Genomic DNA, 68,653 nt, shown 5'->3' on the forward strand with positions numbered 1-68,653 from the left:
AATCCGGGGCTTCGGGGGGAGCTCTCTTGCACCCGAGAAAAGGAAACAGTGGCAAAAGACATACTTGGGTAGCAATCCCTGCATGATCTGAGCCAGGGACCCACAGCACGCAATCCCCACGCATCCGGTGCCTGCAACAGGAACACGCACACGTGAAGCCCTGAGCTTACACACCCATCCTCCCCGTCCCCCTGCCTTCTCCAGAAACTCCAGCGGCCCCCTTGCCCTCACCAGCGCACAAGAGCGTCCTGGATGGCCACGGTCAGTGCGTGCCCGACGTGCAGGGACCCGGTGACGTTGGGAGGGGGGATGCACATGGAGAAGGTCTCCCCGGTGCTCTGGGGCAGCCTGGTCTAGGAGCCAAGGCAAAGGGCAAAGGGCAAGAGAGGGCTGAACAGCTCCCTCTGCTGTCCCCAAGGCGCAAAGACCCGCGGGAAGGAAGGGTCCCGCAAGTTAATGGGCGGGGGAGCGGAGCAGGAGACAAGCTCTCCAATGATTGGCTGCGGGCCCCGCGGAGACTCAGCCCGCCCACCTCACGGCACCGCCCCCGGGCCCGCTCCCGCCAGGACAGACCTGATACTCGGGTTTGAAGAAGCCCTCTCGCACCCACCACGGGTACCAGGCCGCCTCCACGTAGCGGGGGCTGTAAGCAGCGGGCAGGGGCTGGGAGACGTCTGTGGAGGCGGCACAAGGGAGCCATCAGTGGGGGCGGGCAGAGCTCCTCACTCCCGCCGCTCCGGCTGCTTTCAGAGCCGACGGGCGACACCGGGAGAGAAGGGTTCGTTACCTTTCTTCGCCCCGGGTTCCGTGGGGGTTTCATACAGCACGATTTCTTTAGGCGTCCAGGCCTTACCGGGTTCTGCGGGGGGCTGCGGGGAGGGGCGGAGGGGGCTGCAGGTCCCAGTGCGGCCCAGGCACCTGGGCCCAGCCTCCCCGCCAGCCCCTCCCGTCCTCCCAGGGACCCAGGACCAGCGGTGCGCCCCACCTGGCTCTCCCCGGCTAGCCCGGCCTCCAGCGCCGCCTGCTTCTCTCGCAGGCGCTTCTGTTTGGCTTCGCGGTTCCTGCGGGAGGCGGGGGGCCCGTAGGGCTCCGACTGGGTGGAAAGGGGATGGGACCCGGGGAGGCCCCGTGAGGGCCGCAGCCCCCATGGTCGGAAAGAGGCCAGAGGCCAATGCGGCATCCGGAGGGCTTGCACAGGCGCCTGAGGACAGGGGTGCGGGCGGGTCACGCCTTACCCCCGCCTCCTCCTCGCACGGCGGTCACTGCTTCCCGCCCCGCACAGCCCCCGCCCCAGCACCAGACCCGGAGCCACGAGCAGCGCTCCCCGGGGAGGGTCAGTCTCTGGCCCCCAGCGACGCACGTGCGAAGAGGGGGTGACCTCTGACACGCGGGGAGGTGAAGGGCTCGGGGATTCGGGGAGATGGCCGACACCGGCGCGCCGAGAGCCAGCGAGGGTCCGGCCAGTCACCACGACCTCGGCCGCCGCCCGCGCGTCCCAGCCCGGAGGCCGCCCCACGCGCTCACCCGGCGGGCCCGCCGCGACCCCAGGGCGCCCCGCAGCGGCGACGCCGAGGACTGGGCTACCGGAACCGGAACCGGCCCCGCGGCCCCGCCCGTCCCCTCCCGGCCAATGGGCGCGCGGGGGGGCGGGCCGGCGGAGAGGGAGGGGCCGGGCGGCGAGGAGCACTTCCACGACTTTATTGAGCAGCCGCGTCCCCACGGGAACCCCCGCCCCCGCCAAGTCCCGGGGCGCCCGGCGCCGCGCTCAGCTGTGCTTCTGCCGCTTCCAAAAGCGCTTGACGTCGCCGTGCCCCGCAGGCGTCACCACCATGAGCCGCTTGGCCGCGTTCTCGAACACCAGCACGCCCAGCTCCCGCGCGTGGGCCAGCAGCAGCTCAAAGTCCACTTGCGACAGGAACTGGTTGTACAGGACGCCTGCGGGAGGAGGCGAGGCCGTGAGCCCCGCGCCACAGGCCCCCCCGTTCCCATCTCGCCCCCCGCGTCTCTTCATGGCTCCTCCAACCACAGTCAGGAGGGAACAGTGCAGAAAGCACACCCATAATGCTTCCCAAACCAGAGGTTACCCCTCCCCACTTCCCGCTTCTAAACCCAAACTGCACAGATTTGAGACTCGCCCGAAAATAAAGTGCCTTGTCAGCAAGACAAAAAAGTAAAATGCATCAAGAGCTTTTTCAGCTCATCCAGACGGAATTGTCCTTCCTCTGGCCAATGGCTAAGAATCCGCCAGCAAAGCCACGCACCCTCGGTGAAGCGGAGTCTGTCCCTCTCCAGCTCCCACAGCCGAATCTGGTCTGTGATGGTGGGCGGCAGCACAGGGGTCTGCAGGGCCAGGGGATGGCTGTAAGGTTCCGGAACACTGCTCCAGAGGACCCAGCCCTCCACGCAGCCCCCAGATTTTCCAGCGCTTGGTCACCAGTGCCAGGGCTGTCAGCCGCCAGCAGCGTGGTACCTTCTGTACCTGTTTGAGCATCACTGGGTGGGCCCTTGTCCTTAGGAAATGGATGATCTAAACAACAGGGAAGAATGAAATCAAGGGCTTGAATAAGAGGGCAGGAAAACTACCTCGGCCATCACCTAATGTCAACGGAACGTCACCTTACAGCTTACAGACTCGCGGCCACATGGCTGTCAGCAGCCCGCGCCCTGCTCAGCTGTGGTCCCAAGCTGCTGTTCCCACTGGTCATGTCTGCCATTCCATCTGCCCTTTGCAGTCTTATTTTGTTTTCCTTTAAAATAGCAGCACTAAGGTGTGGCAGGCTCTGAGCTAATGTTTTACTGCTGCTCCTCACTGAATCCTCCCCGCAGCCCAGTGAGGTGAAAGCTCAGGGCTCCCGTTTCCCACCAAAGGAGGCTGAGTAAGTCAGAAACGAAGCACCGCCCGTTCGTGCAGCCAGAAGTGGTGCCAAGACGCAGATCCAGGGCCAGCCCTCCTCCCTCCAGCCGCTCCCCCCGAGCCGCGCCTCTCCGCACGTGCAAGTCACACCACCTGCTGCAACAGGCCTGGGGCTGGCCTTCTCTAAGGGGACCCCACAGCCCAGTGCACCCGTCTTCCTGCCACACCCCAAGCGGGGCTACCTGCTGGGCTGTAATGCCGCTGGCGATGGCCTGCTGCACGCTCTCCCGGGTGACCTGCGCCACCACCATGTTGGGGAAGCGATAGAGCATCTCAGAGAAGAGGGCAATGAGGGCGATCTGCAGCTCCGATTCTGACCGGGGATGGGAAGAGAGGATGAGGAGGCGGCCCTCCCCCCAGCCCCCTTCCCCCCGCCCTCGTGTAATGAGGAGTGTCCACTGTCAGGTAAACTGAGTAAAAGACACTTCCTCCGGCCTCCTTCCCTCCCCACTCCCATCCCAACCTGCTCTCCCAGGCCTGTCGCCTCACCTGTGTAGGCGTACAACCGGTAATTGGTTTCCACGACAATGAAGCCTGGCTGATGTGCAGTGCCCCCGGCCCCAGAAACTCCCGCCGAGAGGTTGATGGCCAGGCGCGTGGGGTAGTACCGCCGGGACTTCCTCTGGGAAGGGTAGAGGGCAAGGCGGAGGGCCCGCAGCTGTCATGCCTTCCTTCCTGAGACACCCGAGCCCCCCCAGTGCACAGAGCCCCACCCCCACTTCTCTCCCAAGGGACCCAAGTATTCAGTCCTGGCAACTGCTTCCTGCTGCCCCCCCAGGCCCACTCCTTTCTGAAGGCCCCGGCAACACGGACCCGCCTCTTCCCGCAGCGTGTGTTTGGGTGCTCATACCTTCCTCTGGAAAACAAGCCCAAACTCACGCAGGTGCTGCAGGAAGTTCAACAGAGAATCACTCATGCCCTCCACAGAGTAATCCTGGGGAAGAGGTAGCCAGCTGGGGTCCGAAACACCTCCCATCGCCCCGCCACGCCCGCCCACCCGCTCTCTTCTCCCACCTCTGGCCGCGCTCTGTTCCTTCCCGTCTTCCACTCTGCCGCCGCACAGCCGCCCGTCCCCTTCCCCTCCCACCCCTTCAGCTCGCCCGCCCAGACCCCCAGCTGCGGCCCCTGCGCACCTTGCCCAGAGTAGAGAAGCTGAGCTGGAAGAGGAAGGAGAGGATCTCCACCAGGTCCATGCCCCGACTCTAAGGAGGGCGGGCAGAGACAGAGAGGAGCGGGACACACGGAGAGGAGGGTCAGGGCGCAGTCTGCTGGCAGCAGCCTGGGGGTGGGGGGGGGGGGGGGGGGGGGCCTTGGGGAGAGCGCCCTCACCTGGGCCGTCTGCAGGTACTGCAGCATGAAGTACCAGAGCTGGGCGGGCGTGTCGAGCAGCAGGAACTGGAAGCCAGCAGAGGTGATGCAGGGCGGCTCTCCAGGCTCAGCACTGGGGACGGGGAGAGGGACGATGGGAGGGGCGTGCGGAGAACGGCCGCATCCCCACTGGTCCCCCGTCTTCTGGTTTCTCTCTGGCCGCCCTCCGCTCACTCTCCCTTAAGGTCCAGCCCCTCCGCTCCCAGCCCCAGGCACTCGGTCAGAGGACAGGCAGCAGTCGTGCATCTGGCTTCCTCACCTCTTCATCAGCCCCGCCTGGCTGAGGAGCTGAGCCAAGTCCTGGCTGACGGCCGCACTGGGGGAGCCCACCATGAAGTGCAGGACCACCTGAGGGGTGCGAGAGCAGATGGCTCTAGGGCCGCGGGAAGTAGGAGCACAAGCAGAGACACACGGGTCCCGAGGCCTCACCTCCCATCGCTCCTCGGCGTACTTATCCAGGGAGGGGACGTCCCGGGCATGCTTGTCTGGTCCCAGCTGACTTGTGTCATCAGACCAGGCCTTGCCCCTATGCCCGGAGAGGCCAAGAGTAAGGAGCCCTGCCTGTGTCCCATGCCCACCCTCTGCCCTCCTTCCACCCTCGTCCGCATGGGCCATGAGTGGGAGGTCTTCCCACACTGTGCAGCCACATCCGGTCCGACCCATTCCTAGAGGGACTCCCGAAGGAGGCGCCCTCAGGGCCCGAGGCCCTCAGGAGCTCTGCCTCCACCAGCTGAGTCCCTGGCCCGGCTCAGGAAGATCAGGAAGGACATACCCACCCAGAAGGGCAGTGCGGAGGTTCTGGCGGAAGACGGGGTTCAGGATGAGGCCCTGGAGACCACCAGGAAGCAGCTGCGTGTGCCAGATCCGGAGGCCGCTCAGCAGCCCTGTACTCTCCTCCTGAGCTCTGACACAGAAACAGAGAGTGAGGGGGTGTCTGGAGAACAAAAAAAGGAGGCCCATTCCGACCTTTTCTGAACTGGTGATCCTTGGAGCACTGTTTCTGGGTGAAATCAGAGTCTTCTTAGGGCAAATTTCTGTACTGCAGCACTTACCGCAGCCTCGCTACAGACGTCACAACCCGCCCCGAGGAACTACAGCACGCCGAGCTTCCCAACCTTATTTACTTACAAGCTTTGTGCTGTACCCATTACTATGTCCTGAAAATGTTCCAAGGAACAGCCGTTTGGGAAATGCAGCTGTTGAGAATGCAGCAGACTCACTTGCTGAATTCCTTCTTCACCCACAGGGCCACAGCAGCTTGTGGCAAAGGCTGCTCCAGAAAGAGCATCCGCATCACCCAGTTCTTAGCCAAAGACGGGAGCTCCCTGCAAGGGGCAGAGACAAATGTTAATATCAGCAACTGCTCTCCACCCGCATCTCAGCCTCTCCCCCCACAACCTGACCAGTCTCGCTGTCCCACAAACACCATCTGTTTTGACCTGATACACTTTAGTCTCCAAGCCCCTTAGAATGATGCTTCTACCCATGCTGACTTACCCAGTCTGCAGGCCCATCACATCTCCCACGTGGTCCCTGTCATGCAGGGCCTCCTCACCTGAAGACAGCCAGACAGGTGGCAGGGTGCCCGTACAGTCGGTCCAGCACCCCAGGGCTCAGGCCCCCGAGGAACTCCTGCAGATTCCTGCATTGCAGGTGTGCTCGGTTCAGGCCACCCCGCGAGGGGGCGCTCTCCATCACCTGAGAGATGCAAGTGTTAGAAACACAACCCACAGTGCGTGCCCACTCACCCTCACCTTCTCATTCAGGGCCCAGATCCACGGCCGCACCGTGCCCCATCCTTTCTCCGGTTCCCCTTTCCATGCCACTCATCTGTTTCTCCCAAACCTGACTGACTTCTTCCTCTCCTGCCTCCTCACCCCACTTCTGGCCCCAACTCCAGTCTTCTCTCAATTTCCAAGCAACAGAACTGTTCATTGTCCCCTATTTTCAAAATCATTTTGTATTTCGGTAATTTGTCTCGTCTTTACTCCTGCTCAGAGGAGCCATAAGCTCCACATTTATCAGACCTTCCCATCTACTTCTTGGCCCCACGTCTCTTGCTGGGCACGGCAATAAGCTACCTCTCCCCTCCATGTTTCCCAAATCCAATTCTACCTCTTTCCTTTTCCTTCCCCCAAGACTACTGCTTCACCCATTCAACCTGATCCACCACGTCCGATCTAACTTCCTACTTTTCTCTCACTCAACGCTCCTACCCTCCGCCATCCCCTCTCCCGGCCCCCTTACCACGCTGTCGACCCCAACGCGTGCACGTCGCTTAATCGGAGTCAATGTCTCGCATTGGCTCCAGGAAATAGGGGGAAGGACGGTTAAAACTTAGAGAAAAGGGTAAGGAGAGCGACGAAGGATTTCACAGACAGGGGTCCCGAGTGGAGGATTCAGAAGAGAAGGGAAAGAGTGGAAAAGTAGGGAGGATAAGAGCAGGCGCTGCACCCGCCCGCCGCGGGGCGTACTGGGATTTGGAGTTTTGCCCTTGTCCACCCAACAAGCTAGCTGAAGCGCGTCTGACTACAACTCCCAAAAGGCACCGCGGGGAAACAGCAAGTAAAGAGAGCCCGGGACACCCGAGCCCGGGCCACTTGGTTCCGCGTCGCTCTCCACTCTCGCAGATCTAACCCACGGGTAGGGGAGGCGGCCCGAGGACTTCCTGGCGGAGGCGCGCACACAGCTCGGTGGTGAGGCACTTAGTTTTAAAAACCCAGGAATCTGGGTTCCGTGGACTCGGTTGCTCCCGATAAAATTGGGATACTGCGTTCTCCAGAGCGTTTGCGCGAGTTAGGAATTGTTAACACGATCCAGTGCGCTTACTGGGCACGTTAAATAATAGATCTTAATTGCCACATCCACCATGCTTCCGCCACCCCTCCCCCTCTCCCCCCCCCCCCCCCCGCCCTCGTGAAGTTAGAAGATCCTAGTAAATACAGTGTTTAACTCAATTGCTCGCTCTGATTTGATTTATGAACCTACTTCAGGAAAAGGGAACGGACCGTCTTCAGCCACGATGAAAGCTACACACTTCCCTAAATTCGTGTAAGGCCAGTTTTATTATTCCCGTTTTACAGAGTAGAAGGCAGAAGGCCGGTGAGATCTACTAGGTGTACCGGTTAATAATGCGGATTTTGTAATCCAAGAGAACACGATAATTCCAAGAGAAACACCAAAAGTGCTTTGTTCAAAGTAATGCCCATCGCTAGCTACACATTTCCCCATCTTTCAGATAATTTGTGGATACCGTCCCAATAGAACTTTTCTTGTTTTGAGGCAAACCATTCAGAGACCCAATTTTCCACTTCTTCGTATGTTTTGAAGTGCTGCTCAGAAAGTGCGTGTGCCATCGATCAGAACAAGTGGTCATCTGAAGGAGCAAGGTCTGGTGAATACAGTGAGTGAGTTAACTTCCCAGGCAAGATCTTTTAACGTGTCTTTAACTGGTTTTGAAGTGTGTGATGGTGCATCATCATGAAGCAAAATTACTTTGCCGTGTCTTCTGGCACATTCTGGTTGTTTCATGATCGAAGTGTGGTTCAAATTGATTATTTGTTGTTGGTAGCGATCAGTATTAACGGTTTCACCTGGTTTTAGATACTCATAATACACCACACCTTCCTGATCCCACCAAACGCAGAGCATTGTCTTCTTTCTGAAATGATTTGGCCTTGCAGTCGATGTTGATGGTTGACCTGGATCACCCCATGATTTTGTGCGTTTGGGATTCTCAAAATAAATCCACTTTTCATCGCCAGTCACAATTCGATGCAAAAAAGACTTTTTTTGTGCCGTTGAAGCAACATTGTACTGATGACTTTTCGGTATTCCATTTGTCTTTTGTTCAGTTGATGTGGCACCCATTTTCCTTCCTTTAAAATCTTTCCCATTGCTTGTAAATGATCGGAAATTGTTTGCTGAGCAACGTTTAATCTTTCTGCAAGTTGTTTTGGAGTTTGACACACATCTTCATCCAATAATGCTTGTAATTGTTGGTCTTCAAACTTTTTCACTTGACCTGGACATTCTTTCTCTTTCACGTCGAAATCATCACCTTTAAAGCGTTTCAACCAGCATTTACAAGTATCTTGAGATGGAGCATGTTCATCATACACTTCCCAAAGTATATGATAACTTTTTCTTCAAAATAATGACTTAAAACTTCCCGCAAATGCTCTTTTTTTGACACGAAATTCAACATTTTTAAGTGTAAAATTATCTATGATGTTAACACCTTCAGCAAATTTGACATATGAAGTTTTGAAGCTTGCTATCAATACATATCAAATCGCATATATGTCAACATACGTGTAACTCCAGCTATTGGAAAAAATCCGCATTATTAATCGGTACACCTGGTATTCGCCCACGACCAGGCAGCTGGAAAGTTACGGAGCAGGGACCTGAAGGGCATTTGTCCAGGACCAGGGGCTGACTGTGTAACTTTGTCATGTCTGCTTTGTTGTTTCTTCTTTAGCAATTAATGTTTAAAGTCCTCAAAGAAGGCCACAAAATTAACAAAGCTTCTCTATGCAAATGCTAAGTAAAGTTAAAAGACAAATTACAGTCTGGGAAGAAGTATTTGATAAAATGGACAAAATATAAAGAGCTCTTCTAAAGAAATAAGAAAAAGAAACAACATAGCAGAAAGATTGACAAGAGAAATAACAGGCAGAAACAGAAGAAATATAAGGGCAAACCTCTCAACTTCACTCGTAATTCAGAAAAAAATAAACCAAAGAAACAATAACATCCAATTTAAAAATAATTAAGAATTGTCCACCCTGATGTTAGTTTAGCCTTGGTACATGAGTGCATGAGCATACTCATACACTTTCATTGAAGGTTGACATAGGCATGCTTTTTTAAGGGCAATTTAGCAACTCCCCCTTTAAGAATGTTTCATTCATCCCAAAGCCACAGAATATACATTCTTCTCAAGTGCACATGGGTCATTTTCAAAGATAGACCATATTTTAGGACATAGGCAAAGTCTCTCCAAATTCAAGAAGATAGAGATCATATCAAGCATCTTCTCGGATCACTGTGGCATAAAACTGGAAATCAACTACAATAAAAACAATCCAAAGAAATCAAACACATGGAGACTAAACAGCATGCTATTAAACAATGACTGGGTTACCAGAGACATCAAGGAAGAAATAAAAAACTTCATGGCAACAAATGACAATGAAAACACAACAATCCAAAATCTATGGGACACAGTGAAAGCAGTCTTGAGAGGGAAGTTTTTTACAGAAGTTTTTTAAGTTTTCTCTGCAAGCCTACTGTAAAAAACAAGAAACAATGGTAATAAATTACCTAACCCTACAACTCAAAGAGTTAGAAAGAGAGCAACAAGAAAAGCCCAGTGTAAGCAGAAGGAAGGTAATAATAAAGATCAGAGCAGAGATAAACAACATAGAGACCAAAGAAATAATACAAAAGATCAACAAAACCAAGAGCTGGTTCTTTGAAAGGATAAACAAGATTGACGAACCTTTAGCCAGACTCACCAAGAAACAAAGAGAGAGGACCCAAATAAATAAAATCAGAAATGAAAGAGGCGAAATAACAACAGACCCCGCTGAAATACAAAGGATTGTTTCAAAATACTATGAACAACTCTATTCCAACAAACTGGACAACCTGGAGGAAATGGACTTATTCCTAGGAAAATATAACCTTCCAAAACTCAATCAGGAAGAATCTAAACAGCTCAATAGCCCAGTGACTATGGAAGAAATTGAAGCAGCCATCAAAAAGCTTCCGGCAAACAAAAGCCCGGGGCCAGACGGCTTTACAGGAGAGTTTTACCAAACATTCAAGGAAGAACTAAAACCTATCCTCCTCAGACTATTCCAAAAAATTCAAGAGGAAGGAACACTTCCAAGCTCCTTCTATGAAGCCAGCATCACCCTAATACCAAAACCAGATAAAGACAACACAATGAAAGAGAATTACAGGCCAATATCCCTCATGAACATAGATGCCAAAATCCTCAACAAAATTCTAGCAAATCGGCTCCAGCAGTACATCGGAAAGATCATACACCATGACCAAGTAGGATTTATCCCAGGGATGCAAGGATGGTACAATATCCGTAAATCAATAAACGTGATACATCACATCAACAAACTGAGACACAAAAATCACATAATCATATCAATTGATGCAGAAAAAGCATTTGACAAAATCCAACACTCTTTCTTGATAAAAACTCTCAACAAGGTGGGAATAGAAGGATCATACCTCAACGTAATGAAAGCTATATATGATAAACCCACAGCAAACATCATACTCAATGGACAAAAACTAAAACGATTTCCCCTAAGAACAGGAACAAGACAGGGATGCCCACTCTCACCACTCCTGTTTGACATAGTACTGGAAATATTAGCCATTTCGATCAGACAAGAAGAAGAAATAAAAGGCATCCAAATTGGAAAAGAAGAAGTAAAGCTATCCTTATTTGCAGATGACATGATACTGTACATAAAAAACCCGAAAGACTCCATCAAAAAATTAATAGACTTAATAAATGAATTCAGCAATGTAGCAGGATACAAAATTAACGCCAAGAAATCTATGGCCTTTCTATACACCAATAGTGAACTTATAGAAAGAGAGACTAAAAAAGCAATCCCATTTACCATCGTACTACAAAAATTAAGATACCTAGGAATAAACTTAACTAAGGAGGTAAAAGACGTATACGCGGAAAACTACAGGACACTGAAAAAAGAGATAGAGGAAGACATAAACAGATGGAAGAACATACCATGTTCATGGATTGGTAGAATCAACATCATTAAAATGTCCATACTACCCAAAGCAATCTATAGATTCAATGCACTCCCCATTAAAAAACCAATGGCATATTTCACAGATTTAGAAAAAACTCTGCAAAAATTCATCTGGAATAAAAAAAGACCCCGAATAGCCACAGCAATCCTGAGAAAGAAGAATAAAGTAGGAGGGATCTCAATACCAGATTTCAAGCTGTATTACAAAGCCACTGTTCTCAAAACAGCCTGGTACTGGCACAAGAACAGACATATAGATCAATGGAACAGAATAGAGAATCCAGATATCGACCCAAACCACTATGCTCAATTAATATTTGACAAAGGAGGCATGAACATACAATGGAGTCAAGACAGTCTCTTCAATAAATGGTGTTGGGAAAATTGGACAGATACATGCAAAAAAATGAAACTAGATCACCAACTTACACCATACACAAAAATAAACTCAAAATGGATACAGGACTTAAACATAAGACGGGAAACCATAAAAATACTAGAGGAATCCACAGGCAGAGTAATCTCAGACATATGCCGAAAGAACTTCTTCACTGACACTGCCCCTAGGGCAATGGAAGCTAAAGAGAAAATAAACAAATGGGACTACATCAAAATAAAAAGCTTCTGCACAGCAAAAGAAACTATCAACAAAACAACAAGAAATCCCACTGTATGGGAGAACATATTTGCAAATATTATCACTGATAAAGGTTTAATCTCCAACATCTACAGGCAGCTTATACAACTTAATAAAAGGAAGATAAATGATCCAATAAGAAAATGTGCAATGGACCTAAATAGAATCTTTTCCACAGAAGACAGAAGAAAGGCCAAGAGACTCATGAAAACATGCTCAAAGTCACTAATTATCCGAGAGATGGAAATCAAAATGACAATGTGGTACTATCTCACACCTGTCAGAATGGCTATCATCAACAAATCAACAAACGACAAGTGTTGGCGAGGATGCGGAGAAAAAGGAACCCTCGTGCACTGCTGGTGGGATTGCAGACTGGTGCAGCCACTGTGGAGAACAGTATGGAGTTTCCTCAAAAAAACGAAAATGGCTTTCGGCGGCTGTAAAGCTTGCGAGATCCGGCCGGCCACGAATGTCGGATCCATTGTCCTCCCAGCGCTTCGACCCTCCTTCCCTGAAGGCTCTCAATAAAATAGCTTGTTCCTACAAAAAACAAAACAAAACAAAACAAAAAAAACGAAAATGGAACTCCCATTTGACCCAGTAATCCCACTCCTAGGAATATATCCTAAGAAACTGGAAACACCAATCAGAAAGGATATATGCACCCCTATGTTCATAGCAGCACAATTTACAATAGCTAAGATCTGGAAACAGCCTAGGTGCCCGTCAGCAGATGACTGGATCAGAAAACTATGGTACATCTACACAATGGAATACTTCGCTGCCATAAAAAAGAAGGAATTCCTACCATTTGCAGCAACCTGGATGGAATTGGAGAACATCATGCTAAGTGAAATAAGCCAGTCCATGAAAGAAAAATACCACATGATCTCACTCATTTATGGATAATAAAGAACATTATAAACTTGAACAAAAAGATAGATACAGAGGCAGTAAAGCATCAAACAGTCTGTCAAATTACAGCGGGAAGGTTAGGGAGAGGTGGGGGAGATAAGAGATCAACCGAAGGACTTGTATGCATGCATATAAGCATAAACAATGGACGCAAAACTCTGGGGGGTGAGGGCATGTATGGGAGTGGGGGTGGCAATGGTAAGATATGTACACATATAATACCTTAATAAAAAAAATGGGCCGAAACCGGTTTGGCTCAGTGGATAGAGTGTCGGTCTGCGGACTGAAGGGTCCCAGGTTCGATTCCGGTCAAGGGCAGGTGCCTTGGTTGCGGGCACATCCCCAGTGGGGGGTGTGCAGGAGGCAGCTGATCGATGTTTCTCTCTCATCGATGTTTCTAACTCTCTATCCCTCTCCCTTCCTCTCTGTAAAAAATCAATAAAATATATTTTTTAAAAATGGGGGAAAAAAGAATGTTTCATACTAAAATTCTACCACCTGGGTACAGAGCTATACATGCAAAGATGTTTCTGGAAGTGTGTTTGTCGTGTGATGAAAACAACGGGAACAGCCCGAGCGTCCGTCACTGGGAGTTGGCTGGTAAGATTGGGTCTTGGCAGCATGAAGAACACTGGGCGGCACTTAGGAGAGGGGCACAGCGGTGGCCTGGCGCTCCGCACAGCCCGTCCCGAGGGAGAGAAAAGCAGACTACAAAACGGCATGCCCACCCTACGCCATCTTTGTAGAAGCTGCCACGTGTGAGTAAAACTCAACTAGGGCATATGCTTCGTGTTAATGCGAAAGAGAAGGTGGGGCTGGGCAGACCAGGCCACATGAAAGGAAAGCTCTGAGGCCACGGAGCTGCTAGCCACCTGTAGCTATTTCCATTCACATTAAACCATTTGACATTTAGTTCTGTCACACTTGCCCGTTTCAAGTACTCAGCAGCTGATTTGTAGAAAGCTCCCTGATTTAGGGCTATCCAGCCTGTGCTCCAAACTTGCTGTTGAAATAGGAATTTGCGGGGTGAAGAAGGCAGGTGTAGGGAATTTTTAAAATTAAGGGGGTCCATGGAAGAAACACAGGGCTACAGAGTTGCAAAAGAGTACATTTCCATAAGACAAGGGAGCAGGGAGCCAGCAGAAGTTACATTTCCTTAAGACAAGGGAACTGGGAATAGCCAAAGGTCTAAATTTACAAAATAAAGGAGGGCCTCACATGTCCCATGTGAGGTTAACCTTTGAGCTCAGGAGTTGCTATAGTGACCAAATCAAAGGGGAATAGTGGCCAATCAGAGGGGATATCAAGGCACAAAAACTGCAGCCTTATAAACCGGGGGAAAGGAACTCGGTGGGGCGCTTCCCCCCTCCCCACGTGGGAGTCTGTGCTTGTTCTTCAGTACATTCCCACCTTCTATCTGTGGACTCATTCTGTGACTCTGACGGACAAAGAATCCAGGGAAGCCATCCGGCCCGGGGGACACCATGTGTTCTGGTCCAAAAATCCCGCATCCCTGTGAGGTAGAGTGAGCGGCGTCACCTTAGGCAGCGTCATGGAGACCGAGCAGAGATCCAGGAGCCCAGAGGCTGCTTCTCAGCAGCACCTCTCTCTGCAGCCGTGTCCCCCTCTGCAGCCGTGTCCCCCTCTGCAGCCGTGTCCCCCTCTGCAGCCGTGCCCCCCTCTGCAGCCGTGTCCCCCTCTGCAGCCGTGCCCCCCTCTGCAGCCGTGTCCCCCTCTGCAGCCGTGTCCTCTACAGCTGTGTCCCCCTCTGCAGCTGTGTCCTCTGCAGCTGTGTCCTCTGCAGCTGTGTCCCCCTCTGCAGCTGTGCCCCCCTCTGCAGCTGTGTCCCCTCTGCAGCTGTGTCCTCTGCAGCTGTGTCCCCTCTGCAGCCGTATCCCCCTCTGCAACTGTGTCCCCTCTGCAGCCGTGTCCCCCTCTGCAGCTGTGTCCCCCTCTGCAGCTGTGTCCCCCTCTACAGCTGTGTCCCCCTCTGCAGCTGTGTCCCCCTCTGCAGCTGTGTCCCCCTCTACAGCTGTGTCCCCCTTTGCAGCCGTGTCCCCCTCTGCAGCCGTGTCCTCTACAGCTGTGTCCCCCTCTGCAGCTGTGTCCCCCTCTGCAGCTGTGCCCCCCTCTGCAGCCGTGTCCCCCTCTGCAGCCGTGTCCTCTACAGCTGTGTCCCCCTCTGCAGCTGTGTCCTCTGCAGCTGTGTCCTCTGCAGCTGTGTCCCACTCTGCAGCTGTGCTCCCCTCTGCAGCTGTGTCCTCTGCAGCCGTGTCCCCTCTGCAGCCGTATCCCCCTCTGCAACTGTGTCCCCCTCTGCAGCTGTGTCCTCTGCAGCTGTGTTCCCCTCTGCAGCTGTGCCCCCCTCTGCAGCTGTGTCCCCTCTGCAGCCATGTCCCCCTCTGCAGCTGTGTCCCCCTCTGCAGCTGTGTCCCCCTCTGCAACCGTGTCCCCCTCTGCAGCTGTGTTCCCCTCTGCAGCTGTGCCCCCCTCTGCAGCTGTGTCCCCTCTGCAGCTGTGTCCTCTGCAGCTGTGTCCCCCTCTGCAGCCGTGTCTCCCTCTGCAGCTGTGTCCTCTGCAGCTGTGTCCCCCTCTGCAGCCGTGTCCCCCTCTGCAGCCGTGTCCCCCTCTGCAACCGTGTCCCCCTCTGCAGCCATGTCCCCCTCTGCAGCTGTGCCCCCCTCTGCAGCTGTGTCCCCTCTGCAGCTGTGTCCTCTGCAGCTGTGTCCCCTCTGCAGCCGTATCCCCCTCTGCAACTGTGTGCCCCTCTGCAGCTGTGTCCTCTGCAGCTGTGTTCCCCTCTGCAGCTGTGCCCCCCTCTGCAGCTGTGTCCCCTCTGCAGCCATGTCCCCCTCTGCAGCTGTGTCCCCCTCTGCAGCTGTGTCCCCCTCTGCAACTGTGTCCCCCTCTGCAGCCGTGCCCCCCTCTGCAGCTGTGCCCCCCTCTGCAGCCGTGTCCCCCTCTGCAGCCGTGTCCCCCTCTGCAGCCGTGTCCCCCTCTGCAGCCGTGTCCCCCTCTGCAGCTGTGTCCCCCTCTGCAGCTGTGTCCCCCTCTGCAGCCGTGTCTCCCTCTGCAGCTGTGTCCTCTGCAGCTGTGTCCCCCTCTGCAGCCGTGTCCCCCTCTGCAGCCGTGTCCCCCTCTGCAACCGTGTCCCCCTCTGCAGCTGTGTCCCCCTCTGCAGCTGTGTCCCCCTCTGCAGCTGTGTCCCCCTCTGCAGCCGTGTCCCCCTCTGCAGCCGTGTCCCCCTCTGCAGCTGTGCCCCCCTCTGCAACTGTGTCCCCCTCTGCAACTGTGTCCTCTGCAGCTGTGCACCCCTCTGCAGCCGTGTCCTCTGCAGCTGTGCCTCCTTGGGCCAGTGCTTCCCCTCGCAGCGTCCCCTTCCCTGTGAGATGGGGTAGTGTTAGCTAGTTCCTCTGCTGGGAGTGTTAAATAAGTGTAATACGTAAGAAGTATGGTACATGGCACATAGGAGATGAGTATATTCCTTTAAAAACCACACATTTAAAATCACACCTGATGTAAGTGCTAAGAGAAGAGTGGTGTGGCTTGTGCATCAAGAGGGAACGTGAGCTCCGGCAGGTCAGGGCGCCTGCTGAGGGCCAAGCAGCCGCCACCAGGCAGACAGAGGGGAGCTGTGTCCCAGGTGAGGGACAGCGTGCTACGAAGGCCATGCAATAGGAGGGCACGAGGCCCAGGGGGAGCTGAGAGGCCGGGGCCCAAGGGAGAGGGTGGGAAGGGCCCAGCCTGGGCGGGGGGGGGGGGGGGGGGGGGGGAGCATTGGCCAGGAAGATTTTGTTCTTATTCTAAAGTCCGTGGGAAGCATTAAAGGGTTTGAAACAGAGGGTGCTGCCCTCCGTCCGCTGACGCCGCAGCCTCTCGCCCCCGCGCGCCGGTCTCGGGGCTTCATGGAAGTGAAAAAGAGCCAAAATTCTAGGTCCCAATGGATTGACATAATACGGTGTGAGAAGTGAGATACCGAGTGACCTCCATCCTCCTCCAATGCCTTCAGAGATTTGACTAAGGTACCTCCAAGAGTCCATTGCACTCTATCATCTCCCGAATGGTCCTGGATTGTTGGGTTTGGAAGCGAGACACAGCTGATCCTCACAGCCAATTGGACTGGAGGTCACATCCTCCCAGTGTACCAACAGCAATCAAGGCTTAACAACACCAAGACTTTGCACTCAGCCCACAAAGGGGGGTATCAAGAGCGACCACCTAGGGAGATTGGGGAAGCTGAGCGATAGGGAGGCAGCCAAAAGGTGAAGACACCGAAGCAGGTCACGAATAGAAGGGATGAAGGGAAGTAAACTAATGGACGACACAGTGTTCAGAACCACATTTATAAGGTTACTTAAGAATCTTCTGGAGGCCGAAACCGGTTTGGCTCAGTGGATAGAGCGTCGGTCTGCGGACTGAAAGGTCCCAGGTTCGGTTCCGGTCAAGGGCATGTAACTTGGTTGCGGGCACATCCCCAGTGGGGGTTGTGCAAGAGGCAGCTGATCGATGTTTCTCTCTCATCGATGTTTCTAACTCTCTATCCCTCTCTCTTCCTCTCTGTAAAAAATCAATAAAATATATTAAAAAAAAAAAAAGAATCTTCTGGAGGACCAAGATGGCGGCATAGGGCAGACGCCTGATTGTTGCCTACCACAACAATTTTGAAACGACAACTGGAAAACAGAGCAGACACCATCCAGAGCAATGGCCAGAGGAATTGCTGAGAAGGAATTGACTGATGGGAGTTGGGATCGGGAAGACGAGGCCCCACTGGGACCCAGATCCAGGTGCGCTCGCCCGGCGACTGGTCGCTGCTGCAGACCCGAGTGCCGCCGCAGCGACCTCGGACCAGCCCACCGCCGCGCACCGGGCACACCGGAGCTTCGCCGAGCCCGCCGCCCAGCGAGTTCTGCAGCAGCCGCCCCAGAGCTTTGAGAAAATGGCTGAAGGAATTGCTGAGAGGGAATTGACCAACAGGAATTGGGATCAAGAAGATGAAGCCCTGCTGGGTCCCGGGTCCGTGTGAGGCCGCGCACCCCTGGGTCCGGGTGTAGCTGGATCATGGGTCCAGGTGAGGCCACGCCCCTGGGTCTGGGAGAGGCCATGCTCCCTTGGGTCCAGGTGTAGCTGGATCCCGGGTCCGGGTGAGGCCGTGCGCCCCTGGATTCGGGTGAGGCTGGGTCCTGGGTCTGGGCGAGGCCGTGCGCCCCTGGGTCCGAGAGAAGCCACGTGCCCCTGGGTCCGGGCGAGACCAAACCAGAGGGAGTCGGACCTGCATTACCACCATTTGTCCACCATGCAGAGCTGAGCGGTCAGTGCCGACATGTACACATAAGGAACTGGTGGACATTGATATTGGGTCTCAAAAGAACTGTTGGTCCAGAAAGAAACTCACTACAAACTGATTCATTTGCCTGTCAGCATAACTATTATTGCTCGTCTCACATTCGGTTCTTATAAGTATATTTCTAGTAACACATGATGTCACTCATCTAGGGGAAATGATGAGCAACATAGACTGATGAACAAGAACAGAACCAGAAACAAGGAGGCATCGATCGGACTATTGGGCCTCAGAGGGAGGGTAGGGGAGGGTGGGGGTAGGGGGGAGAGATCAACCAAAGGACTTGTGTGCATGCATACGAGCCTAACCAATGGTTAAGGACAACAGGGGGGTGGGGGCATCCGTGGGGAGGGGTGTGGGATGGGAATGGGGGGATGAGGACAAATATGTGACACCTTAATCAATAAAGAAATTAAAAAAAAAAAAACGGGTTTGAAACAAAGGAGCCGATTCTTGTGTTTTCCAGTTCAGTCTGGCTGCAGGCGGAAAACAGCCCTGAGCGGAGCAGGCACGGATCCCGCGGGACCCTGTCTGCGTCGGGCAGGAGGGACTGTGTGTGCCAGCGCCGGCGCGGAAGGACGGGTGGAGGGAAACGGGAAGCCATGTCCACAGAGCTCCGTGACCCGCTGGGTTTGTGAGGGCGAGTGCGTGAGCCCAGGCTTCCGGCTGGGCGCTGCGTGGGTGCGGCTGCCATTCGGTCAGGGAACAGGGGCGAGGACAGACTGACGTGCACCTGGATGTGTCCGGGCAGCGGTGTCCCCCTGTGCCGCGGGAATTGTTCAGACGTGGGGACCTGACTCCTTAGTCCGGGCACAGGCCTCTTCCCACAGGTTACAGCGCGGGGCACAGGCCTGGCCCGGGAGCCCCGCTGCTTAGAGCGCCGTCGTTACCTGGAGGCTGCAGGTTCAACCCGGGTCAGGGCACAGGCAACAACCAACCAATGAACGCAGATAAGCGGAACCACAGTCCGCCTCTCTCTCTCTCTCTCAAAAATAATAAAGAACATGGCATCCAACACAATAGCCGTCCAGTGTGAATGAGTCAAAATTACTCCTATTTTGGTCAGATTAGAAAAAATATTTCTTTAGTGTGCCACCAAATTTTAGCAATTAGTGTGTGTGCCACGAGATGAAAAGGTAGACTATCGCTGGTCCACAGCTTCAGGTTCAGAGTGCAGAGGCCGCCCCCGCCCCTGCCCCGCCCCCCGCCCATCCCTCACCACCTGGGCTCTGGCCCCTAAGCCCTGGCCCTGCGGCTCAGCGGGCTCCTCTACCGCGTCCTGGGCCCCGAGGGCCCCGAGTCCAACCGAAGCTGATGCGGTCTCTCCTGCTGGCTCACTGTGTGAACAGCGACCATGTCCGCGGGGTCTTTATTCACAAGAACGGCCATCAAGGCGGGTCTGCCTTGCCAGTACTTGCAACTGATTTTCCCCTTTCCAACCAAATTTGACTCTCTTGGTGGTGATGGATCATCCTTCCGAGCCTGAGACCATTTAGGCTCTTGCTTCTGGCTCCAGCACGACTCGCACTGGGTGACCCGCCTCGTCCAGGTAAGTGCTCTCCAGCGGGACTCCCACACCCGGGGGCGGGGTGTGTGTGTGTGTGTGTGTGTGTGAGTGTGTGTGTGGAATGCGGGCTGGAAAGAAGGACAGGCCTGTGTTTATTAACCTCTGGCTGAAATGCAGCACTTCCTCCAAATGTGAGTGTGAGCAAAACCCCAGCGTGACTGTCACTAACAGACACCACAGCTGTTTGCACATCCCGCCGGCCACGGAAATGCCAGGCACCGGTTACTGTTCGAACATGTCAGTACTTGTTACGACTGCTGCTAGATGTTATTAAATATATTTTAAAAACATGGGCATAGCCTACTTTCTAACACTTTTACAAACTCGGTATCATCCTGTGTATACACACCCATGTAGGGGCTTCATGCACAGTTCTGAGCGACCACAGGCCTCTCCCGGCGCCGCAGCCGCGGGTCAAACAAGGTCCAGACGCAGCCTCGGGCGGAGCTCCTGCTGAGGCTCACACACCCCGGGTCCCCGCGGCGATGCCTGGCTACGGACACCAAGCACTGTGCCGGGCAGAGTCCAGCGGGGGAGGGATCGGGAGGAGGACGGCAGTAGAGATTTTACCAAACCCCCAAGAAGCCTGCTCACGGCTGTGGAAACTCAGCCTTTATTGGTGCCTGCCTGGTGCAGGGGGTTAAAATTACACCGAGCCTGATCCATATATTAGTGTAAAAATCTGATCTCTTCCGCCAAAAATGTACAAACCCCAAGTGATCATAGAAAAACCAATGTGGCAGCTACGACAGAGATGCCTGACCCCAGGGTCACGGGCGTTTGCCCCTCTGTCCCGATTCCCATGTTTATTCCACAGAAACATCCGCTTCGAGGAGTGCTAGCTCTAACAGGCAGGGGGAGGTGGCGCGACCGGGGCCGGGCAGGGGTCCCCGGTCCAGTGTTTCTGAGGACGTGGGGGAGAAGCCAAGCTGAGGACAATCCTTTTGCGTCCTCCTCACTTCCCCAATCCTCAGCCAGCGGGGTCCAGTGTGTGACGGGGGAGGGGCTGGGGGCCACACCTCCCTCCAAGAACCAGTGTTGTCCAGGGGCCCAGGGGCTCCAGGGGCCAAGTCCAGTGTCTGCCCTGTGTCTGCCCCAGGCCCCCCCCAGGGACGGCCAGAGAGGGTCTGGCCACAGGCCCGCTGGGTGGGCGGGGGGCTGCTAGGAGGAGAGCAGCGAGGGGTCAGCCCCCCGGCAGGCTCGCCCTGTGGTCACACTGCCTCTCAGAGGTCAAGGGCGAGGGCGGGGCCACTGGCTCCTCAGGTTGGCGCCTGGCTCCCCTGAGCCCTGAGGGGGGGCTGGGCGGCAGGGTTCACGCTGTGTTGAGTGCATCTTCTGCCAGGAACCGGTGCAACTGAGAAAAGGGCGGTCGCTGCTCCGGCTCCCGGCTCCAGCACCGAAGCATCAGCTCATACAGGCCCAGGGGGCAGGCAGGTGGCCGGGACAGGTACACCTACGTTGTGGGAGCAGGTGGAGGAAGGCGAGGGGCAGATGCTCGTTAGTCCCCGCCGGCAGGCCCCGCCTCCCGCCCCCTCGGGGCCGCTCTCACCTGGCGGCCCTGGTCCCGGAAGAACTCCCCTGCGTTCTCGATGACCTGCTCATCCGTCAGCTGCCCGAAGGGCTGGGCCCGGCAGAGCATCAGCACCTCCCACAGCGTCACCCCGAAGGCCCACACGTCGCTGGCCGTGGTGAACTTGCCCTGGTGCGTGGGTGAGGCATCAGGCAGCAGACCTTCCCCCCCCACCCCCCGCACCCCCGACCTCGGCCATGGGGCCTGCCCCTCTCGGCCTTGCTTCTCTGGCACGTCCTCTCCCTCCGCGCTTCCGTTTTCTACCCTCCTGCCCCCATTTTCTGGTCTCGACTAACTCCCAACTCACCTTCTTCTAGCTCTAGCCCCGCCTCCGTCACTTGGTCTCTCTTGCTCTGCCACCGACTCCATCTGTCAGGCCCACTCGTGTCTCCTGGGCCCTCCCCATCACGCCCTCCCTCCCTCCGCCGTGCCTGCTCCAGTCCCTGAGCCACGCCCTCCCTTAGAGATGAGCTCCGGGGGCCCCGGGCAGGCTTCTCACCATGAGGATGCTCTCCCAGGCCATCCAGCGGATGGGCAGCACCGCCCGGCCCTGCACCCGGTAGTAGTCCCCAGCGTAGAGGTTCCTGCTCATGCCGAAGTCGGCGATTTTGATGGTGAAATTTTCCCCAACCAGGCAGTTCCTGGTGGCCAGGTCCCGGTGCACAAAGTTGAGCGTGGCCAGGTAGCGCATGCCCGAGGCGATCTGGGTTGCCACGTGCAGCAGCATCGGGTAGCTGAGTGGGGGGCACGGACAGAGGGTCGCTGGTAGCCCCAGTGCTCCCCCGTCACAGACCCCCAGGGCAGCCGCAATGCCAAGATGGAAGTACCAGGCGGAGGTGTGGTAAGTGTCCGCCCAACCCTTCTTTGGTCATCCGACCCCAGGGAGCCGCTGCTTTTCTTGTGCTCCGTGACCAGGCTCGGGCAGTGAGGGCGAAGCGGGCACGGGCACTCCGACAGGTCCGAGTCCCTTGGCCCTCGCGGCAGGCGGGCCCAGCCTCCCTGCCCCTCGAGGTGCTCGTCCCGGGCCCTCCTCAGCCTGTGCGCCTCCCACCCCGTGCTCTCTGCCCGCCCGCAGGCTGGCGCTCAGGGCGGGGCCTGCCCGGGCAGCTGCTGACCTGATAGTGGGCCCCCGGGCGGGCTCCCCACCCTCGGGGGCCCCCGCGGGCGCCTTGTCCTCCAGCTGGTGCGCACTAAGGAACTGGTTCAGGTCGCCGTTCTCCATGTAGTCGGTGATCATGCAGAGCGGGTCGTCCTGCACGCACACACCCAGCAGCCGGATGATGTTTGGGTCCTTCAGCCTCGCCATGATCTTCACCTCCTTCAGGAAGTCGTTCCTGGAGCGGCGGCGAAGGCGGAGAGGGCACGTGGGCTGACCTGCACATGCACAGCCCCTGCTCCGCGGGCCAGCCCGCCTGCGACACACACTGCCTCACGGGCGACGTGGGCACCTTCCCCAGACACCCCTCTGCTGTCTCTACCACACTTCTCTGTACGGCCTCGCCTCCACGCCCAGCTGCCATCCTGGTGCTCACCTGGCATTCTTGGTGGCATCCGGCCGCAGGATCTTGACAGCTACCAGCAGGGGGCGCCCCTTGCGCACACTAAGGGGGAAATCGAGACTGACCAGCTCCTGAGGGCGCTCCACCTCACACAGGTGCACCTGCAGAAACAGGGTCACGTGCAGGTGGTCACGGGCCACTGGGACAACAGCCACAGACGACAGGTTGCTGCTCCAGGCGCTGTGTGCACGGTGCCAGCCCCGGACAGTCAGGCATTCCTGACGGCGGGCAGGCCCTCCTTACCTCCCCGAACTGGCCCTCGCCAAGCTTCTCCTTGAAGCAGAGCCGTGACCGAGGGAAGTCCACTCTGGGCGGCCCGTCCCCGGCCCCCCCAGGAGGCAGCGCGGGCACGGCATAGGTGTTGCCCCCCGTGACGCCCTGCAGAGTGACGATGTCAGCCTCGGCGTAGTGGGGGACGCTGTTCTGAGGAGGTGGGGGCAGAAGCGGGGCACCTGGCTTCTCAGGCTCCATGTAGTCCCCACTGCAGGCTGGAGGGCAAAGGAGAGAAGACCGGCGAGGCATCAGGAGCCGCCCGGGAGCCTCGACCCGCACCCCAGCCTCCCCAGTCCTGTTGGGTCAGAGACTGGGTCTGCCCTCCCTCAACGTCCTCAAACAGAAGCTGCTGGCGCTGGCGGGGATGAGACTAGGGGGCCGGAGCTTTCAAGGCACGGGCGATGGCGTGCGTCCCGTTCGCCCGGCGTCCCAGCACAGCCCAGAGCCCCGGGAGTCCCCGGAAGAGGGACTCCTCTCCGCACCCTCACAAGAGGATGGTGCCAGCCATTGATCACCCTCCACTTTCCAGCCTGTCCCCACTGCCCGCTCCTCGCTCTCACTTAACTGTTCCCAGCTTCCCCGCCCCCCCCACAACCGCCTTCAACCTTGGCTCCTCCCTGCTCCCATCAGCCCACCCCCTGACCACACACCGAGCTCAAAGACAAGCAGAGACAGGGCACACAGAGGGGAGGGACTCCCTCAGGCCCGCACAACAGGGTCTACAGACAGGAGGGGGCAGAGCCGCCCCTCGGCCCTGGAGGAGGGGCAACAATGAGAAGGCGACACCAGGAGAGGAGGCAGACAGGAGGGGGGCGAGCCTTCACCTCGGGGGCTGCGGAGAGAGGACACATGGGGGGCAGGGCCAGCACCCAGGGAGAGGCCCTCCTCCTCGAAGCTCTGGAGAGGGGAGAACAGAGGAGTCACAGGAGAGCCTGCCCCCGCAGCCTCCTCTCCGCTCTGGAGAGCTGAAGAGATGGGGGGAGGAGGGGAGAGCTGAGGGCCAGGGGCTTCCCCTCCTCAGCTCCAGGGGAGGCCTGAGGAACGAGCAGAGGAGAGCTAGGGCACAAGAGAGGCTGCGGGAACGCGGGAGCAGAGGCCAGTGAGGCGAGGGCGGTGCGAGGTGTGAGGCCCTTTCCCTGTCCCCGTAAAGGCGCGGGGAGCCTGGCGGAGTCCAGGGCAGAGGGGCTTACCCTGGGTGTTGGTGGGTTTGGCCCAGGCGGGTGTGGGGGGGCCCGGGCCTCGAGGGGGACGGGCGTAAGTGGCCAGAAGGAGGCGGTAGGCCGGATTGGAGAGCAGCAACGCTGTCGGGAGAAGGAGGGGTGGGGGACACGGGGAAGGGGTGAGACTCAAGGCTAGACAGACAAGGTGACCCGGAATAGGGCAAGACCGATGTACTGAGAGAGAGGATAACACCCAGATGCGGAGCGTGCTGGCTAGCCGGGAGGATAATGAATGGATGGACAGAGGGCTGGCTGCATGGATGGACGGAGAGATGGATGGCTGGATGATGGATGACTGGACGGGCGGATGGGTGATGCACAAATGGCTGGGTGGATGGAGAGAATGACAGGTACGTGATGAATGGATGAATGATGTATGCATACGGGTCGGGGGTGGATGACGGATAGTGGGCGGGTGGAAGGAACGGAGGGGCAGGAAGACACAATGAGAGAGCACAGCAGAGAAGGGGGGCGTGTGGACACAGGGACAGGAGGCCGCTGCGGCCGTGGGTGGCTCCTGAGTGAGATCGTAAGGTAGGGCCCTGGCCTGCTAGAGTGGGCCGTGATCGAGACACCGAAAGGAGAAAAGGAGTTGGAACTGGGGGCGACATAAAAGCAAGGGGACGGGAAAGGAGCACAACGAGAAAACAGCGGAGAGGACGGGCAGACCCGGAGCGAGGAGGTCTTACCGGAGCCGCTGGGGACACTGGGGGCAGGATGGGCTGGGTTCCCACGAGGCCGGGGCTCCTGGTAAGGGGGCGGCTCTCGAGGGCTCGGGCGGTTGTTGATGAGGATGGTGTCGCCAGGGACAGAGAGATGAACCGTCAGCTCCTCTTCTAAGACCCGCCGCTCGGCCTTGGCGAGAAGGCGAGGGGTGAGCTGCGCTGCTGCCCGCTGTGCGCCGCACCCACGCTCCCTCCTCCCGTCCTCACTGTCCGGCGTGGCTGCAATGAACCCCATCCGCGGGCCGCGAACCCCGCTCGAGAGCATGTGAGTCCGCAGATGGGACCCCCAAGTCTGACCAGTCCACCGAGATCAACTTTAACGTGAGCCGCCGCCGCCTCTCCCCGGAAGACATGGGTGTGGGGTTTGCCCACTTCTCCCGGGGCCCCTGCAGCTCCACCCTTTCCCGCCGCTGTGCCCGGGAGTCCGGAGGCCCTGGACAGCGGTCGCCTCTCCTCCCAGCCCTCCCTGGGGCGGGCGCAGGCTGCCCTCCAGGCTTGCCCTCCTCTCAGCAAGCAGCCAGGACACTGGTGACCGCCCGCAGGCCCCACCACCCCTTGATTTCCGTGCACCCCACCCACACGTCCGTAAGTGTCTCTTTACCGACCCCTCTCTAATTGTTCTAGTTAGACTGCGAGGAGTCCCTCAGGGACCCTGACTGGCAGACGGGCCCCAGGCCCGGAGCCCCGCCCACCAGCTGAGGAGCCGGAGCCCCGCCCATCTAACTGAGGAGCCGGAGCCCCGCCCACCAGCTGAGGAGCCGGAGCCCCTCCCATCTAACTGAGGAGCCGGAGCCCCGCCCATCTAACTGAGGAGCCGGAGCCCCTCCCATCTAACTGAGGAGCCGGAGCCCCGCCCATCTAACTGAGGAGCCGGAGCCCCGCCCACCAGCTGAGGAGCCGGAGCCCCGCCCACCAGCTGAGGAGCCGGAGCCCCGCCCATCTAACTGAGGAGCCGGAGCCCCGCCCACCAGCTGAGGAGCCGGAGCCCCGCCCACCAGCTGAGGAGCCGGAGCCCCTCCCATCTAACTGAGGAGCCGGAGCCCCGCCCACCAGCTGAGGAGCCGGAGCCCCGCCCATCTAACGAGGAGCCGGAGCCCCGCCCACCAGCTGAGGAGCCGGAGCCCCGCCCATCTAACGAGGAGCCGGAGCCCCGCCCACCTTGCTGAGGAGCCGACGCCAGTGCAGCCGCCAGAGCATGAGGGCGATGATGAGCAGCAGCAGCAGGATGATGGCCACCAGGCAGCCGATGAGGATGGCCGTCGGGCTGCCCTCTGCCTTGGCCACGGGCTGCTGGCCCCGGGGCTCCAGCTCTGGCGGTGGAGGTGGGGGAGGGGGAGGAGGATCAGAGTGGCACTTGGGGGTGCCCGGGGGAGCGGTGCACAGGACCCACCCCCAGGAGGCCCAGGCTGCTCACCCAAGCCGCTGAAGTTGGTGGGAGGTGGGCCAGGTGGCCACCAGGGGGCTGGTGGGAAGGTGCCCCCCAGAGCCAGGGAGGACTCATTCACAACATCTGGGGAGAAGAAGACAAGAGAGGGAGGCAGACGGGCAGCCCAGGGCAGGGCAGGGACTGTAGAACCAGGGAGGAGGCCAGTGGGAACAGGCCTGACACTCAACACATGTCCCAGCCAATCAGAACGGGAGGAGGGATGGGGCCGGGGCCTGGAGACCTGGCTGTGCTGGACGTTAACCTTTTAGCTGCTGGGCTGTGGGAAGATGCGGGGCTCCGGGGAGCACCAGGGGCTGGGAGATGGGGCTAATTCCCAGCCAGCAGAGTGGCTCAGTGTTTAGCAGCCAGCATCACACTGGCTCAACATCAGCCCTGGGGTCTCACCACAGACGGACAGAGACAGGTGGGAGGGGAGGGCTGCAATCGCTGGGAGACCCGCTGTTGGGAAGTCTCCTGGGTGGGTGCCAGGGTGGGTACGGGGACTGGGCCGACATCAGGGCTTACCAGAGATGAAGGAGATCTCACTGAAGAGCAGCCACGGCCCAGCAAAGAGGAAGCGACACTGCAGAAAGCGGGCCACGCGGCCGCCCAGGGGCACCGACACAGCCCGGGCCCTGGGGTCCCCCAGGCTGCCCCCCAGGACGTGCCGCACAGGCTCCCCCTCCCAGGCCATGGCTGGGCCTCGCTTGAAGCGACACTCCACGCCGCCAGGCAGGCGGGCTCCCAGGGTGTGCATGTTGTTGCAGTGAGCCTGGGGGAAGGGAAAGAGACGTGGGGCCAAGGCCGGGCTCGCGAGCGCCCAGGGGCACCGCCTGGCCCCCGCGCCCTCCCTGGGAGCTGGGCACACTCACCTGCATGGCCTGGAAGGCCCTGAGCCGGTCAAACTCAAACTCCATCTCCACGTAGCCGCTGGGGAAGCTATGGTTGCTCCATCCCACATAGTCATAGCCGGGCCAGACCCGCAGCTCCTGGCTCTCCCGAAAGTCATCCAGCCCCAGCACACCGTCCGCCAGCTGGCCCAGCCCTCCGTACTGCAGCCTGGGAGCAGGGCCGGGGCCGGTTGGAAGAGAAGCAAGTGTCCTAGCCAGGTGCTTGGCAACCCCAGCCCGACCCCAGCGCACCCGCTCTCTCCCACCACCAGGACTAGGACGGCCCTCGGAGCCACGTGCTGCGCAAAGCACCCTACGGCGTGTGTGTTTGTTGTGACAACTCCCGAGAGGTGTTAGCAAAGGGTGCCTTTTTCCAGTTCGCACAGTGTCACATGAGCTACTGGTCGCCTCGCTGACCTTCAGTCCTGGTCCTGTCCCTTTTGCCCACCTAACCCCTCCCCTCCCCATTCTTCTATCTCACTGCATGACTACTTACCCCCCCCTTTACCTCCCTCCCTCCCTCCCTCCCTCCCTCCCTCCCTCCCTCCCTCCCTCCCTCCCCAGGCCCGTCCTGCAGGGCCTGCTTCTTCACCCGCCAACGGTGTGCGTGGTGTGTCCGTCGTAGGTGGAGTCATTGAGGTGCACGGCCTCAGCCAAGTTCATCGTCTGCCCCACAGGGGCCGTGTAAGACAGCAGTCCATCTGGGGGGTGGGAGGGGGCATGAGGGCAGGCGTGGAGGAGGCCATGCTGGCCAGTCCCCTCTTCACTCAGAATGCGGCTCCCCAAGGGAGAGGCCCTGGATGCTCCTCCCCCTGGCCCCCACCCCACCCCAGGATAGGGAACCAGTTGGGGTGGGGGGGGGGAAGAACCCCTGAACAACTCACCTTTCCAGAGGCAGCCGTAGAGCTCCACCCGCAGACAGACGCTCATGACCCGGTCAGCCCGGGGGTAGAAGCGAACCAGTCGGGCCACCATGGGGGGCCCAAGGTCCTTCAGCACCACTCCCCCCGGGTCCTCATTTCCCAGGATCACCTGCAGGCCGGGGACAGGGTGGATGGGTGGGAAAGGCAGGTCTGCCATGCCGTCACCTGCTCCCCGCCCCAGCCCCCAGCCCCTCTGCTCACTCTGCAGGTGCCCGGGCCCACCATGGGCCAGCAAACCCTCGGTGGTGAGTGCCAGTCCCTCCCTGCGGGACGGAGCCCACAGGGAGACAGCTGTGAAGAATGAGGCAGCAGAGGGGCCGGAGCAGGAGGGGAGGGCAGAAAAGCCTGGCTGAGGTGACATCTTGGGGGGGAGGGGGGAGGGCGAGCCTTGGACAAGGGGTGGACATGGGGCGGGAGGAGCTTTCCAGGCAGAGAAGAGCCAGTGAAAATGCTGAAGGTGTGGGATGAGCCCTAGCTGGTTCACAAACGGCCACAAAGCCAGGGTGGCCAGCGGGCAAGGACGGAATGGGCGCGGCCAGGGCCAGGTGTCCTTTCCGGTGAGCGGGAGCCGACCGCGGCCTGCAGCCACTGTGCCCCATCGGACATGCATCTCCTTTTTAAGTTTTTGTTTCGAGTTTATTAAAGCTGGAAACAGCGAGACACAGGAGAGCCTGGGACAGGAGACCAGCAGGGAGGGCGAGGCGGGAAGGGAGCAGGGCGGGGCTGCCGGCTCACTAAGAAGTCAGAGGAGCCCTGGCCGGGCTCAGTGGTGAGATTCCGCCTGGGCAGCAGAGAGCCACAGTTCAAGCCCTGGCCGAGGGCGCGAGCCTTGGTAGCGAGTTTGATCCCCACTCCAGGGCCAGGTGGGCTGCGTGTGGGAGGCAACCAGTGCATGTGTCTCACAGCATATCTCACACTCGCTCCCCTTCCACGCTCACTAAAAATCGATGGAAAAATATTCTCACTCCTTGGGCAAGGACTGATTAAATGAACGAATGAATGAATGAAGTCAGAGGAAAGGAGGCCTTGGGGACAGGGTCAGGGGTTAGCCCAGGATGAGCTGCCGCTGCCCGGTGGTCCCCTGGTTGCCAGTCCTGCGGGTCCCTTAGGGTCGAGGAGAGGCAGGCCTGTGCGGGCCTGACTGTCTCGTCCGAAGGGCACTGATGCCACCTCCAAGGCGAGATCTGACTCAGGCAGGACGGCAGGAGCAGGGAGAACAGTTAGGGGATCCCTCAGGCCCGCACCTGAGCGGGATGGGGTGGGGATGGTGGGGCTCGCCCAGGGCAGGTGGAAGAGGGCGGAGGGGAGTGGTGGAGGCAGGAACAGCAGGAGGCAGCACAGCCTGGTCTTGCTGATGCGTTGGAAGCAGGAGGTAAGAGAACAAGTCAGGGTATCATCTTAGCTCCTGGCCTGAGCCGCTGGGCACATGGTGGTGCCATTTCCTGAGCTGGAGAACACGGGGAGGGGGCGGGGGCGGGGGACGGGCTGGGGCAGGTGTGGGACTCAGGCTCAGCTTGGGAAGCTGATGGTAAGTTCGAGACCCCCTTGGACGTCCAGGTTGAACAGCGCTCGATGGAGCTCGGGTGAGAGGTTTGGGTTGAGAGGGTGTGGACCGGAGGGTGGTCAGTGGACAGGTGGCATTTAAAGTGCAGTGGAGGAGAGAAGAGAGCCACCCTCCTGGCTGTCACCCTGCAGCCTCACCTCCTGACCCCAGCGGTCCCTCCAGTCCATCCAGCGGTGGCCGTCCCGGGAGTAGCGCAGCCGGTAGCTGGGGGAGAACTCCTTGCCCAGGCCTCCAGCGTGCCGCCCCTGGGTGCCCACCAGAGCCACCAGGTGCAGCCGCCGGAGATCCACCTGCAGGTACTCCTCCTCCTTGGGAAAGACCGGCCCTGCTGGGCACCAGGCCCCGTCCCCATCGCTGCTCTCCAGCCTGGGAGGGGGCAGGAGGTCACAGGAACGTCTGGCCCTGGGTCTGCCTCTGGCTCTAGTGTTTAAAGCCCCCAGGACTGTGGGGTCTCATGGGCACTGGCCCTCTCAGAAGCCTCTTGGCTTGCGCAGAGGGGTTGGAGGGGCACGTAGAGACCCCAGGAGCTAACCTCCAGGGCCGCCCTGCCCGGTGGCCAGGTACCTGCTGTGGCGAGCAGCCGTGGAGTCCGACCAGGAGCTGGAGGCAGATATGTCCCCGTCCGGGATGGTCCGGTCCTGCATGCCCAGGGCATAGCGGCACTTGGCTGGGTGAGGACAGGCAGGTGAGGGTCCCTGCCTCTGATTCTGTCTCCCAAGTCCCACCCTGAGGGACCCAAGCGCCAGCCTCCTCACCAGGGTTGAAATGTCCTGTCATGTCGGCACCTCCAGTTGCCACGGAGCACAGCAGCAGCAGCAGAGATGAGAGGGCCCCCGGCCCCATAGCTCCTGATCTCTTGGGCCTAAGGGGGTGGGGGCAGCATCTCTACAGGGAACAAAATGGGGGAGGGGGGTAAGTTAAAGGGCAACCAAGGAGACAGGGTCGCAGCCAGCAACAGCAGACAGAGGCGGAAGGGGCTGCTTCGGGGGTAATGGCAGGAAGAGGACCACGAGGGGTCTGACAGCGTCCGCTATGTTCATAACGCTTCCCGTGAGCCAGACACTGGGCTAATCTCCGGTCTCCTCCCCACCTAGGAGCCCAAATTTTTTAGACAAGTGGGGGGCCCCCGCCCCTTCCAATCTCACAGCCCCCTGTCGCCTACGAGCTCCTGTGTGATCCCGGGACCAGGCCTCAGCAACACCGGGAAACGTGGGAGAAGTGCAGGCCTCAGGCCTCACCCTGGGCCCTCCAGGGATCTGTGCCAGGAACGTCCGAGAACCCTGCTCTTCCCCAGTGCGGTCCAGGTAGCTTGTCCCAACGGAACCCATTCCAATGAACCCTGGGACTAATGAACCCTGGGACCCCCTCCAGCCCAGGCAGGTGGGACCCCCCCCCAGCCCAGGCAGGTGGGACCCCCTCCAGCCCAGGCAGGTGGGACCCCCCCCCAGCCCAGGCGTGAAGGGCAGCCTGGCCTGTCCTCTCCCAGGTCCGCACTGAACGCCCAGCCCTGGAACACTGAGGGACCCCAGGACCACCCTTCACACCGCAGCTCTTCCTGCTGCGCCTTCTCTCCTGAGCCCAGACCACCTGTGCCCCAGTCCCCACTTTCTGAAGGGGGAAGGGCCCAGGGCTGAGGTCACCCCAGGGTGTAGGAGGAGTGGGGCACACTCCCCCATCCTTTTGTCCTCCTCCAGCTGCTCCCACAATGCTCTAGGCAGGAATGTAAGAGGCAGCTGAGACCCCACAGCTCTGAAGCAGCAGCTGAGGGCTGAGTTATGGGGGGGGGGGGGGGGGCACCCTGCATCCAGTCAGAGCTAGAACCAGAGGCATCATACCTAGTCCCCGGGGGTCCAGAACCCACCCATTGGGACCTGGAACCCTGGGTGCCGCTCTCCACCACCCCCCCCCCCCCCCCAAATCAGAACAGCAGGCCCTTGTTCCCTGAGTAACCTTCCTGCCAACCCCAGATGAGTCATCAGAGCCAGGCGGGCAAGAGGAGCCGGGCAGAGACACAGACCGGCAGAGGATGGGAGGCAGGGGGCAGGGAGGCAGGCGAGAAACACAAAGCAAGAGGTAAACAGGGCAGGCTCAGAAACACGGGGCGCCAGGCCATCCTTCTCCGCCTCCCATCCCCCATTCTCTCCACTGGGCCAGACCCAGGGGGCAGGCCCACAGATCTACCAACCCACCGCCCTGCCCAGCACAGCCAATGACAACCTGGAGGCTGGACACCACCACCACCACCCGCCAGACAACACCCACACCGCTGTGTGTGTACGGACATTCTCACACACACTCTCACAGACACACTCTCACAGACACACTCTCACACACACAGACACACACACACACACTCTCACAGACACACTCTCACACACACACTCTCACACACACAGACACACACTCACACACACACTCTCACAGACACACTCTCACACAGACACACACACTCTCACAAACTCTCACACTCTCACAGACACTCACACACACACACACTCTCACAGACACACACTCTCACACAGACACACACTCTCACATAGACACACACACTCTCAAAGACACACTCTCAGACAGACACACTCTCACAGACACAATCTCACACAGATACACTCACTCACACACACACACTCTCACAGACACACTCTCACACAGACACTCTCACACAGACGCACACACACTCTCACAGACATACACAGACACACACACTCTCACAGACACACTCTCACACAGATACTCACACACTCTCACAGACACACTCTCACACAGACACACTCTCTCACAGACACACTCTCACACAGACACACACACTCTCTCACAGATACTCACACACTCACAGACACACTCTCACAGACACACTCTCTCACAGACACTCTCACACACATACTCTCACAGACACACTCTCACACAGACACTCTCACAGACACACTCTCACACAGACACACCCTCACACAGACACACTCTCTCACAGACACACTCTCACACAGACACACACACTCTCTCACAGATACTCACACACTCACAGACACACTCTCACAGACACACTCTCTCACACACATACTCTCACAGACACACTCTCACACACACACTCTCACAGACACACTCTCACACAGACACATAGACACTCACACTCTCACAGACACACACAGACACACACTCTCACAGACACACTCTCACACAGACACACTCTTACAGACACACTCTTACAGACACACTCTCTCACAGACACACTCTCACAGACACACACAGACTCTCATACACTCACACAGGCACACACTGACACACACACTCTCACACAAACACACACTCACACAGACACTGACACACAGACACACACACACTCTCACAGACACACTCTCACACAGAAACACTCACACAGACTCTCACACAGACACACACACTGACACACACAGACACACACTGACAGACACTGACACACAGACACACACACTCTTACAGACACAATCACACAGACACTCTCATAGACACATACACACTCTCACAGACACACTCTCACACACACACTCTTACAAACACACTCTCACACACACTGACACAGACACTCACACACACACACTCTCTCACAATCACACACAGACTCTCACACAGACACTCTCTCACACACTCTTACAGACACACTCTCACACACACTGACACACAGACACTGACACAGACACAATCACACACAGACACTCACACACAGACACACACACACTCTCTCACAGACACAATCACACACAGACTCTCACACAGACACACTCTCACAGAGACACACACTGACACACAGACACTGACACACAGACACAATCACACACAGACTCTCACACAGACACACTCACACACACACACACTCTTACAGACACACTCTCACACACACAGACACTGACACAATCACACACACTCACACACAGACACACCCAGACACACACACACACACACAATCACACAGACACAATCACACACAGACTCTCACACACAGACACTGACACACAGACACAATCACACACACACACACTCACACGGACACCGCACCTGGAGCCCGCCGTGTGCAAGGCTGGATTAGCCCAGCACACACCTCGGTGCCGCACAGCAGCCGTCAGACTCAGGGCCGGACCGCGTCGTGCACACACTAGCACACTAGTTGCTCAGACTCCCCGCAGGGCGAACAGCCGCTCACACCCCTCCACACCTCCGCCTTCTTGGCAGCGCAAGCCCCCCCCCCCCCCCCCCCCCCCAAGAGCTAGCCTCAGACACCTGTGGGCCTGAAATGGGCCCGGGCCCCGCCCACCGCGCGGCCGCCCTCGCAGGGCGGCGTTAGACACAGCCAGGCCCCGGGCAGGAGCCCCCGAGAACTGGGGCGCAGGCCGCCACCTGCCCCGCCGGGCCAGGGAGGGGGCGTCCCGGGCGCGGGAACCGGGGCAGCCGGCGCACCCTGCGCACCAGCCTCGCGGTTCCGCCCAGCTCGGCACCGCCGGGCCCTCGGCACCGCGCCGGAGCGCGGACTGGCTGGGCGGAGATGCGGGCGGGCGGGCGCAGCCTGGCGGAACCTGCGGGACCTGCGGGCGGGGCGGGGCGGGGCGGCTGGTGCCTTCTCTCCGGGCAGAACCAAGTGCCGGCCCGCGGGGGTGGCGGCGGCCTCGGGCAGGTCCGGGCGCCCGGCTGGGAGCTGGCCGCGGAGGCCGGGGCCTGGCCAGGCAGGAGGACGCCCACCTCCGGGGCCGAGGAGGGGCGCTGCCGGCCGGCCTGCGGCGTGAGGGCCCACCCGCCGCCCGAGCACTGGCCCGAGGCCCGGCTCCCGCGCCCACCGCCAGCCCCGAGGCGGGCCGGGCCGGCAAGTGCAGCTCCGCACGTGGCCCCCGCCCCGCGCCCGCCGCCCCCGCCGCCCCCGCCGCCCCTACCTCTCCTCGCGCTGCCCGGCCCGGCGGCCGGCGGGGCGGCGCCTGGCTGAGTGGAGGCGCCTGCGGGGCTCGGTCGCGGCGGCTCGGAGCAGCTGTTGGGGGCCTGCGGGGCCCGCCGCCCGCCCGGGCCTCCGCTCCACCAGGCGCCGCCCCGCCCGCCCCGCCCGCCGCCTCCCGCGAGCCCCCGCGGTCCCCAGCGTCACCGTCCGCGTCGCCCTTCACCCACCGCGCCCCCAGGCTCCCCACCGGAGAGAACCGCCAGCCCAGGCCCCGCTCAGGCCTCCCGCACCGGCGCCTCCCTGCCCCGCTCCGGGCTCGGTTCCCGGAGAGCGCGGGCGGGGCGGCCCCGGCGGCGGGAGCAGGTTCCCACAGGCCGGCGGGCGGCGTCTGCTGGAGAAGGAAGCAGCTCACCTGACCACAGCCCCCGCTCTTCGCACCCCCTCTGCGCCTCCCCACTCTGCACCCCAACCTCCACTGCCCCGAGCCTGGCCCCTCAGTTCCTCCCTGACGCGGGTCCAGACTGCAGCCCTGGGTTCTCCCGGCGGGCCTCGCCCACCAGCTCGGGGCCGGGGGGCCGGGGGGCCGGGGGGCCGGGGGGCCGGAGGGGCTGGCCGCCGGCGAGGACAGGCCTGGCCGGGGGGGGGGGGGGCGGAGAGGAACCAGCCCCCAGGAGCCGGCACACACGCAGGGACAGCGAGCTGGGGGTGCTCCCGCCCACCCACTCCGTGGCCAGCGGTTAGCTCTCCGCCTTGCGACTCCCACCCAGGCGCCTCCCTCACCCGACGTGCCATCCCCGACGCCAGCCCGAGACACACAACTCCCAGCCCGACCAGCACACAGCACCGCGGGGAAGGGGCCGGCCCTGGGGGGCCAAGGCGCCGAGGGGCAGGGCTCCGGCCCCCGGGCCACGCCACCCGCAGCGCCCACCTGCTAAGGGGCGCACTAGCCCGCAGCCGGGGCCGAGAGGCCGGCCTCTCCCCATCGTCCGCTCCGACCCAAACCCGAGTGCCCAGCACCTACCCCTCGGGAGACGGTCTGGGGGAGTCTGGGCCCGGAGAGGCGGGCGGAGGTGGAGTCAGGCGGGAGGGGCAGGGTGTCCCAGGAGCCTCACCTGGCGGCGCTCCGCCTCGGCGTCCAGGCGGGGCCGGGGAGACTCGCCCCGCGCCCCAGGAGAGGCGCGGCCCCTCACCCTCCGGTGGGGCATTCCGCACCCCGCCGCGGGCCCGGGCCAGGTGGCATGGCGGGGCCAGGCAGGGGGGTCCCCTGCGGAGAGCAGAGTTGACCATACAATCCTGAGACCCTTGCCCTCGCCCCCCCCCCCCCCGGAGAATTCCTAACTGGTGATGCCCACCTCGCCCAGCCCAGGCTGGAGGGGCGGCGGGACGCAGGGCTGGGGCCCCGCGGAGTCAAGTGACAGCAGAAGCGGCCTGGAGCCGGCTGGAATGCGGGGCTCGGAGCCCAGATTCCCAGGGGCCGCGAGGGAAACCCCAGCCATTCCGGGGCCCAGAGCGGGGCCCAGACTGAGCGTCCACTGCCTACCCGGAGCCCACCCACCGCTCCTGCCGCACCCCCACTCCGGAGGCCCGTTGTCCTGCGGGGCTCCCAAAGGTCTCCCCCTCCCCCACCGGGCCCCCTCCCGGGGAGGAGGGAAACAGCTGGGAGAACGTGGGGAGAAGCACCGAGGAGGGAGCAGCTTCGGGACCGCAGACCCCGGGCGCGGAGGGGAGGCCCGGCAGGCCCGGTGCGGGGGGAGCGGCCGGCCCCGCGGCTGCAGGCCTCTTCCCGGGACAGGCGAGCTGGGTCGGCCCAGGGCGAGGGCGAGTGGCTGGTGGCGGCGGGGGAGGGCAGACGAGGCCCTGGGCGTGAGTCAGGCCCTGACACCACTGGGTGCGAGTGGGAAACCGAGGCTCCGGAGTGGGGGAGGCGGAGGGGGGGGCAGCCCCGCGGACAGCCCGCCCGGAGCAGGCGGAGCGGCGGTCCTGGTGGCGGAGACGGCAGCGGAAGACACACGGGAGCGGGGTGAGGGGCGCTGGGGCCTGAGCCGAAGGGCGGAGAGAGGGCGCGCACACGCAGGGGAGGCGGGAGCCTGCGGTCTGGGGAGGACGCGTGGACGGAGTGGGCGCCCTTGTGGGGCGGGAGAGGGCAGGAAGCCAGGCCCGAGCGAGCGGAGACGGAGGGGACGGAACAAAGACAAAGAGAGAAGCGAGGGCTGCGTGAGACCACAGCTGGGGAGAGCGGGCGGACTGCGGCGCAGGGGCTGGAACTCCGGGATGCCGAGCGACGAGGAGCGTCAGAGGCTGGAAGGGGCGGGCGGGGACAGGCCAGGGGAGAGCGAACGGCATCGCACCTGGTTCTGGGCTCAGGACCCAGAGGCCGCAGACTCCCCTGGGGGCGCCCGGCCACTCAGCCCACAGCCTCCATCCTCCCCTCCTCCCGCAGGCAGGCGCGCTCGCTCCACCCCGCCTCCAGCCTCCAGCCTCCAGCCTCCAGCCTGACCGCTGTCCCTCCCTCGAGGGGAGGGCCCCGCTCAGTCCCACTCCGGCCTCCCAGTCCAGCTCTGGCTTCCTCTCACCTCCAGTTCAGTCCTGGGTCCCAGTCCCCCCAATCTCAGGCCTTTGGGGTCCCAGGTCTGAAGCTGCCAATGCTGCCGGGCTTTGTCCGCCCTGCGGGGCGGGAGCAGCTGCCCCAGCCAGCTGCCTCGGCTTCAACGTGACCATGGCAACCCAGCCGGCGGCCCCGCGGAGGGGGCGGGAGCAGCCTGGCCGGGGGAAAGGGAGGGAGAGGCCAGCACGGAGAAGCTGAACCGAAGGGAGACCGCAGACAAAGCCCCCAAACAAAGGGAGATGGGGAGGCCGGTCGGGGGAAGCTCACGGGCTCGCCGAGCTGAGCTGCGGCGCGGCGGGCGCTGGGTCCTGCCGAGGGGGCGGGTCCAGGCGGGAGGGACTGACCGCCCGGAGGTGGGAGAAGGGAGGTTGCAATGGATTGGCGGGTCCTTGGGAGGTCTCCTGAGTCCCCCACAATTCACGTTCTTCTCTCAGTTTTTGCACTCTGGGGAGAACCAGAGTTCCAGTTCCTTTTTCCCTTTTTTAAACATATTTTTATTGATTTCAGAGAGGAAGGGGGCGGGGAGAGACAGAAACATCAATGATGAGAATCATGGATCAGCTGCCTCCTGCAGGCCCCACACTGGGGATGCAGAGCCGGCAACCCAGGCATGTGTCTTGAGGTGACCTCCCGGTGCATAGGTCGGCGCTCAACCACTGGGCCATACTGCTGGGCAAGAGTACAGTTTCCTAGTTGGTTGCCCCGAGTTGTACCAGTGTCCATAAGTCACCCTTAGTTTTCAAGAATAACCCCAATTGTAAACATGTTCGGCCTGTCCCCTCTCATGCACAAATGTCCAAGTCTTGGTTTAGAAACCAGGTCCCCAAAGCCAAAGGTGGCTGATTGGGCTTGGAGGGGCAGGGAGGGAGGAGAAAGCACCATGCCTCTCACAGCACCATGGGGGGTGAGGGGGCGGGACTGAGCCAGCCTGGCCCTGTCTGAGAGGCCCGCAGTGAGCTTGCCGCTCCCATCTGCACCCCAGACCCCTGGCCCTCAGGACGGAGAGGGGATGCCGGCCCTGGGGCAGGCCCTCTGGAGGCAGCACAGCCCACACCGCCAGCGTGAGGGCCTCCGCTGTGGTCTCTAATGTGTCACCCGGGTCTGCCTCCCGCTATGGTCTCTCCTGTGTCACCGGGTCTGCCTCCCGCTGTGGTCTCTCCTGTGTCACCCGGGTCTGCCTCCGCTGTGGTCTCTCCTGTGTCACCGGGTCTGCCTCCCACTGTGGTCCCTCCTGTGTCACCGGGTCTGCCTCCCGCTGTGGTCTCTCCTGTGTCACCGGGTCTGCCTCCCACTGTGGTCCCTCCTGTGTCACCGGGTCTGCCTCCCACTGTGGTCCCTCCTGTGTCACCGGGTCTGCCTCCCACTGTGGTCCCTCCTGTGTCACCGGGTCTGCCTCCCGCTGTGGTCTCTCCTGTGTCACCGGGTCTGCCTCCCACTGTGGTCCCTCCTGTGTCACCGGGTCTGCCTCCGCTGTGGTCTCTCCTGTGTCACCGGGTCTGCCTCCGCTGTGGTCTCTCCTGTGTCCACCTCCCACTTCATTCCTCAGTTAGTGAGGGTTGTCAGCCTCGCAGGGCCTGGCAGTAAGAGCTGTCCTCCCGGGTTTACAGCCCCGAGGGGGAGTGGGGCAGGTACGTGTGTGTGCACACATGTGTATGTGTGTATGCACGCCTGTATGTATATACTACTATGTGTGTGTGTTATGTGTGTGTGTTCAGCAGTCCGGAGGGCCTCTGGGAAGAGCGAGGGCTCATGGAAGTTCTCCCCCCATGTAACGGTGGGACCCTGCAGGAGAGCCCTCGGGAGAGCTCTGTGTTGGCAATAAAGCTCTCTGCTTCTAATCCCCTTAGCTTCCTTTCCCTTTGTAAACAGCCCTCCGTCTTGGCACCAGGCGCCCGTGGCTGCCATGCCGGCATCACTGGGTGGCAGCCGGTTCATTTCCTGAATAAATCCTTTCCGGTGATGGAACACTAATGGACATTATTTCCAGTCATCATTGTGTGTGTGTGTGTGTGTGTGTGTGTGTGTGTGTGTCACACACACGCATGCATGTGTGCACGTGTGTGTGTGAATACGTCCATGACCACAGAATGCAGTGTGACCGTGCTGTCCTCGGGGCTGCAACGCCGTCCTCCCGGGAGGAGAGGAAGGCTGGAGAGTGCGGAGAGGAGGGTGGACAGGGTGTGTGACTGGGAGACAGGGTGTGTGACTGGGAGACAGGGTGTGTGACTGGGAGACAGGGTCTGTCCAGGTGAGGAAACCGAGAGGCAGGGTGAGCTTATTCTGCGGGTGGGAGGAAGAGCCTGGCCGTGTGAGCCGGAAATCGTGTGATTAGGTTTGTGTTATTTTTAAAGCGGTTTCTGTCGGCCGAGTGCTGGGAGCAAGGCTGCCGGGGAGGGAGGCTTACCCACTCAGTCCCTCACACGCCTGGCGCTGCCCCCAGCCCCCAGCCCAGCCCGAATGCCAGGAGGAAGTGGTGAGCTCCTCTTGACCCTGGAAGTCAAGGTCAGTGCTAAGATAGTGTTTCTCAAACGGAGGTCCTGGACTCCTTAGGCCCCGGAGCGCCCTGTGGAAATGCGGCGTTTTCCTGGGGTTTTCGCTGATCATCTAGTCGCCTGGTTGGGGCCTCTGAGGTGGGCGCCGGGGCCTTCGGAAGAGGGGACCACGCCCGGAGAGGCTGTGCCTGGCCTGGATCTGTGGCAACTCGCGGCTTCCCACGCAGCACTTGGCCTGGGCGCTCCACCTTACTCTCCCGGAGCTGGAGCTGGCGGGCCGCCCGCCCCGGGGCTGGGTGCTCACCCGAGCCTCTCAGGTCCGCCCCCCCCCCCCCCCCTTCTTTTGTTGGCCTCAAGGCCCCTGCAGTGAACAGGAGAGACACTGGGGGCGCTGGCTGCACAGGTGACCCACACCGCGGGAGGGAAGGAAGTCGGGCGGTGGGGCAGAGCCGCTGGGAGGCACAGCTGAGAGGCTGCGGGGCCTCAGGGTGAAACGCCCCCCGGCCGTCACCACCAGACGTGGTTTATAGACGGCACTCTAGAACCTTCACTTTCTCGTCTGTTGTCGGGGCCAAGCGCCTGTGGCGGTCTCAGCAGCCCGGCCCCTTCCTGGGATGGTCCCTGGCACTGTGCCGTTCGGCCTGCACCGTGGCTCTGGGAAGCGGCACTTTAAAATGAGCCCACTTTACAGGGGCAGAAACTGAGGGAGAGAAGCCAGTTCACTGGCCCACAGACACACACAGCAACAGGCGGATCTAGAATTCAAACCCGAGTCCTTTTGGCTCCAAAGCCGAAACCAGACTGAGAGCCTCAGCCGTCATTATTGCTAGGGTCACCGCAGGAGGAACGCACGAAGCCGAACGGCGTAAAGAATATAAACGTACTGTTACTTCTGCTGCAGAAGGGCCGAGACCAAGCTGGCGTCAGCGGGCAGAGTAGGGGTGCGGTGTTTGTGCCTGTTGTAAGAGTAGCCGGTGGCACCAGGTGCAGGTGGGGCCAGGTGTAGGGGTCACCGGAAACTGGGTGAGGCGGTTTACTGGAAGCCGAAAAGGACAATTGCCAGGAGGGGGTTGTGCCCAACAATTATTTTCCCAACTCGAGGCGTCTGTGATAAACCCTATCCCTCCTTTGTAGTCCTTGAAGGTCCTCTGACTCCCCTCATCTCCCAGAATAGCAGTGGCCCAAATCATTCTTGTTTACAAGGTATGTACAGAGACCCAACAAAGGCAAAAGATCAGCTCAAGGTCACCCTGGAAGTCAAGGTCAGTGCTGCCATAGTGTTTCTCAAACTGAGGTCGCTGGACCCCTTAGGACCCATGAGCGCCCGGTGAAAATTATTTCATTTCATTGGTAATTTTTAAAAAGCATCATAAGCATGCTCCGGCTCACATGTAACTGACCTTGGCTGCACGGGGGGCCTGCATTTGGTTCTGTCACCTCCTCAAGGTCGAGTTAGCACTTCTTAACGGACTGGGTTGCATTTGTACCAGATGAAGTCCAGCAGACGTGTACGGACCAAGATTTCTTAGTGATTTGAAGAGACGGGGTGGGGGGGTCATCAGCAGGCACCCGGTGGAATGCTGTCCGTTTCCGAAGAGCCTGCAGCAGGCAGAGCTTTAGTGTGTCGTCCCAGCAGCAACTGCATTTCAGGAAAACGGCTCTTCCTCACATCCAGTGAGGCAGCCAGGCACCTCGGCCTGGGAGCAGAGACAGTTAACCGGCCAAGCAGCTCGAAGCCACCTAGTAAATCACAAAAGCCTGTCTTCCCTAAACCAAGGACACTTCACAGTAAATGGCTGCACTTCTCCTCCCCAACCAGAGGGCAAACAGCTTAAACCTCCCCACTCAGGGAGGCAGACGGCAGAAATCCACTTCCTTCCATTTGCCAACCACACCGGGGGAAGGAGGAAGTTAAGGGACTAAATCTCATGTTGGCGCATCAGCATAAAGCTGATGAATATTCTATTGAGATGCTCCCCTAAGACCTCCCTTAACCGCCATCTTTAAAAACCTCTGAAAACAGAAGTCCCAGCCCGTGCTCTCCCCTGTAGAGTGCACCACGCCTTTCCTTTCCCCTCTTCTTCCCCCAGGCGTGCGTCCCCTAAGCTCTAAGGGGCCCCCGGGACTTGCAGCCAGGGAGCAGTGGGCAGCGGCAGCGCGTCCCAGGCTAACCCCTGAGCCTGTCCCCAAGGCCCCCTTCTCTCTGACTCCCCGAGAGCTAGGGCGGCCCAGCCGGGCTCCCCTGCTGCTGCTGTCCTAGGCCCTTCCTTGTTCTGTTTCACGGTCTTCAGCTTATTGAACGTCCTCTCAAAACCACCGGACATTGCTGTGAACTCTTCCTGCATGGAGTCAAGCACCCACACTCTGCCGCGGCCCGCAGACCCGCTCAGGGCCAGGGCCCCGTTGCAGTAAAAAAAATTACTGTTTACTTAAGTTGCTGTCGTACTTTCGTTTGATTTATTGTTACTCCAGTTTGGCTTTCTAACTGCTTAAGTTCTGAAGCACAGGAGTTCATAGTTAGCTGTGGTTGCACATGGTTTGCACACATTAAGTAATAAAAATAATTCGAGCCCGGCCGGCATGGCTCAGGGGTTGAGCGTGGACCTATGAACCAGGAGGTCACGGTTGGATTCTGGTCAGGGCACAGGCCATGGTTGTGAGCTTGATCCCCGCAGCGGGTGAGGGGTTGGGGAGGGGGGGTCATTCGGGAGGCAGCCGATCAATGATTCTCTCTCATCATTGATGTTTCTATATCTCTCTCCCTCTTCCTTCCTCTCTGAAATCAATAAAAATATATATTAAAATAATAATAACTTAAGTCCACAAGAGTTAAATTTCTTCTAAAAAGGTCCCAGCTAAATTAAACCTGAGCCTTCAGGAGTCTCCACCACAACCTGTGTGTGATTGAATCCTGTTAGAGATCAGAGTCTCTCAACCTCCAGACCAGTGCAAGGAGCCTGGGGCTCTGGGCTGCTGTGTGTGTGTGGGGGGGGGGGGGGGGGGGGAGGGTGGGGGGGGGGGGATGTTCACAAAGTCAGGAGGGCACAGGACAGGCACCTGGGGCCATTCAAGAATTTACATGACAGACCAGGGATTGAGGTGAGAACGCGTAGAATTTTTCCCAAATAAGTATACACAATTTTTTGAAGAAAATGGCAGTGTCTATGAAAATATTAAATGTGCATAATAATTTTACCAACAGTTCTTACCCCTAGGAATTGACCTACAGATGGGTATTGTTAGGCACATGCTTTGAATTCCATTATGCCCTGCTGGGGGCTCTCGCCCCTCCTGCGATTTTCCTGTTGTTCTCATTGTAGGTTTCATGATTAACGGTCTTCAGCTTCCAGTAAACCGCCTCACCCAGTTTCCAGTGACCCCCACACCTGACTGACCCTCACAAGGGACATATATATCCCACCCCCCACTCGGCCCCGCTGATGCCATTTTGGTCTCAGCCCTTCTGCTAGCAGATGTAATAATTTATATATATAAAAACCTAATATGCTAAATGCCCGTCCAACCTTTTGACCATTCAACCAGTCACTATGACACGCACTGATCACCAGGGGGCAGATGCTCTGACCGGTAGGTTAGCTTGCTGCTGGGGTCTGGCCGATTGGTACTGGGCGAGAAGGACTGGACACGCCTGGAGCCAATGTTCTGCAGTCCCTCCTGAGCCTCTAAAATATTTCTCCTAATTAATTTCTTTTCAATGTGCATGGATTCATGCACCAGGCCTCTACTAATTTATAATTCTTTATCCCCTTCGGCCTCGTGCATTCCTCCTTCAGCAACCCTAACCGGTACATTTGTACAGGTGTGCAAAGATGTGTACAAAGTTTCCATTGCCTTGTTTAAAAAGGAGGGAAGGAAGGAAGGAAGGAAGGAAGGAAGGAAGGAAGGAAGGAAGGAAGGAAGGAAGGGGAAGAAGAAGAGAAAGGAAAGGAAGACAGTTAAATGTTCATTAATGGGAGTGAATAGCCATGAAAATTATTGTGTGTTAGTTTAGGTTTCTCCAATAATATACCTTGGCACAAGGAATTTATAAAAGTAGCTTATTTGGTCAGAGAGGCCAGGAAGCACAAGTGAAGGGCTGGTAGGAGTGAGAGGGGGAAGGAAAAGAAACAGTAAAGTGTGTGCTAAGGAACTATGCAGAATGCTCCTGTGTTTTAAGGGATGAAAAAGTCATTAGCCACCATCTTAGTCATTTAGATTGCTGTGACAAAAGACCACAGACTGGTGGGTTACCCTGCAAACATTTATCTAATTTCTGGAGACTGAAGTTCAAGGCCAAGCAGTGGCTGCCTACTCACAGTCCTCCATTGTGGAGAGAGAGAGAGCTCTGGCCTCTTCCTCTCTTCTCCGACCCAATCCCACCACAGGGCTTCACCCTCACCCTCACCTAAACCTAATCACCTCCCAACGGTCCCACCTCCAAATCCCATCACATTTGGGATTAGAGCTTCAACATGTGAATGGGGGTGAGGGTGGAGCGGGGAGGAGATACAAACATTCAGTCCATAGCACTCAGCAAGTCTTGTCCCTTGTAGGCGGGGCTCACGGAACTGGGGAAATCCACGAAGCATAGATGCAGAGAGACTTGGGCACTTGTGGGGTAGGTAGTTGACAGACGTGAGCAGAGCCAGGACGGCGGGCCAGGCACAGGTCACCGGCGGAAAGCCCAGGTGCCTGGCGATGGACAGTCAGGTGGGGGGGACCTGGCCCCAGGGTGACCTTCCTCCCCTAGCATCCGCTGGTCCTGCGGTGGGGACCCCTGACCTTTCCTCCCAGAGATCACAGGAGGCCTCAGTTGTATTTCAGCCCCAGGCCCAGGAAAGCAGCAAAACCAGACCAGTGACCCCACAGCTGACGTCAGGACCAGCTGCACTGGGCAAGGGCCTGCCCTGGCCCTGACCCATCAGTGGAGACCTAGACCCTGAGCGGACACCCCGGGAAAGAGCTGAATATTCTAGTGAGCTCTGCCCCTGGGACCTCCCCTAACAGCCCCCCTTAAAGCCCTTGGGGCAGAGGGCCCAGCGAGCCCTCTCCCTCCAGGAGCAAGCCCTGCCTTTCCCTTCCCTTCCCTTCCTCCTCCCCCCCCCCCCAGGTACATTACTACTACCTCCCTCCCTCCCTCCCCAGGTACATTACTGCTCCCTCCCTCCCTCCCTCCCTCCCCAGGTACATTACTACTACCTCCCTCCCTCCCTCCCCAGGTACATTACTGCTCCCTCCCTCCCTCCCTCCCTCCCCAGGTACATTACTACTACCTCCCTCCCTCCCTCCCCAGGTACATTACTGCTACCTCCCTCCCTCCCTCCCCAGGTACATTACTACTACCTCCCTCCCTCCCTCCCCAGGTACATTACTGCTACCTCCCTCCCTCCCCCCCCCCAGGTACATTACTACTACCTCCCTCCCCCCCAGGTACATTACTACTACCTCCCTCCCTCCCCAGCTCCAGGGCCCTTCCTAAGCCCATTTCTTCTACAAATTACTTTTCTGTCTCTGGGATTTACCAAATAAATGCTCTCTTACAGTTTGGGTCAAGGCTCTGAATTCTTTCCCAGCCAGAACCCCAGCACCGAGGGTGCTGAGCCCAGGTCCGGTCTGAGCCCAGGACCTAACGCCTGGTGCTGTTCCTGCTGCCTACACACTTGAGTAGTGCATATGTGTCCATAAATACATGTGTGTGCATGTGTGTGGACCTGTGTGAACGCTCTAGAATGATCCCTGTAGGGAATCACCAAGGCCTATGAATCAGGAAGGAGAGGAAGTTTTGCTTTATACTTTGTGCCTCACTGTATACGTTAATTTTACAATGAGATTAACTCATTTCGTATTTTTTAAGAAATCATTGGAACCTAGCAAGGAAAAAACCTGAGACACAGGAAAAGGGCAGCTCCATCACCACCCCAACCAGCAAACCGGGTGAGGAGCCGGACTGGGACTGCGGCAGCCGCCCCGCAGGCGCCCCCTCCGCTTCCCGGCGCGGCTCCCCAGACTCGGTGAGGACCCAGCCTCTCCCCTCCGCCCACTAGTGAGGAGCCTCCCACCGCAGGGCTCTCTTTTAAGAAGTAAAATATCATGACAGAAATGAAAAGTTCACTGGATGGGCCCGGCCGCGTGGCTCAGCGGCTCAGCATCGACCTATGAACCGGGAGGTCATGCTGGCTTCCTGGCCGGGCACAGTGAGGGCAGAGTGCGGGCACAGTGCGGACAGCAGTGCGGGTACAGTGCAGGCACAGTGAGGGCAGCAGTGGGGGCACAGTGCGGGCACAGTGAGGGCAGCAGGGTGGGCACAGTGTGGGCACATGTGGGCAGCAGTGCGGGCACAGTGTGGGCACAGTGCGGGCAGCAGTTCAGGCACAGTGCAGACAGCAGTGAGGGCACAGTGTGGGCACAGTGTGGGCACAGTGTGGGCAGCCATGCGGGCACAGTGCGGGCACAGTGCGGGCACAGTGCGGGCACAGTGCGGGAACAGTGTGGGCACAGTGCGGACAGCATTGTGGGCACAGTGCGGGCACAGTGCTGGCACAGTGTGGGCAGCAGTGCGGGCACAGTGTGGGCACAGTGAGGGCACAGTGAGGGCACAGTGCGGGCACAGTGCGGACAGCAGTGCGGGCACAGTGTGGGCACAGTGAGGACACAGTGAGGGCACAGTGTGGGCACAGTGAGGACACAGTGAGGGCACAGTGAGGGCACAGTGAGGGCACAGTGAGGGCACAGTGCGGGCACAGTGAGGGCACAGTGTGGGCACAGTGAGGGCACAGTGCGGGCACACTGAGGGCACAGTGAGGGCACAGTGAGGGCACAGTGTGGGCACAGTGAGGGCACAGTGCGGGCACAGTGTGGGCACAGTGAGGGCACAGTGCGGGCACAGTGTGGGCACACTGAGGGCACAGTGCGGGCACAGTGTGGGCACAGTGCGGGCACAGTGTGGGCACAGTGAGGGCACAGTGTGGGCACACTGAGGGCACAGTGCGGGCACAGTGTGGGCACAGTGCGGGCACAGTGTGGGCACAGTGCGGGCACAGTGCGGGCACAGTGCGGGCACAGTGTGGGCACACTGAGGGCACAGTGCGGGCACAGTGTGGGCACAGTGCGGGCACAGTGTGGGCACAGTGCGGGCACAGTGTGGGCACAGTGAGGGCACAGTGTGGGCACAGTGAGGGCACAGTGTAGGCACACTGAGGGCACAGTGTGGGCACAGTGTGGGCACAGTGAGGGCACAGTGTGGGCACACTGAGGGCACAGTGTGGGCACAGTGCGGGCACAGTGTGGGCACAGTGCGGGCACAGTGCGGGCACAGTGAGGGCACAGTGAGGGCACAGTGTGGGCACAGTGAGGGCACAGTGTGGGCACAGTGCGGGCACAGTGTGGGCACAGTGCGGGCACAGTGTGGGCACAGTGCGGGCACAGTGCGGGCACAGTGAGGGCACAGTGAGGGCACAGTGCGGGCACAGTGAGGGCACAGTGTGGGCACAGTGAGGGCACAGTGTGGGCACAGTGAGGGCACAGTGTGGGCACAGTGAGGGCACAGTGTGGGCACAGTGCGGGCACAGTGTGGGCACAGTGCGGGCACAGTGCGGGCACAGTGAGGGCACAGTGAGGGCACAGTGCGGGCACAGTGAGGGCACAGTGTGGGCACAGTGAGGGCACAGTGTGGGCACAGTGAGGGCACAGTGAGGGCACAGTGTGGGCACAGTGTGGGCACAGTGAGGGCACAGTGCGGACAGCAGTGCGGGCTGTGCCCTCCAGGAGCAGCTGTGGAGGCCAGAGCGCGGTTCTCCACGACTCCACCGGGGTCCCGGCGGGAGAGGACGGGACAGGCACAGCCAACCCGAAATGGACAGCAGCCGGGCTCAGCAAACTGGAGGGTGAGCCCGAGGAGCTGGGGTCCGTCATATAACGAGGCCTAAGCCTTCCCGGCACCGGTCTCTGCTCCGGAGCCCTTCTCCACCACTTCCTGTGACCTTCACTAAGGCCCATGATTTATGCAGCCAGTTTACGGGGTTTCTGTATCAGACCAGGGGCCTGGCGTCGCCCCGTTCTCAGCTGGCTCCAGTCCAGGCCTGCTCTGCCCGCCCGCCGTGTGGTTCCACCGAGCCGCCTGGCCTCACCGAGCGTGCCCAGCACCAGCCCCTGTACACCTGCTCCGTGCTGTGCCCTCCCTGCCCACGGCCTGTGCCCCTGCTCCATGCTGTGCTCTCCCTGCCCACGGCATCTTAGGACACCGGGGCTGTCTTCGCGCCTCTGAACACGACTCTCACCTGCCTCGGTGGGAGACCTAGGGTTTGCACAGCACATATTCTCAGTCACACCTTATCCAACCCACCTCCACGCTCCGTAAACATCCATTGTGTTAGCTATCGCTGGGTGACAAATCACATCAACAGCGAGTGCTTAAGCCCAGCCCGCATGGCTCCATGGTTGAGTGTGGACCCATGAACCAGGAGGTCACGGTTCAATGTTCAATTCTTGGTCAGGGCACATGCCGGGTTGTGGGCTCGATCCCCAGTGTGGGGCTGCAGGAGGCAGCCGATCAATGATTCTCTCTCATCATTGGTGTTTCTCTCTCTCTCTCAGTGCAACCAAACAATCAATATCTCTCTCTCTCTCTCTCTCTCTCTCTCTCTCTCTCTCTCTCTCTCCACCCCTCCCTCCCTCCTTCCCTCCCCCCTCTCTGAAATCAATAAAAATATTTTAAAAAATGAAAAGTAAAAGCTGATATTGGGCAAGCTTATCAGAATGCTTGTGGCTTTTTTAATCCTGACCCGAGCTATACTTATATCTTAGAGAAGGGGGAGAGAGAATCCCAATTGGTTGCCTTCCTTAGGTGGCCTCACGGGGAATCGAACCCACAACCTTTTGGTGTATGGGACAACACTCCAACCAACTGAGCCAAACAGGCAAGGGCAAGTATCAGAAGAATTTAAACAAAAGCTCGGGAAGGTTCCAGGATAATTTGGTGAAGACCGTGTCATGGAGGACCCAGCATTTCCACCCTTCTCCCTGCTCAGTGGGCTGGAGGTCATGGTCACAAACAGGAGGCTGCCGCTGCACAGGCCATGTTCTCAGCAACGTGTCCTGAGGCAGAAACCCTTTCCCAAGAGAGCCCGCTCACCTTTCCCCGTCACCTTTCCCCCCCCCCCCAGCTAACCTTTCCCCCCCACTATCACCTTTCCCCGTCACCTTTCCCCATCACCTTTCCCCCCCGCTAACCTTTCCCCCCCACCATCACCTTTCCCCGTCACCTTTCCCCATCACCTTTCCCCCCCGCTAACCTTTCCCCCCCACCATCACCTTTCCCCGTCACCTTTCCCCGTCACCTTTCCCCGTCACCTTTCCCCCCCACCATCACCTTTCCCCGTCACCTTTCCCCATCACCTTGCCCCGTCACCTTTCCCCGTCACCTTTCCCCCCCACCATCACCTTTCCCCGTCACCTTTCCCCATCACCTTGCCCCGTCACCTTTCCCCGTCACCTTTCCCCCCCACCATCACCTTTCCCCGTCACCTTTCCCCATCACCTTTCCCCGTCACCTTTCCCCGTCACCTTTCCCCCCCACCATCACCTTTCCCCGTCACCTTTCCCCCGTCACCTTTCCCCGTCACCTTTCCCCCCCACCATCACCTTTCCCCGTCACCTTTCCCCATCACCTTTCCCCGTCACCTTTCCCCGTCACCTTTCCCCCCCACCATCACCTTTCCCCGTCACCTTTCCCCGTCACCTTTCCCCGTCACCTTTCCCATGTCACCTTTCCCCGTCACCTTTCCCCCCCACCATCACCTTTCCCCGTCACCTTTCCTCGGTCACCTTTCCCCGTCACCTTTCCCCGTCACCTTTCCCCCGTCATCTTTCCCCGTCACCTTTCCCCGTCACCTTTCCCCGTCACCTTTCCCATGTCACCTTTCCCCGTCACCTTTCCCCCCCCCACCATCACCTTTCCCCGTCACCTTTCCCCGTCACCTTTCCCCCCCACCATCACCTTTCCCCGTCACCTTTCCTCGGTCACCTTTCCCCGTCACCTTTCCCCGTCACCTTTCCCCGTCACCTTTCCCCCGTCACCTTTCCCTGTCACCTTTCCCCGTCACCTTTCCCCATCACCTTTCCCATGTCACCTTTCCCCGTCACCTTTCCCCCCCACCATCACCTTTCCCCGTCACCTTTCCCCGTCACCTTTCCCCCGTCACCTTTCCCCGTCACCTTTCCCCGTCACCTTTCCCCATCACCTTTCCCATGTCACCTTTCCCCGTCACCTTTCCCCCCCACCATCACCTTTCCCCGTCACCTTTCCCCGTCACCTTTCCCCGTCACCTTTCCCCCATCACCTTTCCCCGTCACCTTTCCCATGTCACCTTTCCCCGTCACCTTTCCCCGTCACCTTTCCCCGTCACCTTTCCCATGTCACCTTTCCCCGTCACCTTTCCCCCCCACCATCACCTTTCCCCGTCACCTTTCCCCGCCACCTTTCCCCATCACCTTTCCCCCCAGCTAACCTTTCCCCCCCACCATCACCTTTCCCCGTCACCTTTCCCCGTCACCTTTCCCCGCCCCCGTCACCTTTCCCCGTCACCTTTCCCCGTCACCTTTCCCCGCCCCCGTCACCTTTCCCCGTCACCTTTCCCCCATCACCTTTCCCCGTCACCTTTCCCCGGTCACCTTTCCCCGTCACCTTTCCCCGTCACCTTTCCCCGTCACCTTTCCCCCGTCACCTTTCCCCGTCACCTTTCCCCGTCACCTTTCCCCATCACCTTTCCCATGTCACCTTTCCCCGTCACCTTTCCCCCCCACCATCACCTTTCCCCGTCACCTTTCCCCGTCACCTTTCCCCCGTCACCTTTCCCCGTCACCTTTCCCCGTCACCTTTCCCCATCACCTTTCCCATGTCACCTTTCCCCGTCACCTTTTCCCCCCACCATCACCTTTCCCCGTCACCTTTCCCCGTCACCTTTCCCCGTCACCTTTCCCCCATCACCTTTCCCCGTCACCTTTCCCATGTCACCTTTCCCCGTCACCTTTCCCCGTCACCTTTCCCCGTCACCTTTCCCATGTCACCTTTCCCCGTCACCTTTCCCCCCCACCATCACCTTTCCCCGTCACCTTTCCCCGCCACCTTTCCCCATCACCTTTCCCCCCCGCTAACCTTTCCCCCCCACCATCACCTTTCCCCGTCACCTTTCCCCGTCACCTTTCCCCGTCACCTTTCCCCGTCACCTTTCCCCGCCCCCGTCACCTTTCCCCGTCACCTTTCCCCGTCACCTTTCCCCGCCCCCGTCACCTTTCCCCGTCACCTTTCCCCGTCACCTTTCCCCGCCCCCGTCACCTTTCCCCACCACCTTTCCCCGTCACCTTTCCCCGTCACCTTTCCCCGGTCACCTTTCCCCGTCACCTTTCCCACGTCACCTTTCCCCATCACCTTTCCCATGTCATTCTCAAATCCGGGCGGCAAGAGGAAGGAAGGGACGCGCGCTGCAGGCCAAGACTTGTCACGGGCTGTGAGCCGCTCCTGGTCTGATGTGGGACAGGCAGCACTGAGACATTAAATAAAATGTGTAACAGTGCTGCCCTGCGGCGCTGTCTTCTACAGAAGGTTCTCATGACACTGGACAGGCTTGGTAAATGGGACTTTCCTGCCATGCCCAGGGGCTCGGGTGTTAGCCAGTCGCTTCTGGAAAGCACTATTTCTCTGTTCTTTTGGGGAAAGCCCTTTTAACAATGAGGCTGAGGGGGTCAGATCTGACTGTGCCAAAGAGGATGGTGTGGGGGGAAGTGAGGTTAGAGGCGGTGCCAGTCATAAGGCCTTTTTTTCTGCTTCTAATTTTGATTCAGGTGCGTACCAGGAACCTGAAGAGGCGGGCCGGTGCTGGCCACCTGCGCCAGGTGTCTCTTGGCGGCCTTCCCCGTGGACCTCCCAGCTCTCACCTGGTGGAGCGAACCGGGACACTCACAGCAGACGTGTGGCATTGGACTCAGCCCAGAGCCACCCGGTGGGCTGTCCTGAAGGACCAGAGGTCGGGGTAAGAGCGGCTGATAATGTTTTCGTCAAAGGAGGCTCACACAGTGCTAACTTCTGCTCCCTGAGCAGACCGCTGTGTCCCATTCAAGGCGTCAGGGTGACAACCTGGTCCTCCAGTGGCCAATCTTAGGCATCTTGCTGTGAACGACACCCTGTCTCTCACATAGTTGTCTGGGGAGGGTGTCAAGGTACATCTTGTGTATCTCTCTCCTAGACTCCTGCGAAACTGCAATGGGACAACCGGGCTTCCCGTCACCACCTGAGCCGGTAAAGCAGAGACAGGGTGGAATCACTATCACTATGAGCGTTGATTCCAATCCTGCCGGCAGCGTGGAGAGCAGCAGGTCAGCCACAGACATCTGCTCTGCCCCTCCCCCCATAGACCGGCTGCTTATATTGGGTAGAAGGACAAAGAGTATGTGGGGAGTAGCCAAAGGGTATGCCAAACGGGCAGTTTACAGGTAGGCAGGCTGGAGATTTGCAAAGGCCTGTGGGTATGCAAAGGCTGGGGTCTTCAAAGGGCTAGTGATCTGCAAGGGCTGGGTCTTCCAAGGGCTGGCGGCTCTGGTTTCTGCAACAAAGTTATTCATCTTTCCATGGGAATAGAGGGGATGGGCTGCATTTCCAGGTGAGCTCCCAGGACCCGTGTGTAACTGCCAGCCAGGTTAGAATGCGCCTTCTTTAACCAGAACAACACAATCACAGTTGAGAGTGTGGTTAATACTTCTTACAGTTATAGCTGGTCCCCAATGTTCTGTTTCTGCCCCTCACAGAACCACGCACCTGTGTCTGGCCCTAGCCGTGGGCAGTGGGACTTCATGAGGACCTGCCCCTGGCGAGGGCCGCAGTGACACCGACAGAGTGGCCCATGTCGTTCTCGGTGCTGCTCACATCCTTCCATTCATCAAAGAAACCCTCTGCCACCACCGCACAGCCACGTGACCTGCCTGCAAATAGGCTTCCAACTTCTCCAGGAGGAGCGGCCTGCCCATGGCCCATGGCCCATGGCCCACAGCCCACAGCTCACGGTCCACGGCCACGGCCCACAGCCCACAGCCACGGCCACAGCACACAGCCCAAAGCTCACGGTCCACGGCCACGGCCCACAGCCACAGCTCAGGGCCCACAGCCCACGGCCACGGCCACAGCCCACAGCCCACGGCCCACGGCCCACAGCCCACAGCCCATAGCTCACGGCCCACAGCCCACGGCCCACAGCCCACGGCCCACATCCCACAGCCATAGCTCACGGCCTACAGCCCACAGCCCACAGCTCACGGCCCACAGCCCACGGCCCACAGCCCACAGCCATAGCTCACGGCCCACAGCCCACGGCTACAGCCCACACCCCACAGCTCACGGCCCACAGCCCACGGCCCACGGCCCACAGCCCACGGCCCACATCCCACAGCCATAGCTCACGGCCCACAGCCCACAGCCCACAGCCCACGGCCCACAGCCCACAGCCATAGCTCACGGCCTACAGCCCACAGCCCACAGCTCACGGCCCACAGCCCATGGCCCACAGCCCACAGCCATAGCTCACGGCCCACAGCCCACGGCTACAGCCCACACCCCACAGCCCACGGCCCACAGCCCACAGCCATAGCTCACGGCCTACAGCCCACAGCCCACAGCTCACGGCCCACAGCCCACGGCCCACAGCCCACACCCCACAGCCCACGGCCCACAGCCCACAACCCACAGCCATAGCTCACGGCCCACAGCCCACAGTTCACGGCCCACAGCCCACAGCCCACGGCCACAGCCCACACCCCACAGCCCACGGCCCACAGCCCACAGCTCACGGCCCACGGCCCATAGCCCATAGCCATAGCTCACAGCCCACAGCCCACAACCCACAGCCATAGCTCACGGCCCACAGCCCACAGTTCACGGCCCACAGCCCACAGCCCACGGCCACAGCCCACACCCCACAGCCCACGGCCCACAGCCCACAGCTCACGGCCCACGGCCCATAGCCCATAGCCATAGCTCACAGCCCACAGCCCACAGCCCACAGCCATAGCTCACAGCCCACGGCCCACGGCCCACAGCCCACAGCCCACGCCCCACAGCCCAGGGCCAGGACCAGACACAGTGCGGGTCACCGGCATCACCCTCCCGTCTCAGCAGGGCTTCGGTGAGTGGGCTGACCTTGTACCGTGCAAACGCTGGCTGAGAAGCAGGGCTGGGGGCGGAGGTGAGGAAAAAACTGCTCTGCACAGATCTCTCCTCCCCACCGTGGGATTGGACTTTTAAGTTATTGAACTGACTTCATAACTTTAGTTCTGGAACATTCTACTTGCAAACAGGGTGAAATTTTCAAATTGTGAGACTCGCACTTGAGAAAAGAATCACATGATCCCATCAAGTAGCATCTTCTCTTACTGTTTCCTCGTGTATGTTTTGGGGTCACTAGACACTTAGCAGAGGGAGGAACTGAAAGTTTCTGTATTCCAAGCTACCTCTGTAGAGAGCGCCTGGGAGGGCACATGGCATTCCTCCTTAATGACTGTCAGCTGAACCCAAGGCGACAGGCAGAGCCATGTCTTGGATACACATCTTACCAAAAGGCAGAGGTGTTCTCAGCATTGACTCTTATCTTTGCCCAGGTGTCAGGAACTGGGTTTTGATATGTAAATCCAGTCAAGCACCAGGAATGCAAGAATGCAAATAATCTCCTTTGTCTTGACTTTTGGTGAAACTTCCTGGTATTTGGGGTATAAAATAAACACGCTGCATCGGCTCTGGGCCACTGTCTCTCCATCAGAAGAGGGCAGCGGTCCACCCAGCTCCAGCTTTTCCTTCCATCTCTGTGTCTGTCTCTTTCTTTTATTTCTCACTCCCCAGCCGCCTCTACTCAGGAACTGGACCCGCTCTCTACCCGCGCTGGACGCGGAAAAGAGAGAAAATAGTTACAACCGATCCAATGAGAAAATAAGCAAATAAAAAGTGGATCTGAAATTCTAGCGTAAAGGGTTATAGAGATGGTTTTCCCTGGACAGGAGGCTGAACTCCCTGGCTGGTGCTCGACCCGGCTCAGTGGGCATCGGGGCTGCATGACTGGAGGGGCCATGCTGGGGCACGGGGCACGGGGCAGGCTGCTGGGCACGGGGCACAGGGCATGCTGCTGGGGCATGGGGCAGGCTGCTGGGGCACAAGGCAGGCTGCTGGGGCACGGGGCAGGCTGCTGGGCACGGGGCACGGGGCATGCTGCTGGGGCACGGGGCAGGCTGCTGGGGCACAAGGCAGGCTGCTGGGCACGGGGCAGGCTGCTGGGGCACGGGGCACGGGGCAGGCTGCTGGGGCACGGGGCAGGCTGCTGGGGCACGGGGCAGGCTGCTGGGCACGGGGCAGGCTGCTGGGCACGGGGCACGGGGCATGCTGCTGGGGCACGGGGCAGGCTGCTGGGGCACGGGGCATGCTGCTGGGGCACGGGGCAGGCTGCTGGGGTACGGGGCAGGCTGCTGGGCACAGGGCACGGGGCATGCTGCTGGGGCACGGGGCAGGCTGCTGGGGCACGGGGCAGGCTGCTGGGGCACGGGGCAGGCTGCTGGGCACGGAGCAGGCTGCTGGGGCACGGGGCACGGGGCAGGCTGCTGGGGCACGGGGCAGGCTGCTGGGGCACGGGGCAGGCTGCTGGGGCACGGGGCAGGCTGCTGGGGTACGGGGCAGGCTGCTGGGGCACGGGGCAGGCTGCTGGGGCACGAGGCAGGCTGCTGGGGCACGGGGCAGGCTGCTGGGGCACGGGGCACGGGGCAGGCTGCTGGGGCACGGGGCAGGCTGCTGGGCACGGGGCACTGGGCAGGCTGCTGGGGCACGGGGCAGGCTGCTGGGGCACGGGGCAGGCTGCTGGGCACGGGGCACGGGGCAGGCTGCTGGGGCACGGGGCAGGCTGCTGGGGCACGGGGCAGGCTGCTGGGCACGGGGCACGGGGCAGGCTGCTGGGGCACGGGGCACGGGGCAGGCTGCTGGGGCACGGGGCACGGGGCAGGCTGCTGGGGCACGGGGCAGGCTGCTGGGGCACGGGGCAGGCTGCTGGGGCATGGGGCAGGCTGCTGGGGCACGGGGCACGGGGCAGGCTGCTGGGGCACGGGGCAGGCTGCTGGGGCACGGGGCACGGGGCAGGCTGCTGGGGCACGGGGCAGGCTGCTGGGGCTCGGGACAGGCTGCTGGGGCACGGGGCAGGCTGCTGGGGTACGGGGCAGGCTGCTGGGGCACGGGGCAGGCTGCTGGGGCTCGGGACAGGCTGCTGGGGCATGGGGCAGGCTGCTGGGGCACGGGGCAGGCTGCTGGGCACGGGGCACGGGGCAGGCTGCTGGGGCACGGGGCACGGGGCAGGCTGCTGGGGCACGGGGCACGGGGCAGGCTGCTGGGGCACGGGGCACGGGGCAGGCTGCTGGGGCACGGGGCAGGCTGCTGGGGCACGGGGCAGGCTGCTGGGGCATGGGGCAGGCTGCTGGGGCACGGGGCACGGGGCAGGCTGCTGGGGCACGGGGCAGGCTGCTGGGGCACGGGGCACGGGGCAGGCTGCTGGGGCACGGGGCAGGCTGCTGGGGCACGGGGCACGGGGCAGGCTGCTGGGGCACGGGGCAGGCTGCTGGGGCTCGGGACAGGCTGCTGGGGCACGGGGCAGGCTGCTGGGGCACGGGGCAGGCTGCTGGGGCACGGGGCAGGCTGCTGGGGCTCGGGACAGGCTGCTGGGGCATGGGGCAGGCTGCTGGGGCACGGGGCAGGCTGCTGGGGCACGGGGCACGGGGCAGGCTGCTGGGGCACGGGGCAGGCTGCTGGGCACGGGGCACGGGGCAGGCTGCTGGGGCACGGGGCAGGCTGCTGGGGCACGGGGCAGGCTGCTGGGGCACGGGGCACGGGGCAGGCTGCTGGGGCACGGGGCACGGGGCAGGCTGCTGGGGCACGGGGCAGGCTGCTGGGGCACGGGGCACGGGGCAGGCTGCTGGGGCTCGGGACAGGCTGCTGGGGCACGGGGCACGGGGCAGGCTGCTGGGCACGGGGCACGGGGCAGGCTGCTGGGGCACGGGGCACGGGGCAGGCTGCTGGGGCACGGGGCACGGGGCAGGCTGCTGGGGCACGGGGCACGGGGCAGGCTGCTGGGGCACGGGGCAGGCTGCTGGGGCACGGGGCAGGCTGCTGGGGCATGGGGCAGGCTGCTGGGGCACGGGGCACGGGGCAGGCTGCTGGGGCACGGGGCAGGCTGCTGGGGCACGGGGCACGGGGCAGGCTGCTGGGGCACGGGGCACGGGGCAGGCTGCTGGGGCACGGGGCAGGCTGCTGGGGCTCGGGACAGGCTGCTGGTGTACGGGGCAGGCTGCTGGGGCACGGGGCAGGCTGCTGGGGCTCGGGACAGGCTGCTGGGGCACGGGGCAGGCTGCTGGGGCACGGGGCAGGCTGCTGGGGCACGGGGCAGGCTGCTGGTGTACGGGGCAGGCTGCTGGGGCACGGGGCAGGCTGCTGGGGCTCGGGACAGGCTGCTGGGGCATGGGGCAGGCTGCTGGGGCACGGGGCAGGCTGCTGGGGCACGGGGCACGGGGCAGGCTGCTGGGGCACGGGGCAGGCTGCTGGGCACGGGGCACGGGGCAGGCTGCTGGGGCACGGGGCAGGCTGCTGGGGCACGGGGCACGGGGCAGGCTGCTGGGGCACGGGGCACGGGGCAGGCTGCTGGGGCACGGGGCACTGGGCAGGCTGCTGGGGCACGGGGCAGGCTGCTGTGGCTCGGGACAGGCTGCTGGGGCACGGGGCACGGGGCAGGCTACGGGGCACGGGGCAGGCTGCTGGGGCACGGGGCAGGCTGCTGGGGCACGGGGCACGGGGCAGGCTGCTGGGGCACGGGGCAGGCTGCTGGGGCTCGGGACAGGCTGCTGGGGCACGGGGCACGGGGCAGGCTGCTGGGGCACGGGGCACGGGGCAGGCTGCTGGGGCACGGGGCAGGCTGCTGGGGCACGGGGCACGGGGCAGGCTGCTGGGGCACGGGGCAGGCTGCTGGGGCACGGGGCAGGCTGCTGGGGCTCGGGACAGGCTGCTGGGGTACGGGGCAGGCTGCTGGGGTCGGGGCCGGCTAGGGCGGCGAGCGGCTTCGCGTGCCTGTCTGCTCACCGGTGTGAGGCAAGAGCACGTCCCCTGTGGGTGCCGTCTGGGAGCTGAGGCGTGTTCACCCTGGAAACCCCACGGAAGGTTGTACTCAAGGCTTCCGAGTCTCTGGGGGGCACTGCACACTGCCAGGCTCCCGGTCCCAGGACTTGAGGCCATCCCAGCGTGGGGTGCCCTGGACCCGTGGAGAGTGCCCCTGCAAGCCCTCCCTCAGTTCCTCCCGCCCCTTCTCCCACCTCCCCGCCCCGGCCCCTCCACGAGCCCTCCTGCCTCTCCCTTCTCTCAGTGTCTGCACTGCCGGCCCTCCCCGGGCTGGCAGCTCCCTGGCCTCCAGTCCATTTCCGAGGGGTCCCCACGGGGCCAGTGTCTTCACGCCCGGCGAGCTGCGGGAATGGAGGGCTTGGGGACCATGGGTGGGAGGGGCAGAAAGCGCTGGAGATGCACTGGTGCTTCCTTAGTCTCTGAGGGTAAAAGTCCCGCGCTGTTAGCCCGGCCGGGTGAACGCCCGCACGGCCCGGAGATCCACGCGGGGCTCAGGGTATCAGCCTCCGCGTAGGAGTGTCAGGCTTCCCATACAAACTCACCCACGCAGAAGCAGCAGCCACACAATGCACTTGACCCAGAGACAAAGCTTTGATCATTAAAGGTCCGTGTGTCTGTGTGTCTGTGCGTCAGGCTGCACACTCCCTGTGGCCACACAGAGGGGTCCGGGAAGGTGTTGATCAGAAGAGTGAGGGATGCCCCCCTGCCTCGCCCACTTCTGACCTCCTTCCCAGGCAGACAGGGCCCTGGCCCGCCCCGCAGGAGAGGAAGCAGGTCCCCACCGGGCTGGACAGCCCGTCACACGGGTTCCTTGAAGGCTCCAGTTCAGTGGGTGGCAGTCGGATGGAGATGGAGACAGAGCTACAGGATCCACGAGTGTGCGGGCCACGAAGAGCTTTCCTCTCACTGCCAAGCTCTTCAGCGGGGCTGATCATCAAACGCTCATGAGGCCGTGTGGACGTGGGGGCCACATGCTCACCTGACAGCTCAGGGGAGGTCTGTGTGGCGTCTTGCAAACTCAGAGACCTAAAGTGACCACAAAAGATGGTCTGAAATTAAAGCCATTTCTCTCTTCTTTCTTTTCTTTCTTTCTTTCTTTCTTTCTTTCTTTCTTTCTTTCTTCCTCCCTTTCTTCTTTCTTTCTTTTTTTTTTCTTCTTCCTCCAACAGTAACAGAGGTCAGCTTTTACTGAATGTGTTACAAAAGAGGTTTAGACAAAAAGACCTAAAGTCCGTGCCATCATCAGACTCCTCAGATTCTTCTGTCTCTGCCTCCACTTTCCTCTCCTCGGCTGGGGCAGCGGCGGTGGGGGGCAGGCCCACCAGCCCCTACATTTCATTAAAAAAGCAGTTTTTAGTGGGTACTCATGTCCTAGGCCAGCATCTTCCCTGACAAAGGTCAGCCTCGATCTTTCCTGAGCCCTTTCTCTTTGGCATCTAAGGTCACACCTGTGAGCCGTCAGGGTAGCTTGTAGCTTCCTTTCCCCGGGCCCCTCAGCCGCAACGCACGGTGCCAGGGTGCAGGCCAGACTCCCTCGTGGTGCTGTTGCCTGTTCTGTTGCCTGTAAACTGTCCTGCAGCCGCCTGTGTAAAAGCAGCACTGTCTGTCATCTCACTCCGTATCCCATCCCAGAGCTTCCCCGCTTTGCCTTCTCCCGCCTCCCTCACCTCGCACCCGTGAATTCCTGTCACACCTCCTCCTTGGATGGTAAAGTATAAAACCAGGTGGAAAACCACCTGCCCCGCCGGGATATTGTCTCAACGCGTTGAGATTCTGCTTCCCGGCAATTGTCGACGGTTTGGCTCAAACTCACAGACATTCTTCCCAGGGTTTGCATGTCTCTTACACTAACACAGGTTCACAGGAGAATGTTCCTTACGGATGTCCAGGTGAGGGTGCATAAGTATGAGACTGGAAGCCGCATGGGCAGTGAGGTTTATATGCTATTTGGACAAAGGAGGGGGTGGGGGCAGGGATTTTGAAGGGAAAGCAGTCAATTCACAGGTAGATAAGAAAAATGTCGTAAACCAGTTCTTGCTGTGCCACCAGAAGCCAAGGGCACCAGGTGTCCACCCCCAATTCAGAGAGGCTAAGGCGCATGCGCTAAGGTTTCTCTCCCCTCCCCCCCCCCGCCCCCCGCTGCCCCCAGGCAAGTTTTTCTACGGAATTTCCTTAGGCAGAGAGAGGACCAAAGGTTCTCTGAGTCTTTTGTTTCTTAAAACCAATATCCATCCCGGAGGCACACGTGGGAGAGGCAGAATCTCATCCCCTTCAAGCAGCTGAGCCTCCCCCAGGCCCAGGACCCGAGGCAGGGAAGCGGCTGTGCGGGAGTCACGGAGGTTGGGCTGTGCCCCGCAGGCGGCCCATTTGCACATCCAGTAGCCTGGGGAGACACAAGGAGAGGAGGGTGCAGTTCTGAACTCAATCCTGAAATGCTGAGGGAGGCAGACTGCCCCTGCGGGAGAGCCCCGTGGGTCCCGCTGGGCTGGAGCAGGCGGAGAGAACCCGCAGCCACTCAGCTCCAGCCCCACGCCCTCTACGCCCTGAACTCACAGGTGCACGAGTGGGCTTGGTATCTGGAAAGCAAACAGGGGCTCTGACTTAAGACAGACGAGCTTCTAAAAAGGTTGAAGTTCTTCTAAATAAAAGCGAGGGGAATGGTGAGGGAGGGGCCGAGGCCTGGATGGCGGAGCACCTCCAGGGCCCCAAGCCGCGCAATGGCCCCGAAGGCCCTGAAGGTGCTGGGCCGGGCAGGAGGGGAGAAGCTGTCTACCTGAGACAGGTGTTTCCCTCGCTTCAAGCCCAGCGAAAGCCTTGGCCAGCCCCCTCAGAGTTCCATACGTGTCCCTGTAATGCAAGGAGAGGGTGAGCTCCAGAGACTCCTGTCTGAGAATGAAAAGTAAAAACAAACTACCATATTTTTCCATGTATAAGACGCCCCCGTGTATAAGACGCCCCCCACTTTTCCAACCCAAAATTAAGAAATCAGTATTTTAAACATAAAACAGAACACAATTTTATTTAGTAATTACCGCAGGTAATGTTTACATAGCGGTCCTATGATACTATGCAACATATCGCTTTATCCAGCCTCTGCTGCATCACTGGTCTCTTCTTCATCACTGTTGGTTCCAGACATATCAATTTCTCCAACTTCTATTGTGTCACTGCTGTCTTCCGGGTCACGGTCCATATACGTGAGGTCATCCTCATAAACTGGTGGCATTTTCTGAGCTAACTTTGTTCGTGTTCTCATGGCCAACCCTCATGAAACTGAAGCACCATTTTGCCTTTCCTGTAAAATCAACCATGTTCATTTCACTTGCAGACATGATTGCCTGACATTGAATAAGCTCGGTTGACACACAGAAGCCACTCTGATGCTGCCCCTTAATCCAAGTCTGAAGCCTCTGCTCCAAGTTTGCCCATTTGGCTGGTTTTCCTCTTCAGGCCTTCTTCTCTTTTGGCATCTTAAGGAGTTGTTCTTCCTGCTTTCTCCACTGTCTGATCCTACACTCAGCTGGAGGAGGTCCAAACTGTCTCTCTGCAGCTCTAGTTCCATGCTCTTTTGCATAGCTCATTACATTCAGTTTGAATTTTGCAGAGCAAGACAACTGCTTATGGGTATTTATCTTTTTATTTTTTGACATCTGTATGGGCTCAGAACGCCCCAGTCCCTGTTGCATCTCCACCTCCAATTACGGCATCAGCTGACATCAGTAACAACAAGGCTCATGATTGGAGGAAGCCTGTTTGACAAGGTATGGACAACCACACACCCACGCAGCTCCCTCCTTGGCTGACTTCTGTGTATAAGACACCCCTCGATTTTCAGTCTAACGATTTTAGAAAAAAATAGCGTCTTATACATGGAAAAATACGATACCCCCCAAATGCCAGGAAGCTGATGGTGGAGCGAGAGGCTGCTGGGCTGAGAGGCTGCCACCTTCCAGGTGCCAGGGGCAGTGGACGCATCCTTCCTGCGGACCAGATGGGGACCAGCCGAGAGAGCTGACAGGGTACGGCAGGGCCTGTCCAGAGGGGCCGCCTGCAGGGCTCTGGTGACCCTAATCCAGGGGCCATTGCCAGGATCCAAGTTTGCAGAGAGCACAGTTGGCCAGCCTGAGGCAAGGCATTTGCCCACATCAAAGACTCAGAGAAGAAGGAATCCTAGCAGAGAGGTGGTCTCAAACAAATCCACAAGCCCAGCCAGCGTGGCTCAGTGGTTCAGCTTCGACCTATGAACCAGAAGGTCAGGGTTCAATTCCTGGTTAGGGCACATGCCCAGGTTGCAAGCTCAATCCCCAGTGGGGGCATGCAGGAGGCAGCTAGTCAGTGATTCTCTCTCATCATTGATGTTTCTCTCTCTCCCTTCCTCTCTGAAATCAACATACATATATTAAATCCACAAAAGTGCTTAATGAAAGCAACGTGGGTATGCTTAACAACTGCAGGGTACTTGAGCACCTCTCAGTGGTTCAGCGAGTAAGGCCTCTCCCCCTCACACCCCAACCCTGTGAAACCAGACAACCAAGGGTCTGTGCTGCCTGTCACTACTTGGGCCAATTCAGCAGAGACAGGGTCGAATCATATGTGAGCGTTAATTCCAATCCTGCCGGCAGCAGGTCAGACACAGAAACCTGCTCTGCCCCCCCCCCACCCCACCCCCCGCCCCCATAAGCCAGCTGCTTACATTGGGTAGAAGGACAAAGATCCCGTGGGAAATCGGAATTACAGGCAGGGGAAATGGGTACAGGATAATGGTTACAGGTTACAGGCAATGTGGGCTAGGGGCGGGGGTCACAAAGGGCAGGTGCCTCCAGGACCAGATTATAGGCAACAAGGTTGTTAACCTTTCCAGGATGACAGGCAGTTCTCGGGACAGGAGGATGTAGGAAGTCGCCCATTGTCTTCACCAGCAGAGAGGTGTGGACAAGGAGCCCGGAATGCTGGTGACCCTTGAGCCCTGGCAAAGGTCAGAGCTATGCTCCCACTGTTTAGTCGAGACAATGGTAGCTGAAGCAACTTCCCCACCAGACAGTCATGTAAATCCTTACTGATACGATAGTCTGCCTGTTACTGGAAATTGCCTGCCTAAGGGCTATAGGTGTATCCCAAACTGAATAAAAGGATGGCAAGGCCAAGTGGAGTCCTTCTTCTTGTGTTGGGCTCCCTCCTGGCCCCCCAATTTCCAAATTATTATTTCTTGTCTTGTCTCTGTCATTTGCATGCGGCCCCTCTTCCAGAGCCCGAACCCTGAACCACGCGGGACGTGGAGTCCACACAGGAGGATGGACTGCATTCCGATGTGAGCTCCCATGTCCCAGGGCGTGCAGCTCCCAGCGGGTGAGAATGTGCTTTCTAATCAGAACAGGGCCGTCATGGTTGACAGAGCATGATTAATATTTCTTATAATTATAGCTGGTCCCCCATATTCCATTTCTGCCCCCAGCACCTGGAGGAGGGCCAGGTCCACGTGAGCAAGATGAGCGAGGCGGGACAGAGGCACACGCATCCAAAGTGACCTGAACGGTTAGGACACAGGAGGGCTGGTTCGATTCCCGGTCAGGGCACATGCCCAGGTTGCAGGCTCGATCCCCAGTGTGGGCATGCAGGAGGGAGCTGATCAATCATTCTCTCATCACTGATGTTTCTCTCTCTCCCTCTCCCTTCCTCTCTGAAATTAATAAAAAATATATTTTTAAAAACACAAAAACCTGTCTTTCCCTCCAGGGAGCACACCTGTGCCTTTTCCTTTCTGCCCCTCACCCCCCCATCTGGGCCCCAGGCATGTTACCATCCACTTCCTTCCCCGCCCGCCCCCCCCCCCCCCCCCCAAGCTCAGGGGCCCTTCCTTTACCTCTAGAACTTGTTTGCTGAGCCCATTTCTCCTAGGAATTAGTTTTTCTACCTCTATAATTCACCAATAAATGTTCTCTTACAAAAACAAACCAAAAAAACCCCTATATGCCCCTGCAGAAGGAGTGTTGGGGGCTGGATTTAGTGACGTCAAATTTTTCTATCTTGCTTGTCTGCCATTCTCCTGTCAAAGGCTGAAATGACCCGCCACCGCATCTGCAGGGACCATACTCCACCTGGTGCTTAGGGGGAAGGGGACCCTCCCCAAGGGCTGCTCTCATCACTCCACTCAGAGCCCGGCGCCCAGCTGTCAGTCACAGCCTCACTACACATCACGTCAACACTCCCTGGTGTCTAGTCATAGCCGGGAAATGCAGTCTTTAAGAGGAGAATACAAAACAACAACAACAATACAAAACAAAAAAGAGGAGAATACATTCTACATACTAGCGACAATCAAAAACTGAAATCTACAGAAAAATAGCATGATACAATCGCAGCTTCTGCCACAGAGCATGAGGTGGGAAATGAGGGAAGACCCCTGCAGAGTTCAGTTCCTGCTGAGGGCTGGCCCCACATGGCACAAGGGGAGGGAATAAGGGGCGGAATAAATAAAGTGTGAAGTTTTCACCATTACTGACCCATCAATGACTGAGCTATGGGGGAGTTAGAGTGACCAGAGGACCCTTGGTTACCAGAAGTGACCAGAAGGATCACTGAATCTGCTTTAAGTTTACCCAGGGGCAAACAGAGAGTGGGTCCCACAGAAGGGATTTGAAGGGACTGAGAAATATGAAAACCATTTTTCAAGTTGCTTCCTGGTCCCACCCTCTACTAGTTAGGGTAGGTTAGGCTGTGGTAACAAAAAGACCTTAACGTTTCAGTGCTTGACACAAAGCAAGTTTATTTCTAATGTGACACCCTGAGCAGGCTTGCATTCAAGGGCAGCCCTCCTGTCACGGCCATCAGGAACTTGGATTGACAGCGGCGTCTCTGCCGTTTTGAACTCGTGGCATCTAAAGTCATGTTGGGCGTCAAGGCCTAGTCAGTGAGAAGAGGGAAAGAGAAAGGAGAAATGTGGGACATTTTTAATAGACAGGCCTGGAGTTTGACACATACTTGTGCTCAAATTCCACTGGACAGAAGTTGGTAATGCGACCACAGCTGTTTGCAAAGAGGTTGGAAATGTAGTCTGTGTACCCCAAGTAGTGACAGGCTCTTGGTATGTGGCTTGTGGTCTCCACCATTATCCCCCAGTGTAACCGGACAACCAAGAGGTCCAGGCTGCCTGTCACTACTTGAGCCAACTAAGCAGAGACAGGGTTGAATCATATCTGAGGGTTTATTCCAACAATGCCAGCAGCATGGGAGAGCAGCAGGTCAAACACAAAAATCTGCTCTGCACCCACCATCAGCCAGCGGCTTATATAGGACTAGAGGCCCAGTGCACGAAATTCATGCACAAGTAGGGTCCCTAGTCCTGGCCGGCGATCAGGGCCAATCAGGTTCCCCGCCTCCCCGCCTCCCCACCTCCCCACCTCCTTCCCTCACCACCCACGCCTAGGATGTAACTACCCACCATAACTGCTTTTAATTAAAGTTTAATTCCAGACCATCCTTTCTGGTTACTTTAGGTCTCTGAGTGTGCAAGGCCTTCATGCAGGCCCTCCCCTGAGCTCGTTAGGTCCCTTTCGTCCACACATCCCCCTTTTGGTCATAAATCAATCCAAAGGATGCATTGATAACAACCTTTTGGTTGGATAACGAGTTCCACGGTGCTAGGAAGGCTAATTCCCAGGATGTCTCAGTGTCAGCATGTCTTGCTGAGCAGGTGGACCACTGGGGATGGGGCAAGACCATAACCTTCAATGGCATTTAAGGTCAAATTATTATTATTCAAAATAAAAGGCAAGTAAATGGGAGGCAGTCAGATCCTATATGTCCTTGTTAAAACATATTCTGGATCATTTCTAATTTTTGAGCCACCACAATCCGAGTCTTTTTGCTGTTTGTCAAGTTTTGTTTTTCTGCATCTAGTATAACATTTACATACCAGGAACAAAAGTAACAATAAACCAGTAACACTGATTAGAAACAGAAAATGTCTAATACTAGAAAGGAAGGATCTGAGGAGAAACAAGTATTTGCTATTATCCAGAAGTTTCAATTTTTCTTCTGGGCAGTTAATTTCATCCATTCCTATCCTATCTAATAAAGAGGGAATATGCTAATTGACCCTCACGCTATCACAAAGATGGTGGCGCCCACAGCCAATAAGGCGGGAATATGCTAATTGACTGTCATGCCCTCAAAGATGGTGGTGCCCACAGCCACAAGCTGGCAGTGCCCAGTCCCCTCAGCCCCACCAGGGTGGCAGGCACGGTGCAAGGCTGGGCTGGCCCCCAGGTGGGCCTAACCTTGCCGCACGCCTGCCTCTGGAGTCCCCAAGTCCCCTCAGCCCCCCAGCTGCCAAGGGCCAGCCCAAGGCACAGGCAAGCCTTGGATGGTGGCTGCCCAGCCTCCCAGAGCCACCCGAGGCTCAAGTAACCAGGGCCGGCCAAGGCGTGCATTGCTGGAGTGGCAGCAGCAGAGGTGTGATGGGGCGTAGCCTTCCCCTGATCGCCTGGTCGCCTCCCGCCCCTGAGGGCTCCTGGACTGTGAGAGGGGGGAGGCCGGCTGAGGGACCCCCCCTCCAGTGCATGAATTTTTATGCAAAGGCCTCTAGTATTTAGACAATATTCGTCTAATATACTCATCTAGATTAGATCTATATATAATTCTACCAGGGGAATTATTAGGGCGGTGTTCTTGGAGAGGTTTGTCCAAGGTAGGTCCTTTATAATAGACTAGAGGCCAGGTGCATGAATTCGGGCACGGGCGGGGTCCCTCAGCATGGCCTGGGAGGATTGGGCTGAAACCGGCAGTCCAATGATGCCTGCTGCTCTTGCCTGCCACTCCCACTCATCCTGGCCCCGCTGCGCCTGCCGCAGGCTCTCGCCCGGTCAGTCCTGATCGCGAGAGGCTAGTGCCAGCACTGAGCCCTGTGTCTGGCGCCGCCGAGGGGAGTGGTGGGGGGGGGGGGGCAGGACGCAATTGGCCTTCCGGGCTGGGCAGTGGGACACCCTTGCCGGCCCGGATCCAGATCCATCCTGCTGACATTCACTCCGGTTGTCGGGAGCCACCTGGCAGCCGCTTTTATTTGTTTTTTTCCTTGCAGAGCGTCTAGAGAGGGGAAGCAGGCATGGTGCCTGAGGCTGACTTCCAGGAGGCCGGGGCCCTGTTGGGCACTGTTGTGATGGTGCCAGCAGCGCTGGCCCATCGGTTCCTGGCCCGTTCTCCAGAGATTGGACCTGCAGGACCACTGAGGGAGTGAGTGGCTGCTGCCGGGCTGGGCTGGTGGGCCGCCAGGACAGGTCAGTCAGGTGAGCAGCACTCCCATTGTGGGAGCACACTGACCAACAGGGGGCAGCTCCTGCATTGAGCGTCTGCCCCCTGGTGGTTAGTGTGCATCATAGTGACCGGTCATTCAGTCGCTTAGGCTTTTATATATATACGGATATAGCCTTAAAAAATGCACCAAAGCTTATATTGATAGTAGAAGACCACCAGTGTGTGGTCAACAAAACATTAACTTCATCATCAGAATATCACTGTCTAGTAGCTGGGAAAGATTAGCAGGTACCCGAGTTAGATTTTTCATGCTAATGGGGAAAGGGGTCTAGGGAGACAGATATTATTTCCACTAGGAAACCATAAGGAGGATAATAACAGTATAAAAATTATTTTATATACATTCAATCAATAGCAATTGGGTGATATAAGAACAAGGTTTAGCAGCATCAATTTGTGAGCACACAGGTCTTGTTGACGTCTTGGGATGGCTGTCTACCTCCTCCGTAGTCGGCGGCTTCTCATCCTTAAGATGAAGGCCAGTGTCAGACAGGGGCAGATGTCCATTCGTGGTTAGGTACCTGATAAGGTAAGGTCCCTTTAACACTGTTGGAGAGCTTCTTTCATTAATGTATTTCCCAATGGACAAAATCTCCAGGTTGCTGTAGTCTTTGAATCTTTGTCTCCTGGGAGAATGGTAAAATGAATGTTACTAATTTGTTAGTTCCTACAATGTGGAATGTCTTATATTTGGGAAACAAAAGATTAAAAAATCAACAATATTTTAAACAGAGTCATAAGAATAATTATTCTCAATTGATTTAGGCCCATATTATTTTTGGATCATTCCAATAGGCCCTGGAATGCCTCAAGGATTTGTTTTCTCTCCTTATGAAGGAAACATTTTATATTAAGGTACATGGGAAGTTTTGTCAAATAAAGAATAATAACTCCAATATGCTTTCATTTATAATTCTAACTAGAGGCCCAGTGCACAGATTCGCACACTGGTGGGGTCCCTTGAAGTGGCCTGTGGAGACCCACCAAAACCAGCAGTCTAGCACCGCCTGTCGCTCCTGCCTGCCACTCCCCCTCATCCCGGCCCGGCTACGCCTGCCGCCCCCACTTGATAGCATTGCTGTGGAGGTGGGAGAGGCTCGCACCGCCGCCGAGGCACTTGCCAGCCATCAGCCTAGCCTCTGGCACCTGATGGTCAGCTGAGTGGCGCTCCCACTGTGGTAGCGCACTGACCACGAGGGGCAGCTCCTGCGTTGAACATCTGCTCCCTGGTGGTCAGTGTGCATCATAGTGACTGGTGGACCAGTTGTCCGATCTTCTGGTCATCGTGTTTTGCAGAAAGGACAAGATTCTATGTAATTTGCATTATCCTCAAACCCATAACCATGTCATTTTAAAATTCTTCTTGTCATTTAGAGAATGTCACTGTGTTACATCTTCTGGGAGTTCCATGGAGAGGACTGACATTTTCAGATCATCCCCTCCAAACTGGGTGAAAATGATTAAACTC

At 58.8% G+C, this 68,653-nt stretch overlaps 3 protein-coding genes across 22 annotated transcripts in view; all 3 read right to left on the minus strand.

Annotated features, from left to right (window-relative positions):
* Window positions 1–1,622, minus strand: part of VARS2 (valyl-tRNA synthetase 2, mitochondrial) — a 9,875-nt gene extending 8,253 nt beyond the window's left edge. The window contains exons 1-6 of one of the 4 annotated variants that reach the window (XM_079780020.1): window positions 1,525–1,622; window positions 986–1,201; window positions 788–869; window positions 574–674; window positions 232–353; window positions 65–131 (exon numbers count right to left, since the gene is read on the minus strand). In XM_079780020.1, the coding sequence (XP_079636146.1) occupies window positions 65–131; window positions 232–353; window positions 574–674; window positions 788–869; window positions 986–1,180 (567 nt within the window). In that variant the 5' untranslated portion in view covers window positions 1,181–1,201; window positions 1,525–1,622. The other 3 variants (XM_079780018.1, XM_079780019.1, XM_079780017.1) reach the window with 3 other exon arrangements.
* GTF2H4 (general transcription factor IIH subunit 4) lies at window positions 1,622–6,740 on the minus strand. Of its 5 annotated transcripts, none has more exons than XM_079780021.1 (14): window positions 6,530–6,740; window positions 5,838–5,980; window positions 5,503–5,607; window positions 5,055–5,186; window positions 4,734–4,808; window positions 4,542–4,655; window positions 4,244–4,355; window positions 4,048–4,116; window positions 3,765–3,848; window positions 3,404–3,536; window positions 3,097–3,227; window positions 2,480–2,527; window positions 2,262–2,340; window positions 1,622–1,935 (listed from the first exon to the last, which is right to left on the minus strand). In XM_079780021.1, exons 2-14 carry the CDS (start codon window positions 5,975–5,977, stop codon window positions 1,766–1,768), a joined length of 1,392 nt encoding a protein of 463 aa, XP_079636147.1. In that variant the 5' UTR covers window positions 5,978–5,980; window positions 6,530–6,740; the 3' UTR covers window positions 1,622–1,765. The 5 variants fall into 5 exon arrangements, with proteins under 5 accessions (XP_079636147.1, XP_079636148.1, XP_079636150.1 ...); XM_079780022.1 differs by having other exon boundaries at window positions 4,542–4,630; window positions 4,712–4,808; XM_079780024.1 differs by lacking the exons at window positions 5,503–5,607; window positions 5,838–5,980; window positions 6,530–6,740 and having other exon boundaries at window positions 4,542–4,630; window positions 5,059–5,121.
* A 13,417-nt stretch (window positions 6,741–20,157) lies between these two features.
* Window positions 20,158–37,320, minus strand: DDR1 (discoidin domain receptor tyrosine kinase 1). Of its 13 annotated transcripts, none has more exons than XM_079780804.1 (19): window positions 36,285–36,403; window positions 35,717–35,868; window positions 30,466–30,595; window positions 30,275–30,377; window positions 29,848–30,076; window positions 28,108–28,255; window positions 27,816–27,924; window positions 27,206–27,392; window positions 26,859–27,105; window positions 26,322–26,417; window positions 26,066–26,217; window positions 24,872–25,037; window positions 24,153–24,263; window positions 22,933–23,177; window positions 22,663–22,790; window positions 22,246–22,464; window positions 21,630–21,864; window positions 21,110–21,259; window positions 20,158–21,013 (listed from the first exon to the last, which is right to left on the minus strand). In XM_079780804.1, the coding sequence occupies exons 2-19, from the start codon at window positions 35,807–35,809 to the stop codon at window positions 20,873–20,875; spliced, it is 2,889 nt and encodes a 962-aa protein (XP_079636930.1). In that variant the 5' UTR covers window positions 35,810–35,868; window positions 36,285–36,403; the 3' UTR covers window positions 20,158–20,872. The 13 variants fall into 13 exon arrangements, with proteins under 13 accessions (XP_079636930.1, XP_079636937.1, XP_079636939.1 ...); XM_079780811.1 differs by having other exon boundaries at window positions 35,626–35,868; XM_079780813.1 differs by lacking the exons at window positions 35,717–35,868; window positions 36,285–36,403 and adding an exon at window positions 37,178–37,320.
* Window positions 37,321–68,653: the final 31,333 nt, after the last annotated feature.

This window comes from Cnephaeus nilssonii (genome assembly GCF_951640355.1).
Source record: "Cnephaeus nilssonii genome assembly, chromosome: 9".
Taxonomy (NCBI): Eukaryota; Metazoa; Chordata; class Mammalia; order Chiroptera; family Vespertilionidae; genus Cnephaeus; species Cnephaeus nilssonii.

Coding starts and splice junctions, on each gene's coding strand:
- GTF2H4 (XM_079780021.1), bottom strand. CDS start 5,977: ATGGAGAGCGCCCCCTCGCGGGGTGGCCTGAACCGAGCACACCTGCAA. Junction 3,228..3,403: donor CCGGTTGTACGCCTACACAG/GTGAGGCGACAG, acceptor ATCCCCGGTCAG/AATCGGAGCTGCAGATCGCC. Junction 2,528..3,096: donor GCGGCATTACAGCCCAGCAG/GTAGCCCCGCTT, acceptor CCTGTTGTTTAG/ATCATCCATTTCCTAAGGAC.
- DDR1 (XM_079780804.1), bottom strand. CDS start 35,809: ATGCCCCACCGGAGGGTGAGGGGCCGCGCCTCTCCTGGGGCGCGGGGC. Junction 26,218..26,321: donor CACCAACTTCAGCGGCTTGG/GTGAGCAGCCTG, acceptor CTCCACCGCCAG/AGCTGGAGCCCCGGGGCCAG. Junction 23,178..24,152: donor CAAACCCACCAACACCCAGG/GTAAGCCCCTCT, acceptor TTTGCCCTCCAG/CCTGCAGTGGGGACTACATG.